Source organism: Tachyglossus aculeatus, unplaced genomic scaffold, assembly GCF_015852505.1.
Source record: "Tachyglossus aculeatus isolate mTacAcu1 unplaced genomic scaffold, mTacAcu1.pri SUPER_34, whole genome shotgun sequence".
In the NCBI taxonomy this organism is placed as follows: domain Eukaryota; kingdom Metazoa; phylum Chordata; class Mammalia; order Monotremata; family Tachyglossidae; genus Tachyglossus; species Tachyglossus aculeatus.
In genome coordinates this window covers 3,727,014-3,798,406 of record NW_024044839.1, presented here as the reverse complement: position 1 = coordinate 3,798,406, position 71,393 = coordinate 3,727,014, and the positions used below count along the sequence as shown (strand labels likewise).

Genomic DNA, 71,393 nt, shown 5'->3' with positions numbered 1-71,393 from the left:
CAAATCCCAGCTCCGCCAACTGCCAGGTGTGTGACTGGGCAAGTCACTTCACTTCTCTGGGCCTCAGTTCCCTCATCTGGAAAATGGGGATGAAGACTGTGAGCCCCCCGTAGGGCAACCCGATCGCCTTGTAACCTCCCCAGCGCTTAGAACAGTGCTTTGCACATAGTAAGCGCTTAGTAAATGCCATCGTTATTAGTAGTAGTAGTGGTGGCAGCCTACAGGATAGAGCCCAGCCCTGGGAGTCGAAAGTATCTGGGTTCTAATTCCCACTCTGCCACTTGTTTGCTTTATGACTTTGGGCAAGTCACTTCACTGTGCCTCAGTTACCTCATCTGTCAGATTCATTCAATCAATCGTATTTATTGAGCACTTGTTGTGTGCAGAGCACTGTACTAAGCGCTTGGGAAGAACAAGTTGGCAACATATAGAGACGGTCCCAACAGTGGGCTCACAGTCTAATTCATTCATTCAGTGGGCTCACATTCATTCATTCATTCAATCGTATTTATTGAGCGCTTACTGTGTGCATCATCATCATCAGCCGTATTTACTGAGCGCTTACTGTGTGCAGAGCACTGTACTAAGCGCTTGGGAAGTCCAAGTTGGCAACATATAGAGACGGTCCCTACCCAACAGTGGGCTCAGTCTAATTCATTCATTCAGTGGGCTCACATTCATTCATTCATTCAATCGTACTTATTGAGCGCTTACTGTGTGCATCATCATCATCAGCCGTATTTACTGAGCGCTTACTGTGTGCAGAGCACCGTACTAAGCGCTTGGGAAGTCCAAGTTGGCAACATATAGAGACGGTCCCTACCCAACAGCGGGCTCACAGTCTAATTCATTCATTCAGTGGGCTCACATTCATTCATTCAATCGTATTTATTGAGCGCTTACTGTGTGCATCATCATCATCAGCCGTATTTACTGAGCGCTTACTGTGTGCAGAGCACCGTACTAAGCGCTTGGGAAGTCCAAGTTGGCAACATATAGAGACGGTCCCTACCCAACAGTGGGCTCACAGTCTAATTCATTCATTCAGTGGGCTCACATTCATTCATTCATTCAATCGTATTTATTGAGCGCTTACTGTGTGCATCATCATCATCAGCCGTATTTACTGAGCGCTTACTGTGTGCAGAGCACTGTACTAAGCGCTTGGGAAGTCCAAGTTGGCAACATATAGAGACGGTCCCTACCCAACAGTGGGCTCACAGTCTAATTCATTCATTCAGTGGGCTCACATTCATTCATTCATTCAATCGTATTTATTAAGCGCTTACTGTGTGCATCATCTTCATCAGCCGTATTTACTGAGCGCTTACTGTGTGCAGAGCACCGTACTAAGCGCTTGGGAAGTCCAAGTTGGCAACATATAGAGACGGTCCCTACCCAACAGCGGGCTCACAGCCTAGACTGAGCCCCTTCCTTCCTCTCCCCCTCGTCCCCCTCTCCATCCCCCCATCTTACCGCCTTCCCTTCCTCACAGCACCTGTATCTATGTATATATGTGGTTGTACATATTTATTACTCTATTTATTTACTTATTTATTTATTTTACTTGTACATTCCTATCCTATTTATTTTATTTTGTTGGTATGTTTGGTTCTGTTCTCTGTCTCCCCCTTTTAGACTGGGAGCCCGCTGTTGGGTAGGGACTGCCTCTATGTGTTGCCAATTTGTACTTCCCAAGCGCTTAGTACAGTGCTCTGCACAGAGTAAGCGCTCAATAAATACGATTTATTATTATATTTATTAGAAGGGGGAGAGATCCAGGTAGCTTGTCAGCTCCTAGACGGCAGGGATCACGTCTGCTAAACTCTGTTGGACTCTTGGCAAGTGTTTAAAACGGGGCTGCACACTCAGTAAGCACAGAGCACTGTACTAAGCGCTTGGGAAGTCCAAGTTGGCCGAGGTGGGCGAGGGGGAGGAGGGCCAGCCGGGTGGGACGGCCGCCCGCGTGGTGCTCTTCCCCCGGACGGCGCGGTCCGTGCGGGCCGTCGGGCACCGGGACGTCCCGGCCGACAATTTGTACTTCCCAAGCGCTTAGTACAGTGCTCTGCACATAGTAAGCGCTCAATAAACACGATTGATTGATTGATTGATTGATTGAGGACACCCAGCTCGCCCTGCGCAAGCGGGGCTTGGTGCTGCGGCGGATCCGGCCCGTCCCTACACGTTGCCAACTTGGACTTCCCAAGCGCTTAGTACACTGCTCTGCACACGGTAAGCGCTCAATAAATACGACCGAATGAACGAATGCCAGGGTGGAGGGTGAAGGCAGGCCCACCCCCAGCAATCTCCTCTCGGCGCCTCAGTTCCCTCATCTGGAAAACGGGGGTGAAGGCTGTGAGCCCCACGCGGGACAGTGTCCAACCTATGTACCTCGTACCGACTCCGACGCTTAGAACGGAGCCTGGCACGTAGCAAGCGCTTAGCAAACACCAGCGTGGCTCAGTGGAAAAAGAGCGCGGGCTTGGGAGTCAGAGGTCATGGGTTCGAATCCCGCCGCCCCCACGTGTCTGCTGTGTGACCTCGGGCAAGTCACTTCACTGTGCCTCAGTTCCCTCACCTGTAAAATGGGGATTAAGACTGTGAGCCCCACATGGGACAACCTCATCTCCTTGTGTTCCCCCCCCAGCGCTTAGAACAGTGCTTTGCACATAGTAAGCGCTTAACAAATACCAACATTATTATTATTATTAAATACCATTGCATTAAAAAAAAACCCAAATACCATTATAAAGAAGAAAAACCCGCCTCAAGTCTTCCCCCACAAGGCCCCCCGGATCGAGACCCTCCCCTGGCGACTGATTGTCGATGGAGGGGGGGGGATTGTGTGCTCCCCAAACTCTCACATGAGAGAAGAGGGAGTCTTCTAGATTGTGAGCCCACTGTCGGGTAGGGACCGTCTCTATATGTTGCCAACTTGGACTTCCCAAGCGCTTAGTACAGTGCTCTGCACACAGTAAGCGCTCAATAAATACGATTGATGATGATGACGATATACCTTGAATTAATGAATGAATCCGCTGTTGGGTAGGGACCGTCTCTCGATGTTGCCAACTTGGACTTCCCAAGCGCTCAGTACAGTGCCCTGCACACAGTAATAGCTCGAGAAATGCAACTGAATGAATGAAATAGGGGGCCCGGGCCGGCGGCGTGGGAGCCCCCTTGGCAGCTCACCTCCTCCGGGAGGCCTTCCCAGACTGAGCCCCCTCCTTCCTCTCCCCCTCCTTCCCCTCCCCACGGCACCTGTGTATATGTATATATGTTTGTACGTATTTATTACTCTATTTATTTTACTTGTACATATTTATTCTATTTATTTTGTTAATAGGTTTTGCTGTATCGTCTGCCTCCCGCTTCTAGACTGGGAGCCCGCTGTTGGGTAGGGACCGTCTCTAGATGTTGCCAACTTGGACTTCCCAAGTGCTTAGTACACAGTAAACGCTCAATAAATACGATTGAATGAATGAATGAATAAATATGATTGAACGAATGACGCCGTGGGGCTGGGCTGAACTCCCTGCCAGGCTGAGGGCTCTTCTCGAGCTGGGGTCAAGGCAGACAGAGGGGGATGGAGGTGGGGGAGACGGAGCCAAAACCTTAGTTGGGGTCACTAAAGGCTCCCCTGCCCAAGCCCCCTCCCCACAACTCCAAGGATTATCACCTCTTTACAGACAGGAAACGTATTTGCTAATTCAGCTGCAATGTACTCGCCCAAGCGCTGAGTACGGTGCTCTACGCCTAGTAAGCGCTCAATAAATACCATTCATTGACTGACTGACCAGTGTACGGCGTCTCCTAGACACTTATTACCAAAGCCTCCTCTAAGATCTGGCAGGATCAGCATGGCACAGCCCTAATTTTGCGGGGGGAAATATTTCGAACGCGTGTTCACCCTCTCCCGCCTTTTTTTTAAATAATGGTATTTACTAAGCGCTTCCTATGTGCAGAACACTGTTCTGCAAAATTGCCAATCTGTACTTCCCAAGCGCTTAGTACAGTGCTCTGCACATAGTAAGCGCTCAATGAATACGATTGATGATGATGATGATGATGTTCTAAGCGCCGGGGGGGGGCGGGGGAGAATACAAGGTGATCAAGTTGTCCCACGTTGGGGCTCACGGTCTTAATCCCCATTTCCCAGGTGAGGTAACTGAGGCTCGGAGAAGCGAAGTGACTTGCCCAAGGTCACACAGCAGACATGGATTTGAACCCATGACCTCTTGACTCCAAAGCCCGGGCTCTTTCCACTGAGCCACGCTGCTTCTCTAGACAGTGAGCTCGAGACGCCTTAGACAGTGAGCCCCGTGTGAAACAGGAGTTGTTTGTACTCATCTCCTTTCACGCTTAGCACAGGGTTCAGCGCGTGGCGCTTCCCAACTAGCATTAGAAAAAGCGGACGGGGCCGTCAGTGTAGACCCCCTCTACTGAGAATGTGAGCCCCACAAGGTACCTGATTATTGTAGATCTGCCGGACACCAGGATAGAACATGAGCCCCACGAGGTACCTGATCTACTGCGGTGCTTAGTACAGCGCCTGGCACGTAGTAAGCGCTTCAACACCCCAGTTACTATTAAAATACTCCCCCCTTCCCTCTCCCTCCACTGGAGAGGTTTAGGCAACTGTTGGCAGCGCGGAAGTGCTCCTGAGACAGCAGAGATGGCACAAAGGAGACGGGAGAGGTAGGTGGTAGAGGGAGCTTTTTTCATTATAAAAAAAAAATACCCAAACCAAAGGAACATTAGCGGTAGTTTCGAGCAAGCTCAGGCCCTCGGCGGCTCAGGGGGGTTAGCTTTTCGGCCAGCCCTGCCCTGGGAAGGTGGCCCAGAGACGGGCGAGGCTTCTCCCACCGGGCATGGAGGGGTCTTCCAGGGGTCCAACGGTGCCCGTTTCGCATCAAAAAGCCCGCCCACCCTCGATTCCGCTTTCTTGACCGGACCATCACCGCCCCCGGGGATCCCAAGGCCCGCGGGTCAGCTTGGTTCCCCGGGGGAGCAATGGAAACCCGGGGTGACGGAGGGTGGAGAAGCTCACACCTCGACTCTCGGGCCGGGGAGAGATGGCCAGGGCCGGCTGCGATGGGGGCCGCCTCTTCTTCCTCGAGGAAAGAGAGCAGAGGAGGTGCGCTGGCCGCCCCCCGCCCCCCAGAAAGAGCGAGAGAGATGGCACGCTGCTTCCGTCGCTGTCCTCGTCCCCGTCAACTGTCACCTCAGACGACACACAGCTGGCGCCTTGAAACCCCTGATCGGGGGTCACCTCCTCCGAGAAGCCTTCTCTGCCTCAATGAGAGGGGCTGGGCAGTCCACACTTATAATCCTACTGTTAGCGTCGCCTCCCTCCCTCCCAACCCCCCCAAAATATACATATATACAGAATAAAGACACCATTGAATCCTACTAAGATCGGGCTGCAACTAGAGACGCGTGAGCCAGGCAAGACCGTGTGCTGTGCCAACATCTGCTCCAGATCCTTGGAAAGGATTAAGATGGGGGAGGAAAGGGCGGGAGGGGAAAAAAAATCCTTCTCACCAGGCTGGCTGCTCTTTTCAATTCCATTGTGAGTTTGGAAATCTATAAAATGTTCACTATTAAAGGACACGCGAGAAAGGCTCTGCTGCTTGCTTCATTCGGGGCTCGACTCGGAAGGGTTGGGTGATTTCACAAGCATTCGCCGCCGCTGCCCCGGGGAGATTCAGAATTAAAACCCGATGGACAGATTTAAAAAAAAGCCTCTTTTCGAGGATGCGGTGAGGTTCGGGGACGGGGGCTTTCTGGGGCGGCCCGGAAGAGATGGGGCGGGGGGGAAATAAATCACTCTGAATTTAAGGCTCTATATTCACCCAGAATGACAAGTCAAAGGTACGCAGCCTTGGCACATTGGGCCTAAGTCCACTACTTGAAGATTGTGGGGTTCTAACCTCGCCCACCTGGTGGGACCCCCTGCCCCGATCCGGGGGTGGGCAGACAGTCCTGAGGGGCTCAGGCCTTTGTCCGGCGGGGAGGGAGGGAGGAGGGAGACCGGCGCCCGCGGATTGTCGGCACAAGCTAAAAGACAAATACGGGTCCAGTCCTAAAAAGACAAACCAGCGGAGAGAGTAGAAGAGGAAGTCACGTGGCGCTAGGGTTGGTCTTTCCCGGTCGTGGAGCTCCTGCCCTGGGGTCCCCCGCAACTGCAGAGGGGTGTGGGGGGCTGGTGGGGGGCAGGAGGGGGGCAGCGGGGGCTCAGTCACTCACAGGAGCCCAGCTGTTCGATGGCGCTGCGCACTTTCTTGGCCTTCTCTTCGAACGTGGCTCTCTTCTGGGAGGTTTCCTTTTGCTGGAAAGGAAGGAGAGACCCCCCCACAACCGAGGCGTCAGGGCTGGGGACCCGCCACATTTGGGGGCGGTGGGGTAGCTGGGTGGGAAGGAGAGAGTGGGGACCCCCCCCTCAACACTGGGAAGAGGGGGCAGGGCACGTGACTGGAGCTTAGGTTGTAGTAGCGGTAATATTAAAGTGCTGAGCGCGGGGAAGAAAACGGGAAGGGGATTTAGACACGGTCCCCCGTCCCGCAGAGGCTCCCAATCTAAGAGTAAAGGGGTTCTGGGGTGCGTATGGTGGGGGTTGGCAACTGAGCCACAGGAACAACGAAGATACAAAAACATAAAACGAGAACAATGGTTGGTGATTCCCCTCTTCCCCTCGTCCCGCTCTCCATCCCCCCCATTTTACCTCCTTCCCTTCCCCACAGCACCTGTATATATGTATATATGTTTGTACATATTTATTACTCTATTTATTTATTTTACTTGTACATATCTATTCTATTTATTTTATTTTGTTAGTATGTTTGGTTTCGTTCTCTGTCTCCCCCTTTTAGACTGTGAGCCCACTGTTGGGTAGGGACTGTCTCTATATGGTGCCAATTTGTACTTCCCAAGCGCTTAGTACAGTGCTCTGCACATAGTAAGCACTCAATAAATACGACATGATGATGATGATGATGATTATTCACTCATTCACTCAATCATATTTATCAAGTGCTATGTGCGGAGCACTGTGCTGAGCTCTTGGCATAGCCGTAACTTATGCACACGTTTGTAATTTATTTATATCGATGCCTGCCTCCCCCTCTAGACGGGAAGCTCCTCGTGGGCAGGGAGCGTGTCTTCCAACTCTTAGACTGGACTCTTCCAAGTGCTTCGTAAATACGCGCTCAATATATATCATCGATTGGTCTACCTCCAAAGTGCTCAGTACAGTGCTCTGCCCACAGAAAGGGCTCAACGGAAACCATTGGCTGATTGCTCTATCTCCCAAGCGCTTAGTACAGTGCATTGTGCCTAGTGGGCGCTTAGTAAACACCAATTCTGCTGCTCTCCCGATACTCCCCGGCCGAACCGATCGACAGAGCCCGGGAGTGGGATGGTTTGAAGTGGCGACTCCAAGGTGAGTAAAGCTACGGGGTGGCGGCCACCGGTACCCACGTGGATTTGGTCTTCCTTCAACTGGGGGGCTCGAGGAGCACCCCCTCCCAAGTCAGAGGGCCCAGGGGGGTGGCAGAAGCCTCCTTGAAATAGAAGCTTGCCTCATTATCCTTATTCTCTGCCATCTCTCCTAGGATTTAATGTCTGCCCCCGCCAGAGACTAGGGATCACGTCATCATCATCATCATCAATCGTATTTATTGAGCGCTTACTATGTGCAGAGCACTGTACTAAGTGCTTGGGAAGTACAAATTGGCAACATATAGAGACGATCCCTACCCAACGGTGGGCTCACAGTCTAAAAGGGGGAGACAGAGAACAAAACCAAACATACTAACAAAATAAAATAAATAGAATAGATATGTACAAATAAAATAGAGTAATAAATACGTACAAACATATATACATATATACAGGTGCTGTGGGGAAGGGAAGGAGGTAAGATGGGGGGGATGGAGAGGGACGAGGGGGAGAGGAAGGAAGGGGCTGAGTGTGGGAAGGCCTCCTGGAGGAGGTGAGCTCTCAGCAGGGCCTTGAAGGGAGGAAGAGAGCGAGCTTGGCGGAGGGGCAGAGGGATTGGGGGCATTCCAGGCCCGGGGGTCGATGGCGGGACGAGCGAGAGCGAGGTACGGTGAGGAGATCAGCGGTGGAGGAGCGGAGGGTGCGGACTGGGCTGTTGACGTCTACAGACGTCTGCAGACGTCACGTCTGCCCTACTCTGTTAAATCATAGTCTCCTAAGGACCTAGTCCAGAGCTCTGCACGCGGGAAGCACTCGATAAAAACCAGCGATTGATCGACTGGCTGTTGGGCCGCGGGGGTTTCTTTAGGGATGCCAGCAAAGGGCCACAGGCGTTCGTTCATCAGCGACCTCTCCCTGCCCCGCGTCTCGGCGCCCGTTACTTACAATCAGGTTTTTCGCTCTCTGCTTGTCCAGCTTCAGGAACTCCTGCACGGTCAGGTCTTCGATCTTCTTCTTGAGCGCGACGAAGGCACAGCCAGGGGAGTGATTCTTGTGTTCCTGTCTGGAAGGGAGGGCAACGACCCGTGAGGAGAATCTAGAAGCTCAGCAGAAGACCTGCATATACGTATACACACCTGTATATATGTTTGTATGTAGTTATTACTCTATTTATTTGTACATATTTATTTTATTTTGTTAATGTTTTGTTTTGTTGTCTGTCTCCCCCTTCTAGACTGTGAGCCCGCTGTCGGGTAGGGACCGTCTCTCTATGTTGCCACCTTGGACTTCCCAAGCGCTTAGTACAGTGCTCTGCACACAGTAAGCGCTCAATACGATTGAATGAATGAATGAAAAGACCTCAGGGTTGGTCACGCTTCCTCATGGCCTTGGAAAATTCATTTATGTCACGTCCCACATCACTGAAACATTGGCTCGTCCCCCAGAAGCTAACGCCGGGGGGAGGCTCTTCGCTCCTCTGGGCCTCTGCTTCCTCCTCTGTAAAATGGGGGTGAAATCCCTGTTTTCCCACCCCTTCAAGCCCCTTGTGGGGCAGGGTCTTGTCTGACCTGATTGCCTTATATCTTCCCAACCTGCACTTAATGGTAGTCATTAGCAATAATCATTATTATTGGATTTGTTGAGCGCTTACTATGTGCCAGGCACTGTTCTAAGTTCTGGGGTGGATAGAAGGTAATTGGGTTGGACACAGTCCCCGTCCCACATTGGGCTCGCAGTCCCAATTCACATTTCACAGATGAGGCAACTGAGGCCCCAGAGAGGTGAAGTGACTTGCCCAAGGCCACACAGCGGACAATTGGCGGAGCCGGGATTAGAACCCATGACCTTCTGATTTCCAGGCCGGTGCTCTATCCACTACACCAAGCTGCATAGCACATAGACTAATAATAATAATAATGGTATTTGTTAAGCCCTTACTATGTGCAAAGCACTGTTCTAAGCGCTGGGGGGGATACAAGGTGATCAGGTTGTCCCACTGGGGGCTCACAGTCTTAATCCCCATTTTACAGATGAGGGAACTGAGGCCCAGAGAAGTGAAGTGACTTGCCCAAAGTCACACAACTGACAAGTGGCGGTGCCGGGATTTGAACCCATGACCTCTGACTCCAAAGCCCGGGCTCTTTCCACTGAGCCACGCTGCTTCTCTTAATAGTCACCACTATTATAACTAGAAGCCCCAGGAGATACACACTTCTCCTCTAGACTGTAAGCTTGTCGTGGGCAGCTAATAACCTTGTAACCGCCCCAGCGCTTAGAACGGTGCTTTGCACATAGTAAGTGCTTAACAAATACCATCATTATTATTATTAGCTGAGTCTGTTATATTGTACTCTCCCTAGCGCTTAGTACAGTGCTCTGCACACAGTAAGCACTCAATAAATATGATTAATGGAATGAATGAACAGGATTGAATAAATGAATTAATAATAATAATGGCATTTATTAAGCGCTTACTATGTGCAAAGCACTGTTCTAAGCGCTGAGGAGGTGATTAGGTTGTCCCAAGGGGGCTCACAGTCTTAATCCCCATTTTACAGCTGAGGGAACTGAGGCCCAGAGAAGTGAAGTGACTTGCCCAAAGTCACACAGCCGACGAGTGGCGGAGCCGGGATTTGAACCCATGACCTCCAACTCCAAAGTCCGTGCTCCTTCCACTGAGCTGCGCTGCTTCTCTAATATGATTGATGGCTGGATTCCGTTAATAAGAATAATGATGGTATTTGTTAAGCGCTTACTATGTGCAAAGCACTGTTCTAAACGCTACTATCGGCTCTGCATTTTGCCCTTCTTCCCTTAGGGAACTTCGCTTGGAAACAAAGAGTCTGGCCTGGTCCAACCTGTCCCCGGAGCTGGGGAGGGGAGCGTTGCGGGGGACCTCATCATCATCATCATCATCATCATCAGTCGTATTTATTGAGCGCTTACTGTGTGCAGAGCACTGTACTAAGCGCTTGGGAAGTACAATTTGGCAACATATAGAGACAGTCCCTTTGCGAGGGACCTCATCATCATCATCAATCGTATTTATTGAGCGCTTACTGTGTGCAGAGCACTGTACTAAGCGCTTGGGAAGTACAATTTGGCAACATATAGAGCCAGTCCCTACCCAACAGTGAGCTCACAGTCTAAAAGGGGGAGACAGAGAACAAAACCAAACGTACTAACAAAATAAAATAAATAGAATAGATATGTACAAGTAAAATAAATAGAGTAATAAAAATGTACAATCATATATACATATATACAGGTGCTGTGGGGAAGGGAAGGAGGTAAGATGGGGGGGATGGAGAGGGGGACCTCTTGGAACCCAGGAGACGCACGCTTCTCCTCGAGACTGTAAGCTTGTCGTGGGCAGCTAATGACCTTGTAACCGCCCCAGCGCTTAGAACAGTGCTTAATAAATGCCGTCATTATTATTATTATTATTATTATTACAGGGGGTCGTCGTCGGGCTCCCAGCCCTCCAGCTCCTTGAAGCAGAAGAAACACTGTGCCACGTCCGGCCCGTTCTCGCTTGGGCAGTGCAGGAACCCGGCTGCGGCCATCTGCGGGGAGGGAAGCACAGCGGTGAAACCGGCGGGTGAGGAGGGCGGAGGGGAAACCGTCATCATCAATCGTATTTATTGAGCGCTTACTACGTGCAGAGCGCCGGACTAAGCGCTTGGGAAGTACAAGTTGGCAACATACTGAGGCAGTCCCTACCCAGCAGTGGGCTCACGGTCTAAAAGGGGGGGACAGAGAACAAAACCAAACATACTAACAAAATAAAATAGAATAGATATGTACAAGTAAAATGAATAAATTAATAAATAATAAATAATAAATAATAAATAATAAATAAAACCATCCTGCGGTTATCCGGCAGTGCCCAAGCCCTTCGGTTTTCCGGGGCGTTCCCACCCTCATCGTCACCCTTCGTGGTACTGGGTGGGCATATTCGGGGCGCACAGAGTTTTTTGGGGGGGACACAAGGCCCGCCTCGAGGGGTTGGCGGCCTAGGGAGACGAGGCAAGCGGGCGGCTGAAATACAGGCCTCTGCACCGAGTATCAATCAGTGATGATGATGGCATCTGTTAAGCGCTTACTATCATCATCATCATCAATCGTATTTATTGAGCGCTTACTATGTGCAGAGCACTGGACTAAGCGCTTGGGAAGTACAAATTGGCAACATATAGAGACAGTCCCTACCCACCAGTGGGCTCACAGTCTAAAAGGGGGGGACAGAGAACAAAACCAAACGTACTAACAAAATAAAATAAATAGAATAGATATGCACAAGTAAAATAAATAAATAAATAAATAATAAATAATAAATAAAACCGTCCTGCGGTTATCCGGCGGTGCCCAAGCCCTTCGGTTTTCCGGGGCGTTCCCACCCTCATCGTCACCCTTCGTGGTACTGGGTGGGCATATTCGGGGCGCACAGAGTTTTTTGGGGGGACAGAAGGCCCGCCTCGAGGGGTTAGCGGCCTAGGGAGACGAGGCAAGCCGGCGGCTGAAATACAGGGCTCTGCACCGAGTATCAATCAGTGATGATGATGGCATCTGTTAAGCGCTATGTGCAAAGCACTGTTCTAAGCGCTGGGGGGGACACAAGGCGATCACGTTGTCCCACGTGGGGCTCACAGTCTTAATACTTGCCCGGGCTCGGCAGTCAGAGGTCATGGGTTCGAATCCCAGCTCCGCCAATTGTCAGCTGGGTGACTTTGGCCAAGTCACTTCACTTCTCTGGGCCTCAGTGACCTCATCTGTAAAATGGGGATGAAGACTGTGAGCCCCCCGGGGGACAACCTGATCACCTTGTAACCTCCCCAGCGCTTAGAACAGTGCTTGGCACATAGTAAGCGCCTCATAAATGCCGTTATTATTATTCTTTTAGACTGTGAGCCCAATGGTGGGTAGGGACTGTCTCTATATGTTGCCAATTTGTACTTCCCAAGCGCTTAGTACAGTGCTCTGCACATAGTAAGCGCTCAATAAATGATTGATTGATTAATACATATATATGTTTGTACATATTTATTACTCTATTTATTTTACTCGTACCTATCTATTCTATGTATTTTATTCTGCTAGTATGTTTGGTTTTGTTGTCTGTCTCCCCCTTCTAGACTGTGAGCCCACTGCTAGGTAGGGGCTGTCTCTATATCATCATCATCATCATCAATCGTATTTATTGAGCGCTTACTATGTGCAGAGCACCGGACTAAGCGCTTGGGAAGTCCAAACTGGCAACATCTAGAGACAGTCCCTACCCACCAGTGGGCTTACAGTCTAAAAGGGGGAGACGGAGAACAAAACCAAACATACTAACAAAATAAATAGAATAGATAGATGTTGCCAGCTTGTACTTCCCAAGCGCTTAGTCCAGTGCTCTGCACATAGTAAGCGCTCAATAAATACGATTGATTGATTGATTGATCCCCATTTTTACAGATGAGCATCAGGCAGAAACCTGCGCATCAGGCAGAAACTCCTCACCCTGGGCTTCAAGGCTGTCCATCCATCCCCTGGCCCCCTCCTACCTCACCTCCCTTCTGTCCTTCTCCAGCCCAGCCCGCACCCTCTGCTCCTCCACCATTAATCTCCTCACTGTACCTCGTTCTCGCCTGTCCCGCCATCGACCCCCGGCCCACGTCCTCCCCCGGGCCTGGAATGCCCCCAATCCCTCTGCCCCTCCGCCAAGCTCGCTCTCTTCCTCCCTTCAAGGCCCTGCTGAGAGCTCACCTCCTCCAGGAGGCCTTCCCACACTGAGCCCCTTCCTTCCTCTCCCCCTCGCCCCCCTCTCCATCCCCCCATCTTACCTCCTTCCCTTCCCCACAGCACCTGTATATATGTATATACGTGTGTACATATTTATTACTCTATTTATTTTACTTGTACATATCTATTCTATTTTATTTTGTTAGTATGTTTGGTTTTGTCTCCCCCTTTTAGACTGTGAGCCCACTGTTGGGTAGGGACTGTCCCTAGATGTTGCCAATTTGGACTTCCCAAGCGCTTAGTCCGGTGCTCTGCACACAGTAAGCGCTCAGTAAATACGATTGATGATGATGATGAGGCTCAATAATAGGATTGATTGATTGATGGTTCCAAGAAAAAATACGATTGAATGAAAGGAAGAGAGGGAGCGAGGAGGGGCCCACCAGGGGGGAGGAGGAGGGAGGCGGGTCCCCCTTGGCTCACCCGCTCCGGGGTGCAGGAGCAGCCCTCGGTGAAGGGCCAGTTCTTGTAGGTGGCGATGCGGTCTTGCAGGCGGTAGAGCCGCAGGGCGGAGGGCAGCTGGGCGGCGTCCATGCGGGAGGCGCCCATCACCACCTCCTAAAGGCCTTTCAAATTGGACCGTTGCTAGGCAGCGCGCAGCATGCCGGGAACGCCCGCCTTGCCCTCCTCCTTGGCCGCGCGCCGCGGGGCACGCCGGGAGAGTGGTCCTCCTTGGCCGCGCGCCGCGGGGCATGCCGGGGGATGCAGTCCTCCCCTTTCCCGCGCACGCGCCGTGCCGGGAGGTGCGGCCCTCCCCCCAGCGCGCCGCGGGGCATGCCGGGAGGTGTAGTCCTTCTCTCCCCTTTCCCGCTCCGTTCCCGGAGGTGCGGTCCTCCCCCAGCGCGCCGCGGGGCATGCCGGGAAGTGTAGTCCTTCTCTCCCCGCGCGCGCGCGCGCGCCGTGCCGGGAGGTGCGGCCCTCCCCCCAGCGCGCCGCGGGGCATGCCGGGAGGTGTAGTCCTTCTCTCCCCTTTCCCGCTCCGTTCCCGGAGGTGCGGTCCTCCCCCAGCGCGCCGCGGGGCATGCCGGGAGGTGTAGTCATCATCATCATCATCATCATCAACCGTATTTATTGAGCAATTACTGTGTGCAGAGCACTGTACTAAGCGCTTGGGAAGTACAAATTGGCAACATCTAGAGACAGTCCCTACCCAACACTGGGCTCACAGTCTAAAAGGGGGAGACGGAGAACAAAACCAAACATATTACCAAAATAAAATAAATAGGATAGATAACGTACAAGTAAAATGAATAGATAAGTAAATTTAGTCCTCCTCTCCCCTTTCCCGCGCGCCGTGCCGGGAGGTGCGGTCCTCCCCCAGCGCGCCGCGGGGCATGCCGGGAGGTGTAGTCCTCATCAGCATCATCATCATCAATCGTATTTATTGAGCGCTTACTGTGTGCAGAGCACTGTACTAAGCGCTTGGGAAGTCCAAGTTGGCAACATCTAGAGACAGTCCCTACCCAACAGTGGGCTCACAGTCTAAAAGGGGGAGACAGAAAACAAAACCAAACATACTAACAAAATAAAATAAATACGATAGATAATGTACAAGTAAAATGAATAAATAAGTAAATTTAGTCCTTCTCTCCCCGCGCCCGCGCGCGCCGTGCCGGGAGGTGCTGCCCTCCCCCAGCGCGCCGCGGGGCATGCCGGGAGGTGTAGTCCTTTTCTTCCCCCGCGCGCGCGCAGTGCCGGGAGGTGCGGTCCTCCCCCAGCGTGCCGCGGGGCATGCCGGGAGGTGTAGTCCTTCTCTCCCCGCGCGTGCGCCCTGACGGGAGGTGCCGTCCTCCTCCAGCGCGCCGCGGGGCATGCCGGGAGGTGTAGTCCTCCTCTTCCCGCGCGCCGCGGGGCATGCCGGGAGGTGTAGTCCTCCTCTTCCCGCGCGCCGCGGGGCATGCCGGGAGGCGTAGTCCTTCTCCTCAGCCAGAGAGCCATGGGCCCCTGGAACTGGCCACCTGCCCCTCTTCAGGACCGTCTACTAACGAGCTTTTTGTTGTTGTTTTCTTAATTTTGTTAATTTTGTATTTGTTAAGAGCCGACTGTGTGTCAGGCCCAGTGCTAAGTGCTGGGGTAATAATAATAATTACCCCATAATAATAATAATAATAATAATAGTAAGCACTTAAATACCACACCCCATAATAATTATTATTAATAATAAGCACTTAAATACCATTATTATTATTATTATGGCATTTATTAAGCGCTTACTATGTGAAAAGCACAGTTCTAAGCACTGGTGAGGTTACAAGGTGATCAGGTTGTCCCACAGAAGGCTTACAGTCAATCCCCATTTTACAGATGAGGTAACTGAGGCACAGAGATGTTAAGTGACTTGCCCAAGGTCACACAGCAGACACAGAAGGGCACCAGTCCTTTGCTTCTCCGGGCCTCAGTTCCCTCATTTGTAAAATGGGGATAAAGACTGTGAGCCCCCCGTGGGACAACCTGATCACCTTGTATCCCCCCGCCAGTGCTTAGAACAGTGCTTTGCACGTAGTAAGAGCTTAACAAATACCATCATCATTATTATTATTCTCTGGGCCTCAGTTCCCTCATCTGTAAAATGGGGATGAAGACTGTGAAGGGCGTCAATAAGGACCAAGGCTACATCCGTTTGTTTTTTTTAATCATCATCATCATCATCATCATCATCAATCGTATTTATTGAGCGCTTACTGTGTGCACAGCACTGTACTAAGCGCTTGGGAAGTCCAAGTTGGCAACATATAGAGACAGTCCCTACCCAACAGTGGGCTCACAGTCTAAAATGCTAATTAATGCTATTTATTAATTGATTGATTTAAAATGGTAGGTGCCAGGCACTTTATTAAGCGCTGGGGTAGATCAAAAGAGTAGGCTTGGACAGAGTCCCCGTCCCACATAGGCCTCGCAGTCCTCATCCCCATTGGACAGATGAGGAAACTGAGGCCCAGGGAAGTGAAGTGATGCCCCCCCCCAAGTCATCCAGCAGACAAGTAGCAGGGCTGGGATTAGAACCCAGGTCTTTCAAGCGCTTAGTCCAGTGCTCTGCACACAGTAAGCGCTCAATAAATACGATTGATTGATTGATTGATTGATTCTTACTTCCAGGCCGAGGCTGGAGCCATTAGGCGAGGCTTACTTTCTCACGTTTGGGGGTGTCTTTGTCCCCCCAGTTCGTGCACGGGGATTCTCGCTGTTGCTGCCGGAGGAGGCCATTGACAGGTCATTCGGTTGGTTGTACATATTTATTACTCTATTTATTTATTTATTTATTTATTTATTTTACTTGTACATTTCTATCCTATTTATTTTATTTTGTTGGTATGTTTGGTTCTGTTCTCTGTCTCCCCCTTTTAGCCTGTGAGCCCACTGTTGGGTAGGGACTGTCTCTATGTGTTGCCAATTTGTACTTCCCAAGCGCTTAGTACAGTGCTCTGCACATAGTAAGCGCTCAATAAATACAATTGATTGATTGATTCGGTCATTCAATCGGATTTATTTCTCTCGGCTAGAGAAGCCGCGTGGCTCAGTGGAAAGAGCGCGGACTCTGGAGTCAGAGGTCATGGGTTCGAATCCCAGCTCCACCAATTGTCAGCTGTGTGACTTTGGGCATGACACTTCACTTCTCTGGGCCTCCGTTCCCTCATCTGGAAAATGGGGATTAAGACTGTGAGCCCCACGTGGGACAACCTTGTAACCTCCCCAGCGCTTAGAACAGTGCTTTGCACATAGTAAGCGCTTAATAAATGCCATCATTATTATTATTAATATTATTGAGCGCTTAGTGTGTGGAGAGCACTGTACTAAGCACGTGGGAGAGGACACTATAATAACAGACACATTCCCCATCCACAGTGAACCTTGAGGGGCTTAGGCTACGATAATAATAATAATGATGGCATTTATTAAGCGCTTACTATGTGCAAAGCACTGTTCTAAGCGCTGGAAAAAATACTAATGACATTTATTAAGTGCTTACTGTACTAAGCGCTGGGGAGGTTACAAGGTGATCAGGTTGTCCCATGGAGGGGCTCACAGTCTTCATCCCCATTTTACGGATGTGGTAACTGAGGCCCAGAGAAGTGAAGTGACTTGCCCAGAGTCACACAGCTGACGGTGGAGCCGGGATTTGAACCCAGGACCTCTGACTCCAAAGCCCGGGCTCTTTCCGCTGCGCCACGCTGGCCCCTAACCGCCCTCCCCAGCTCCCTCTCTCCGTTTTATTTTCTATGTTGTTTTGCCATTTATATTATTTCACCTCTCCCACCTTAATAATAATAATGATAGTGGTATTTGTTACCTCAGTTACCTCGTCTGTAAAATGGGGATTAAAACTGAGCCCCACACGGGACAGTCCGATTACCCTGTATCTATCCCGGTGCTCGGCACATAGTAAGCGCTTCACAAATACCGTCGTTATTATTATTATTCAGTACTTACTATGTGCCAGGCGCTGTACTAAGCGCCGGGGTGGTTATAAGCAAATCGGGTTGGCACAGTCCCTGTCCCACATGCCCCATTACACATCTCCCTTTTCCCGATTCAAAGGCGGCCCCCGGAAAATGGTCTCCAGGATGATCTGCAACAGGAAACAGAAAATTCATTCATTCGGTTGTATTTATTGAGCACTTACGGTGTGCAAAACACTGTAATAATAATAATAATAATAATAGTATTTATTGAGCACATCTTCCTTCCCTTCCCCACAGCACCTGTATATATGTTTGTACATATTTATTACTCTATTTATTTATTTATTTTACTTGTACATATCTATTCTATTTATTTTATTTTGTTAGTATGTTTGGTTTTGTTCTCTGTCTCCCCCTTTTAGATTGTGAGCCCACTGTTGGGCAGGGACTGTCTCTATATGTTGCCAATTTGTACTTCCCAAGCGCTTAGTACAGTGCTGTGCACACAGTAAGCGCTCAATAAATACGATTGATGATGATGCAAAGCACTGTTCTAAGCGCTGGGGGGATACAAGGTGATCAGGTTGTCCCTCACAGTCTTCATCCCCATTTTCCAGATGAGGGAACTGAGGCCCAGAGAACTGAAGTGACTTGCCCAAAGTCACACAGCTGACAAGCGGCGGAGCCGGGATTTGAACCCACGGCCTCTGACTCCAAAGCCCGGGCTCTTCCCACTGAGCCACGCTGCTTCTCTCATTAAGCGCTTGGAGAGTACAACACAACAACCGACACAGTTCCTGCCCGCAACATCATCATCATCATCAATCGTATTTATTGAGCGCTTACTGTGTGCAGAGCACTGTACTAAGCGCTTGGGAAGTACAAATTGGCAACATCTAGAGACAGCCCCTGCCCAACAGTGGGCTCCCAGTCTAAAAGGGGGAGACAGAGAACAAAACCAAACATACTAACAAAATAAAATAAATAGAATAGATATGTACAAATAAATTAGAGTAAAAAAAAAATATGTACAAACATATATACATATAGCAACAAGCTCCCGGTCTAGAGGGGGAGACGGGCATTAATATACACAAATAAATGACAAATGTGCTGTGAGGATGGGAGGGGAAATAGGTTCTACGGATTCATTCTAGGATCAGTGGTATTTACTGAGCACCCACTGGGAGCAATACACTATACTAGACACTTGGAAAAGCACAAAAGGCACCCAAAAGGTGTTCCCTGCCCACAAGGAGCTTCAGCTCCAAGCGGGAAGAGATGGATCCTTTGAAAATCTAAGAAGGAAAGAAGTCACCAGAAGGAAAGAAGGCAATCAACGGTTGTACATATTTATTACTCTATTTATTTTACTTGTACATATCTATCCTATTTTATTTTGTTGGTATGTTTGGTTTGGTTTTCTGTCTCCCCCTTTTAGACTGTGAGCCCACTGTTGGGTAGGGACAGTCTCTATACGTTGCCAATTTGTACTTCCCAAGCGCTTAGTCCAGTGCTCTGCACATAGTAAGCGCTCAATAAATCCGATTGATGATGATGATCAATGGTATCTATAATAATAATAATAATGGCATTTATTAAGCGCTTACGATGTGCAGAGCACTGTTCTAAGCGCTGGGGAGGTTACAAGGTGATCAGATTGTCCCACGGCGACGGGGCTCACAGTCTTCATCCCCATTTTACAGATGAGGGAACTGCGGCCCAGAGGAGTGAAGCGACTTGCCCGGAGTCACACAGCCGACAAGCGGCCGAGCCGGGATTTGAACCCATGTAGTATTTGAACCATGTGGTACTGTGGTCTCCCAAACGCTTAGTACAGTGCTAGTACTGGTAAATAGTACTTGGTAAATTAGTAAAGTAGTCCTTGGTAAATGGGATTGACCGACTGACGGTTAAGGGTCCTGTCCAAGGTCCCACAGCAGGCCAGGGGCTCGCCCCACTAGGCCATCCTGCCTGCCTCTCCGCAGGGGAGACGCGACCCTCCCCGATCACGTTTTTTGGGGGGCTAGGGGTCCATACCTGAGTCAGGACGTAATCCTCCCATTGCAGCTTCTCCACCACGTCGAAGTGATCGACGCCAGCGATGTCCTCCAACGAGACCGCCCACCCCGCCGAGCGCAGAGCCTGAGGAAGGCCGAGGGGGCCAGTGAGGTGGGGGGACGGGGGCCCAAGTGCTCAGTACAGCGCTCCGCACCCAGTGAGCACTCAATAAATAGCCCCGGCCAGCTGACTGGCTATCCGGGAAGACGGGGAACAGCAGGGGTGAAATTTGGGCAGCGCGGGCACTGTGCTAAACGCTGACTCCGACACAGGTCCCTCGGTCGTCACCAAGTTGGGGCTGTTTTTTTTAACGGCCTCTTTTAAGCGCTTGCTATGTGCCAGCCGCCGTCCTAAGCACTGGAGTAGATAGTAATAATCATAATGATGGCATTTGTTAATCAATCAATCGTATTTATTGAGCGCTTACTGTGTGCAGAGCACTGTACTAAGCGCTTGGGAAGTACAAGTTGGCAACATATAGAGACATATAGAGACATATAGGTCCCTACCCAACAGTGGGCTCACAGTCTAGAAGCAAGCACAGTGTAGTGCCGAGCACTGTTCTAAGCACTGGGGAGGACACGAGGTGATCAGGTTGTCCCACGTGGGGCTCACAGTCTCAACCCCCATTTACCAGATGAGGGAACTGAGGCCCAGAGAAATAATAATAATGATAATGTTGGTATTTGTTAAGCGCTTACTGTGTGCCAAGCACTGTTTTAAGCGCTGGGGGGATACAGGGTAATTAAGGTTGTCCCACGTGGGGCTCACAGTCCTCATCCCCATTTTACAGATGAAGGAACTGAGGTTGAGCGCTTACTATGTGCCAAGCACTGTTCTAAGCGCTGGGGTAGATACAAGGTAATCGGGTTGTCCCACGCGGGGCCCACAGTCTTCATCCCCATTTTCCAGATGAGGGAACTGAGGCCCAGAGAAGTGACTTGCCCCAAGTCCCCCAGCTGAAAAGTGGCGGAGCCGGGATTGGAACCCATGACCTCTGACTCCAAAGCCCGGGCTCTGTCCACTGAGCCACGCCGCTTCTCTCGATACGAGCTAATAGGGTCGGACACAGGCCCAGAGAAATAATAATAATGATAATGTTGGTAATTGTTAAGCGCTTACTATGTGCCAAGCACTGTTCTAAGCGCTGGGGTAAGATACAAGGTAATCGGGTTGTCCCACGCGGGGCTCACAGTCTTCATCCCCATTTTCCAGATGAGGGAACTGAGGCCCAGAGAAGTGACTTGTCCAAAGTCACACAGCTGACAAGTGGCGGAGCCGGCATTCGAACCCATGACCTCTGACTCCAAAGCCCGGGCTCTTTCCACTGAGCCACGCCGCTTCTCTCGATACGAGCTCATAGGGTCGGACGCAGTCCCCGTCCCCCTCGGGGCTCGCAGCCTTAATCCCCACTTTTACAGAAGAGGGAACTGAGGCCCAGAGAAGTGAAAAGGTCCCGCGGCGGAGCCGGAATTAGAAGCCGGCTCCCGGGAGGCTCACCTCGAAAAATTCCCGGGATTGGCGGCGGAATTCCGGGGAGTCGTACTGGGCCAGGGCCACTTTCACCTCGCAGGTTCCAGCATTGCGCTTCACCATCCGCACGCGAAGCTGGGGGCTGTTCCGCCTCGCCACCTCCCTGAGCCGGGGACACAGGAAAATCCCGACTCCAGCCGTCGCCCATCCCACCGGGAGGGAATCCCGCTGCTCGGCCCTTCGCCTGCTCCTCCCAAGCGCAGAGAACCTCGCCTTAGTCTACTTGAGGAATATAGTTTTTAATATTTGTTACATAAGCGCTTAGTACAGTGCTCTGCATGTAGTAAGCGCTCAATAAATACGATTGATGATGATGATGATCCCATCTTACCTCCTTCCCTTCCCCACAGCACCTATATATAGGTATATATGTTTGTACATATTTATTACTCTATTTATTTATTTTACTTGTACATATCTATTCTATTTATTTTATTTTGTTAGTATGGTTTGTACATATTTATTACTCTATTTATTTTACTTGTACATATCTATTCTATTTATTTTATTTTGTTAGTATGGTTTGTACATATTTATTACTCTATTTATTTATTTTACTTGTACATATCTATTCTATTTATTTTATTTTGTTAGTATGTTTGGTTTTGTTCTCTGTCTCCCCCTTTTAGACTGTGAGCCCGCTGCTGGGTAGGGACCGTCTCTATATGTTACCAACTTGGACTTCCCAAGCGCTTAGTCCAGTGCTCTGCACACAGTAAGCGCTCAATAAATACGATTGATGATGATGATGATGATGATGAGCGCCGGGGGTCGATCCAAGCTAATCAGGCTGGACACAGTCCCCGTCCCCCGAGGGGCTCGCGGTCTTCATCCCCATCCTACAGATCGGGGAACTGAGGGCCGGAGAAGTGAGGTGATTTGCCCGGGGTCACTCAGCAGGCGGATTCATTTTACTTTATTCATATTAATGTCTGTCTCTCCCTCCTAAGCTCAGGACAGAAGGCAACGGCGTCTTCTATGTCTATCGTATTGGACTTTCCCAAGCGCTTAGTCCAGCGCCTTTTAGACTGTGAGCCCGCTGTTGGGTAGGGACTGTCTCTATATGTTGCCAACTTGTACTTCCCAAGCGCTTAGTAAGCACAGTAAACACTCAATACATTCATTCAATTGTATTTATTGAGCGCTCAATAAGTACGATTGATTGATTAGTCCAGTGTTCTGCACACAGTCAGCACTCAATACACTCATTCAATCGTATTTATGGAGCGCTTACTGTGTGCACAGCACTGTACTAAGCACTTGGGAAGTCCAAGTTGGCAACATCTAGTGACGGTCCCTACCCGACAGCGGGCTCACAGTCTAGAAGGGGGGAGACAGACAACAAAACATATTAACAAAGTAAAATAAATAGAATAAATATGGGCAAATAAAATAGAGTAATAAATATGCACAAACATATATGCATACATACAGGCCCAGTGCTTATTCATTCATTCATTGATTCAATCGTATTTATTGAGCGCTTACTGTGTGCAGAGCACTGGACTAAGCGCTTGGGAAGTCCAAGTTGGCACCATCGAGAGACGGTCCCTACCCGACAGCGGGCTCACAGTCTAGAAGGGGGGAGACAGACAACAAAACAAAACATATTAACAAAGTAAAATAAATAGAATAAATATGGACAAATAAAATAGAGTAATAAATACGTACAAACATATATGCATATAAACAGGCCCAGCACTTATTCATTCATTCATTCAATCGTATTTATTGAGCGCTTACTGTGTGCAGAGCACTGGACTAAGCGCTTGGGAAGTCCAAGTTGGCAACATATAGAGATGGTCCCTACGCGACAGCGGGCTCACAGTTTAGAAGGGGGAGACGGACAACAAAACCAAACATATTAACAAAGTAAAATAAATAGAATAAATATGTACAAATAAAATAGAGTAATAAATACGTACAAACATATATGCATATAAACAGGCCCAGCGCCTACTCATTCATTCATTCATTCAATCGTATTTATTGAGCGCTTACGACAGCGGGCTCACAGTCTAGAAGGGGGAGACGGACAGCAAAACCAAACATATTAACAAAGTAAAATAAATAGAATAAATATGTACAAATAAAATAGAGTAATAAATACGTACAAACATATATGCATATAAACAGGTCCAGCGCTTACTCATTCATTCATTCATTCAATCGTATTTATTGAGCGCTTACTGTGTGCAGGGCACTGTACTAAGCGCTTGGGAAGTCCAAGTTGGCAACATCTAGTGATGGTCCCTACCCGACAGTGGGCTCACAGTCTAGAAGGGGGGAGACAGACAACAAAACAAAACATATTAACAAAGTAAAATAAATAGAATAAATATGGACAAATAAAATAGAGTAATAAATACGTACAAACATATATGCATATAAACAGGCCCAGCACTTATTCATTCATTCATTCAATCGTATTTATTGAGCGCTTACTGTGTGCAGAGCACTGGACTAAGCGCTTGGGAAGTCCAAGTTGGCAACATATAGAGATGGTCCCTACGCGACAGCGGGCTCACAGTTTAGAAGGGGGAGACGGACAACAAAACCAAACATATTAACAAAGTAAAATAAATAGAATAAATATGTACAAATAAAATAGAGTAATAAATACGTACAAACATATATGCATATAAACAGGCCCAGCGCTTATTCATTCATTCATTGATTCAATCGTATTTATTGAGCGCTTACTGTGTGCAGAGCACTGGACTAAGCGCTTGGGAAGTCCAAGTTGGCACCATATAGAGACGGTCCCTACCCAACAGTGGGCTCACAGTCCCACTGTCCCACTATTATTAATAATAGTAATAATGATGGCATTTGTTAAGCGCTTACTATGGGCAAAGCACTGGGGAGGATACACGTGGGGCTCACAGTCTTAATCCCCATTTTCCAGATGAGGCAATTGAGGCCCAGAGAAGCGAAGTGACTTGCCCAAGGTCACACAGCTGACAGTTGGCGCGGGGGGGTGGGGGGGGGGGGGAATTTGAACCCGTGACCTCGGACTCCCAAGCCCGGGCTCTTTCCATTGAGCCACGCTGCTTCCTTTAAGCGCCTTACTGTGCTCAAAGGACTGTACTAAGCGCTTGGGAACCCACTCACCGGGTCATGTGGAGCTTGTCATTCACGTAGAGGTTCAGGATGGGCTCCAGATCATAAATCCCACTCACCAGGAAAGCACCTGCCAAATTGAACCAACAGAAGAGAGAAACAGTGCGGCCCCGTGGAAAAGAGCCCGGGCCGGGGGACCTGGGTTCTAATCCTGCCTCTGCCTCTTGGCTGCTGCGTCACTTCAGGCAATCAATCAGTCGGTCTTATTTATTGAGCGCTTACTAAGAAGCAGCGTGGCTCGGTGGCAAGAGCACAGGCTTTGGAGTCAGAGGTCATGGGTTCAAATCCCTGCCCCGCCACTTGTCGGCTGGGTGACTTTGGGCAAGTTGCTTGCACCCCGCACCCTCCGCTCCTCTGCCGCTAAGCTCCTCGCCGCGCCTCAATCAATCAATCAATCGTATTTATTGAGCGCTTACTGTGTGCAGAGCACTGTACTAAGCGCTTGGGAAGTACAAGTTGGCAACATATAGAGACGGTCCCTACCCAGGAGTTCTCGCCTGTCCCGCCATCGACCCCCGGCCCACGACTTGCCCCGTGGCTCGGTGGAAAGAGCCCGGGCTTTGGAGTCAGAGGTCATGGGTTCGAATTCCGGCTCCACCACAAGTCTGCTGTGTGACCTTGGGCAAGTCACTTCACTTCTCTGAGCCTCAGTTCCCTCATCTGTAAAAATGGGGATTAAGACTGTGAGCCCCACGTGGGACAACTTGATCACATTGTATCCCCCCCAGCGCTTAGAACAGTGCTTTGCACATAGTAAGCACTTAACAAATGCCATTATTAATTAATCCCTCTGGCCTGGAATGCCCCCAATCCCTCTGCCCATCCGCCAAGCTCGCTCTCTTTCTCCCTTCAAGGCCCTACTGAGCACTCACCTCCTCCAGGAGGCCTTCCCAGACTGAGCCCCCTCCTTCCTCTCCCCCTCGTCCCCCCTCCATCCCCCGTCTTACCTCCTTCCCTTCCCCACAGCACCTGTATATATGTATATATGTTTGTACATATTTTTTTACTCCATTTATTTATTTTATTTGTACCTATCTATTCTATTTATTTTATTTTGTTAGTACGTTTGGTTTTGTTCTCCGTCTCCCCCTTTTAGACTGTGAGCCCACTGTTGGGTAGGGATCGTCTCTAGATGTTGCCAACTTGTACTTCCCAAGTGCTTAGTACAGTGCTCTGCACATAGTAAGTGCTCAATATGATTGATGATGATGAATAAATACCATCGATTGATTGATTGATAAACACTCCTGACAGTCGTAATCCCCATTTACAGACGAGGGACCCGAGGCCCAGAGACGTGAAGTCCCGGCTCCACGTCACACAGCAGACGGGCGGTGGAGCCGGGGTTAGAACCGAGGTCCTTCTGGCTGTCAGGCCCGGGGACTCTGTATTAGACTACCCGGCGTCTCCACGTAGGGTAGTCCTGCCCAGGGATCGAGGCGGCCTTCCAGTGCCAACCGAGGGGCGGAACGTCGAACTCGGAGCCTCGCCCTGCTGCGCGATCCGCCCCCGGGGATACCTTTCAGGTTGGGCCGAAGGCCGAGGTCGGTCCAGTCCGTCAAGAGCGCCATGGCTGCCAGGTGTGCGCCGGCTGAATGCCCGCACAGGTAAATGCCGCTGGGAAGAGGGGCAGGAGAGAAGACCAAGAGGAAGCGTCTCCCTCGGGATCACAACTGTGCCACTTGCCATGCGCTCACTATGTGCGGAGCAGTGTGCTGAGCAGCGGGGTAATAATATCAATCCATCCATCAATCGTATTTATTGAGCGCTTACTATGTGCGGAGCACTGGACTCAGAGCGCTTGGGAAGTCCAAGTTGGCAACATCTAGAGACAGTCCCGACCCACCAGCGGGCTCACAGTCTAAAAGGGGGAGACAGAGAACAAAACCAAACATACTCACAAAATAAAATAAATAGAACAGATAAGGACAAGTAAAATAGAGTAATAAATATGTACAAACATATATACATATATACAGGAAAATAAAATAAATAGAACAGATATGGACAAGTAAAATAAATAGAGTAATAAATATGTACAAACATATATACAGGTGCTGTGGGGAAGGGAAGGAGGTAAGATGGGGGGGATGGAGAGGGGGACGAGGGGGAGAGGAAGGAAGGGGCTCATTATTATTGTATAATAATAACAATAATGATGGTATCTGTTCTGTTCTAAGCGCTGGGGGGGATACAATAATAATAATTGGCATTTGTTAAGCGCTTACTATGGGCAAAGCACTGTTCTAAGCGCTGGGGAGGATACAGGGTGATCAGGTTGTCCCATGTGGGACTCACAGTCTTAATCTCCATTTTCCAGATGAGGGAACTGAGGCCCAGAGAAGTGAAGTGACTTGCCCAAGATCACACGGCAGACATGTGGTGGAGTCGGGATTCGAGCCCATGACCTCTGACTCCAAAGCCCGGGCTCTTTCCACTGAGCCACGAGGTGATCAGGTTGTCCCACGTGGGGCTCACAATCTTCATCCCCATTTTACAGATGAGGTCACTGAGGCCCAGAGAAGTGGACTTGCCCAAAGTCACACAGCTGACAGTCGGCGGAGCCGGGATTTGAACCCAGGACCTCTGGCTCCAAAGCCCGGGCTCTTTCCACTGAGCCACGCTGAGACAATAATAATAATAATAATGATGGCATTTGTTAAGCACTTACTATGTGCAAAGCACTGTACTAAGCGCTGGGGAGGTAACAAGGTGATCAGGTTGTCCCACAGGGGGCTCACAGTCTTAATTCCCATTTTACAGATAAGGGAACTGAGGCCCAGAAAAGTGAAGTGACTTGCCCAAAGTCACACAGCTGACAATTGGCGGAGCCGGGATTTGAACCCATGACCTCGGACTCCAAAGCCCGGGCTCTTTCCACTGATGTGAAGTGACTTGGCCAAAGTCACCCAGCTGGCAATTGGCGGAGCCAGGATTTGAACCCGTGACCTCTGACTCCAAAGCCCGGGCTCTTTCCACTGAGCCACGCTGCTTCTCTAGCCACGCTGCTGCTCTACTGAGTGCTTAGTGTGGGCACAGCACTTAGGAGAGCAGAATTTATTATTATTAATTAATTAATGATAGCATTTAAGTGCTTACTATGTGCCAAGCACTGTTCTAAGCGCTGGGGAGGTTCCAAGGTGATCAGGTTGCCCCACAGGGGGCTCACAGTCTTTATCCCCATTTTACAGTTGAGGGAACTGAGGCCCAGAGAAGTGAAGTGGCTTGCCCAAAGTCACCCAGCTGACGAGTGGCGGAGCCGGAATTTGAACCCATGACCTCTGACTCCAAAGCCCGGGCTCTTTCCACTGAGCCACGCTGCTTCTTTAGCAACAGAAGACCCATTCCCTGCCCACAACGAGCTTCCAGTCTAGAGTCTGCATCCATCATGGGCCCCTGGAACTGGCCACCTTCCCGTCCTCAGGACCGTCTATTAATGAGGTTGTTGTTGTTGTTGTTGTTTAATGGTATTTGTTAAGAGCCTACTGTGTGTCAGGCCCTGTGCTAAGCGCTGGGCCTGTATATTCAATCGTATTTATTGAGCACTTACTCTGTGCAGAGCACTGTACTAAGCCCTTGCTGTATATATGTATTCATTCATTCATTCAATCGTATTTATTGAGCGCTTACTGTGTGCAGAGCACTGTACTAAGCGCTTGGGAAGTCCAAGTTGGCAACATACAGGGATGGTCCCTACCCAACAGCGGGCTCACAGTCTAGAAGGGGGAGACACACGACAAAACATATTAACAAAATAAAATGTATGTTTGTACGTACTTATTACTGTACTTGCTTATTTGTACATATTTATTCTACTTATTTTACTTTGTCAATATGTTTCCATCATCATCAATCGTATTTATTGAGCGCTTACTCTGTGCAGAGCACTGTACTAAGCCCTTGCTGTATGTATGTATTCATTCATTCAATCGTATTTATTGAGCGCTTACTGTGTGCAGAGCACTGGACTAAGCGCTTGGGAAGTCCAAGTTGGCAACCTAGAGAGACGGTCCCTACCCAACAGCGGGCTCACAGTCTAGAAGGGGGAGACAGACGACAAAACATATTAACAAAATAAAATGTATGTTTGTACGTACTTATTACTGTACTTGTTTATTTTATTTGTACATATTTATTCTACTTATTTTACTTTGTCAATATGTTTTCATCATCATCAATCGTATTTATTGAGCGCTTACTATGTGCAGAGCACTGTACTAAGCGCTTGGGAAGTCCAAGTTGGCTACAGAGACGGTCCCTACCCAACAGCGGGCTCACAGTCTAGAAGGGGGAGACAGACGACAAAACATCTTAACAAAATAAAATGTATATGTTTGTACGTACTTATTACTGTACTTGTTTATTTTATTTGTACATATTTATTCTACTTATTATACTTTGTCAATATGTTTTCATCATCATCAATCGTATTTATTGAGCGCTTACTATGTGTAGAGCACTGTACTAAGCCCTTGCTGTATATATGTATTCATTCATTCATTCAATCGTATTTATTGAGCGCTTACTGTGTGCAGAGCACTGTACTAAGCGCTTGGGAAGTCCAAGCTGGCAACATCTAGAGACGGTCCCTACCCAACAGCGGGTTCACAGTCTAGAAGGGGGAGACAGACGACAAAACATATTAACAAAACAAAATGTATGTTTGTACGTACTTATTACTGTACTTGTTTATTTTTTTTGTACATATTTATTCTACTTATTTTACTTTGTCAATATGTTTTCATCATCATTAATCGTATTTATTGAGGGCTTACTATGTGCAGAGCACTGTACTAAGCCCTTGCTGTATATATGTATTCATTCATTCAATCGTATTTATTGAGCGCTTACTGTGTGCAGAGCACTGTACTAAGCGCTTGGGAAGTCCAAGTTGGCAACATATAGAGACGGTCCCTACCCAACAGCGGGCTCACAGTCTAGAAGGGGGAGACAGACGACAAAACATATTAACAAAATAAAATGTATATGTTTGTACGTACTTATTACTGTACTTGTTTATTTTATTTGTACATATTTATTCTACTTATTTTACTTTGTCAATATGTTTTCATCATCAATCGTATTTATTGAGCGCTTACTATGTGCAGAGCACTGTACTAAGCCCTTGCTGTGTATATGTATTCATTCATTCATTTATTCGTATTTATTGAGCGCTTACTGTGTGCAGAGCACTGTACTAAGCGCTTGGGAAGTCCAAGTTGGCTACAGAGACAGTCCCTACCCAACAGCGGGCTCACAGTCTAGAAGGGGGAGACAGACGACAAAACATATTAACAAAATAAAATGTATGTTTGTACGTACTTATTACTGTACTTGTTTATTTGTACATATTTATTCTACTTATTTTACTTTGTCAATATGTTTTCATCATCATCAATCGTATTTACTGAGCGCTTACTATGTGCAGAGCACTGTACTAAGCCCTTGCTGTATATATGTATTCATTCATTCATTCAATCGTATTTATTGAGCGCTTACTGTGTGCAGAGCACTGGACTAAGCGCTTGGGAAGTCCAAGTTGGCAACATCTAGAGACGGTCCCTACCCAACAGCGGGCTCACAGTCTAGAAGGGGGAGACGGACGACAAAACATCTTAACAAAATAAAATGTATATGTTTGTACGTACTTATTACTGTACTTGTTTATTTTATTTGTACATATTTATTCTACTTATTTTACTTTGCCAATATGTTTTCATCATCATCAATCGTATTTATTGAGCGCTTACTATGTGCAGAGCACTGTACTAAGCGCTTGGGAAGTCCAAGTTGGCAACATCTAGAGACGGTCCCTACCCAACAGCGGGCTCACAGTCTAGAAGGGGGAGACAGACGACAAAACATATTAAAATAAAATGTATGTTTGTATGTACTTATTACTGTACTTGTTTATTTTATTTGTACATATTTATTCTACTTATTTTACTTTGTCAATATGTTTCCATCATCATCAATCGTATTTATTGAGCGCTATGTGCAGAGCACTGTACTAAGCGCTTGGGAAGTCCAAGTCGGCAACATCTAGAGCCGGTCCCTACCCAACAGCGGGCTCACAGTCTAGAAGGGGGAGACAGACGACAAAACATATTAACAAAATAAAACGTATATGTTTGTACGTACTTATTACTGTAGTTGTTTATTTTATTTGTACATATTTATTCTACTCATTTTACTTTGTCAATATGTTTCCATCATCATCAATCGTACTTATTGAGTGCTTACTATGTGCAGAGCACTGTACCAAGCGCTTGGGAAGTCCAAGTTGGCAACATCTAGAGACGGTCCCTACCCAACAGCGGGCTCACAGTCTAGAAGGGGGAGACGGACGACAAAACATATTAACAAAATAAAATGTATATGTTTGTACGTACTTATTACTCTATTTTATTTGTACGTATTTATTCTACTTATTTTATTTTGTTAATGTGTTTGGTTTTGTTCTCTGTCTCCCCCTTCTAGACTGTGAGCCCGCCGTTGGGTGCGGACGGCCTATGGTGCCGACTTGGACTTCCCAAGCGCTTAGTCCAGTGCTCCGCACACAGTAAGCGCTCAATAAATACGATCGGATGAATGAGCGGTGAATCCACGCCGACACTCACCTGTTGCCCGGGTACCTCCTCTGCAGGAAAACAACACTGCGTCTCACCTGGGCCACCATCAGATCCATGTCACCTGCGCAGGAAGCACCCGGGGGGGTCGGGGCTGGGGGCGTCCAGTAAATCCCTCCGGCCCCCCGGCTCCCCCACCCCAGCACCCACCCCTCACCTTTGGGCGCGATGTCATAATCCACCACGGTTACCGCCACGCCCTTTGACCTCAGTGGGGTGGCCATGAAGCCCGACTCATCCTTGCTGGAGAAGAAGGGCACAGACATTCATTCGTTCAATCGTATTTATTGAGCGCCTACTGTGTGCAGAGCACTGGGCTAAGCGCTTGGGAAGTCCAAGCTGGCAACATCTAGAGCCGGTCCCTACCCAACAGCGGGCTCACAGTCTAGAAGGGGGAGATGGACGACAAAACAAAACATATTAACAAAATAAAATAAATAGGATAAATATGTTCATTCATTCATTCATTCAATCGTATTTATTGAGTGCTTACTATTCATTCAATTGTGTTTGAGCGCTTACTGTGTGCAGAGCACTGTACTAAGTGCTTGGGAAGTACAAGTTGGCAACAGCCCCATGAACCAGATAAATGATAAAAAACCCGATTCTTGAGAATGTGGTATATATACAGGTGCTGTGGGGAGGGCACCTGCATCAATCAATCGTATTTACTGAGCGCTTACTGTGTGCAGAGCACTGTACTAAGCACTTGTGAAGTACAAGCTGGCAACATATAGAGACAGTCCCTACCCAACAGCGGGCTCACAGTCTAGAAGGGGGAGACGGACAACAAAACATAACATATTAACAAAATAAAATAAATATGTTCATTCATTCATTCAATCGTATTTATTGAGCGCTTACTGTGTGCAGAGCACTGAACTAAGCGCTTGGGAAGTACAAGTTGGCAACATATAGAGACGGTCCCTACCCAACAGCGGGCTCACAATCTAGAAGGGGGAGACGGACAACAAAACATATTAACAAAATAAAATAGAATAAATATGTACAAGTAAAATAAATACATAGAGTAATAAATCCGTACAAACATATATACATATATACAGGTGCTGTGGGGAAGGGAAGGAGGTAAGGCGGGTAAGACATCCGCTCTCTTGCAGGGTTGAGGGCTAATGTCTGTCTCCCCCTCTAGACCACGAGCTCGTTGTTGGGTAGGGACCGTCTCTATATGTTGCCAACTTGTACTTCCCAAGCGCTTAGTACAGTGCTCTGCACACAGGAAGCACTCAATAAATACGATTGAATGAATGACTCCCCACAGCACATATGTATCTATCTGTATCTATCTGTAATTTATTGTTTTATCTATTTGTATTTATGTCTGTCTCCCCCCTAGACCGTGAGCTCATTGTTGGGTAGGGACCATCTCTATACGTTTCCAACTTGTATTTCCCAAGCGCATAGTACAGCGCTCTGCACACAGTAAGCACTCAATAAATACGATTGAATGAATGACTCCCCACAGCACATATATATTTATCTGTAATTTATTGTTTTATCTATTTGTTTTAATGTCTGTCTCCCCCTCTAGACCGTGAGCTCGTCGTGGGGTAGGGACCATCTCTATACGTTGAGTAGGGACCGTCTCTGTATATTGCCAACTTGTACTTCCCAAGCGCTTAGTACAGTGCTCTGCACACAGGAAGCGCTCAATAAATACGATTGAATGAATGACTCCCCACAGCACATATGTATCTATCTGTATCTATCCGTAATTTATTGTTTTATCTATTTGTATTAATGTCTGTCTCCCCCTCTAGACCGTGAGCTCATCATGGGGTAGGGACCGTCTCTGTACGTTGCCAACTTGTACTTCCCAAGTGCTTGGTGCAGTGCTCTGCACACAGTAAGCGCTCAATAAATACGATTGATTGATTGATTGATTGGTGCAGTGCTCTGCACACAGTAAGCATTCAATAAATACGATTGATTGATTGACTGGCGCTGCCCCCAAATGTCTCTGGGCTGGGGGAAGAGGGGGCATCTCTATCCCCATCCTACCCCCACCAGGACTCACCCTCTCAGATTGCTCCAGACACTTCCCGGCCGAATTCCAGTGGGCCTTTAGCGCATCATTCGATCCCGGGACAATCTTGTTCTTGGTTAGGTCTGGACCCTTCCCTAACACCCTTTTTTCCCCCCCTAATCTTCTATCCCTCCCCACGTGTGGGCCTGCTCACCTTAAAAGCTGCCAGTAACCCCCGTGGATATACAGGAAAAGGGGGAAAGCTACAAGGAACAACAACAACAAAAAAAAAATCAATCAAAAAACGGTATGTAGAGAAGCAGCAGGGCCTAATAATAATAATAATGGCATTTATTAAGCGCTTACTATGTGCAAAGCACTGTTCTAAGCGCTTAGAGGTTACAGCGTGGCTCAGTAGAAAAAGCCTGGGCTTTGGAGTCAGAGGTCATGGGTTCAAATCCTGACTCCGCCGTCAGCTGTGTGACTTTGGGCAAGTCACTTCACTTCTCTGGGCCCCAGTTCCCTCATCTGTAAAATGGGGATGAAAACTGTGAGCCCCACCCCGCCGTGGGACAACCTGATCACCTTGTAACTGCCCCAGCGCTTAGAACAGTGCTTTGCACATAGTAAGCGCTTAATAAATGCCATTATTATTATTATTATTATTATTACTACAGGGTGATCAGCGTGCAGCGTGGCTCAGTGGAAAGGGCACGGGCTCCGGAGTCAGAGATCATAGGTTCGAATCCGGGTTCCGCCACACGTCTGCTGTGTGACCTTGGGGAAGTCGCTTAACTTCTCTGAGCCTCGGTTACCTCATCAATAAACATGTACAAATAAAATAGAGTAATAAATCCGTACAAACACCTATCCATATATACAGGTGCTGCGGGGAGGGGAAGGAGGGGAAGTACATATTTATTCCACTGATTTTATTTCGTTCATATGTTTTGTTCTCTGTCTCCCCCTTCTAGACTGTGAGCCCGCTGTTGGGTAGGGACCGTCTCTAGATGTTGCCGACTTGGACTTCCCAAGCGCTTAGTACAGTGCTCGGCACACAGTAAGCGCTCAATAAATACGATCGAATGAATGAAGAGGTAAGGCTGGGGGGGATGTGGGGAGGGGGAGGTTAGCACAGTAAGTCGACAATCAGTAATATTTATCGGGCGCCTACTTTGGGCAGAATGCCGAGCGAAGGGCTCTGGGGGAGTCTACTAGAGTTAGGGGCCATATAATCCCTCCCGATGACGTTTCCCATCCCCACTCACCTCCGGAAGCATTGGGAGGTAAGTAGATGTCCATCTTCTCCCCCTCACCATCTCCATAGGCAACGTTCAGGAGCACATCAGGACCAGCCTGGGCTTTCTCGGTTGCTGATCGGGAAACAGAAAATGCATTCATTCAATCATATTTATTGAGCGCTTACTGTGTGCAGAGCACCGGACTAAGCGCTTGGGAAGTCCCAGTTGGCAACATCTAGAGACGGTCAATCAATCAATCATATTTATTAAGCGCTTACTGTGTGCAGAGCACCGGACTAAGCGCTTGGGAAGTCCAAGTTGGTAACATAGAGAGACAGTCCCTACCCAACAGTGGGCTCACAGTCTAGAAGGGGGAGACAGAGAACAAAACCAAACATACTAACAAAATAAAATTAATAGAATAGATATGTACAAGTAAAATAGAGTAACAAATATGTACAAACATATATACATAGATACAGGTCCCTACCCAACAGCGGGCTCACAGTCTAGAAGGGGGGAGACAGACAACAAAACAAAACATATTAACAAAGTAAAATAAATAGAATATGTACAAATAAAATAGAGTAATAAATACGTACAAGCATATATACATATATACAGGCCCAGCGCTTATTCATTCATTCGAGCGTATTTATTGAGCGCTTACTGTGTGCAGAGCACTGGACTAAGCGCTTGGGAAGTCCAAGCTGGCAACATATAGAGACGGTCCCTACCCAACAGCGGGCTCACAGTCTAGAAGGGGGGAGACAGACAACAAAACAAAACATATTAACAAAGTAAAATAAATAGAATCAATATGTACAAGTAAAATAGAGTAATAAATACGTACAAACATATATACATATATACAGGCCCAGCGCTTATTCATTCATTCGAGCGCATTTATTGAGCGCTTACTGTGTGCAGAGCACTGGACTAAGCGCTTGGGAAGTCCAAGCTGGCAACATCTAGAGACGGTCCCTACCCGGCAGCGGGCTCACAGTCTAGAAGGGGGGAGACAGACAACAAAACAAAACATATTAACAAAGTAAAATAAATAGAATATGTACAAATAAAATAGAGTAATAAATACGTACAAACATATATACATATATACAGGCCCAGCGCTTATTGATTGATTCATTCGAGCGTATTTATTGAGCGCTTACTGTGTGCAGAGCACTGGACTAAGCGCTTGGGAAGTCCAAGTTGGCAACATCTAGAGACGGTCCCTACCCAACAGTGGGCTCACAGTCTAGAAGGGGGGAGACAGAGAACAAAACAAAACATATTAACAAAGTAAAGTAGAATAAATATGTACAAATAAAATAGAGTAATAATATGTACAAACACAGGCCCAGCGCCTATTCATTCATTCATTCGTATTTATTGAGCGCTTACTGTGTGCAGAGCACTGGACTAAGTGCTTGGGAAGTCCAAGTTGGCAACATCTAGAGACGGTCCCTACCCAACAGCGGGCTCACAGTCCAGAAGGGGGGAGACAGGCAACAAAACAAAACATATTAACAAAGTAAAATAAGTACAATAAATATGTACAAATAAGATAGAGTAATAAGTACGTACAAACGTATATACATATATACAGCAAGCGCTTAGTACAGTGCTCTGCACACAGTAAGCACTCAATAAATACGATTACTCAATAAATACGATAACCTCCCCAGCCTTAGAACAGTGCTTTGCACATAGTAAGCGCTTAATAAATACCATTATTATTATTGGATTTATCCCAGCCAGGTTGATTAAGCACTTAACAAATACCATTCCAAAAAAAAAAAAAAAGGCAACCTTAGGGGCAAGGTGGGGGAGGGTGGGCACTTGAGCAGCTGCTGTTATAAACTTGCTTTCAGTGAAGAATGAGGGTGGAGATGGGGAGATTTTTTGTTTGTTTGTTTAGCCTGAAAAGTCACTTCTCTGGGCCTCAGTTCCCTCGTCTGTAAAATGGGGATTGAGACTGTGAGCCTCACGTGGGACAGGGACTGTGTCCAACCCAATTTGCTTGTATCCACCCCAGTGCTTAGTACAGTGCCTATTATTCATTCATTCATTCAATCGTATTTATTGAGCGCTTACTGTGTGCGGAGCACTGTACTAAGCGCTTGGGAAGTACAAGTTGGAAACGTATAGATCTGACATATAGATGAGAAGCAGTGTGGCTCAGAAGGAAAGAGCCCGGGTTTTGGAGTCAGAGGTCAGATTATTAAAGCCAGGATTTTGGTTTAAAATCCCTACTGCTGAATTGCAGTTGCTGGTAGGTTACATAATCAATCAATCGCATTTACTGAGCGCTTACTGTGTGCAGAGCACTGTACTAAGCGCTTGCTGTATATATGTATATACGTTTGTACGTACTTATTACTCTATTTTATTTGTACATATTTATTGTACTTATTTTACTTTGTTAACATGTTTTGTTTTGTGCTAAGCGCTTGGGAAGTCCAAGTTGGCAACATATAGAGACGGTCCCTACCCAACAGCGGGCTCACAGTCTAAAACATCCCAGCTAAGGGAGATTTAAGATTATTTTATTTTGTTAACGTGCTTTGTTTTGTTGTCTGTCTCCCCCTTCTAGGCTGTGAGCCCGCTGTTGGGTAGGGACCCTCTCTAGATGTTGCCAACTTGGACTTCCCAAGCGCTTAGTACAGTGCTCTGCACACAGTAAGCGCTCAATAAATAGGATTGAATGAATGCGTGTGTCCTTTGGGAGCTTTGGAGGTGACATTAGGGGTTTCCTGAGGGCAATTCAGATTGTGATCAGTCAACATCAGGTTCCCAGAATGATTGCAAATAGAGCACACAGGCAAACAACAGATAAAATGGTATTTGGTATTTGTTAAGTGTTTGCAGCTTGGCTCAGTGGCAAGAACCCGGGTTTGGGAGTCGGAGGTCATTCCTTCATTCATTCAATCGTATTTATTGAGCACTTACTGTGTGCAGAGCACTGGACTAAGCGCTTAGGAAATCCAAGTTGGCAACATAGAGAGACAGTCCCTACCCAACAGCGGGCTCACAGTCTAGAAGGGGGAGACAGACAACAAAACACATTAACAAAGTAAAATAAATAGAATAAATATGTACAAATACAATAGAGTAATAAATATGTACAAACACAGGCCCAGCCCTTATTCATTCATTCCTATTTATTGAGCGCTTCCTGTGTGCAGAGCACTGGACTAAGCGCTTGGGAAGTCCAAGCTGGCAACATCTAGAGACAGTCCCTACCCAACAGTGGGCTCACAGTCTAGAAGGGGGAGGCAGAGAACAAAACCAAACATATTAACAAAATAAAATAAGTAGAATAAAAATGTACAAGTAAAATAAATAGAGTAATAAATCCGTACAAACATATATACAGGTGCTGTGGGGAAATCAATCGTATTTATTGAGCGCTTCCTGTGTGCAGAGCACTGTACTAAGCGCTTGGGAAGTCCAAGCTGGGAACATCTAGAGACGGTCCCTACCCGACGGCGGGCTCACAGTCTAGAAGGGGGAGACGGACAACAAAACAAAACATATTAGCAAAATAAAATAAGTAGAATAAAAATGTGCAAGTAAAATAAATAGAGTAATAAATCCGTACAAACATATATGCATATATACCGGTGCTGTGGGGAAATCAATCAATCAATCGTATTTAATGAGCGCTTCCTGTGTGCAGAGCACTGTACTAAGCACTTGGGAAGTCCAAGCTGGGAACATCTAGAGACAGTCCCTACCCAACAGCGGGCTCACAGTCTAGAAGGGGGAGACGGACAACAAAACAAAACATATTAACAAAATAAAATAAGTAGAATAAAAATGTACAAGTAAAATAGAGTAAGAAATCCGTACAAACATATATACATATATACAGGTGCTGTGGGGAAATCAATCAATCGTATTTATTGAGCGCTTACTGTGTGCAGAGCACTGTACTAAGCGCTTGGGAAGTCCAAGGTGGCAACATAGAGAGACGGTCCCTACCCAACAGTGGGCTCACAGTCTAGAAGGGGGAGAACAGAGAACAAAACAAAACGTATTAACAAAATAAAATAAGTAGAATAAAAATGTGCGAGTAAAATAGAGTAATAAATCCGTACAAACATATATACATATATACAGGTGCTGTGGGGAATCAATCAATCATATTTATTGAGCGCTTACTGTGTGCACAGCACTGTACTAAGTGCTTGGGAAGTCCAAATTGGCAACATAGAGAGACGGTCCCTACCCAACAGTGGGCTCACAGTCAGTTAATATGTTTGGTTTTGTTGTCTGTCTTCCTCTTCTAGACTGTGAGCCCACTGTTGGGTAGGGACTGTCTCTCTATGTTGCCAATACTTCCCAAGCGCTTAGTACAGTGCTCTGCACATAGTAAGTGCTCAATAAATACGATTGATGATGATGACAGGAGCCTGCTGTTGGGTAGGGACCGTCTCTAGATGTTGCCAACTTGGACTTCCCAAGCGCTTAGTCCAGTGCTCTGCACTCAGTAAACGCTCAGTAAATACGATTGATTGATTGATTGATTGATTGACTGATTTTCCTCCATCCACCATGGGGGGAAAGGGAGGGAGGGGAAGGCGCTGGAATTCGACCCTTACCCTCTCTGATCTCTCGGACATGGGCTTCAACCACCGCCTCTCCGTCCATCCGGGGGGACCATCTTGACGGCGAATACTGCTTCTCCAGCTCCTGAGGACGCACTCTCAGAGTGACCTTCTTGGCTGGGCAAAGAGACCACCCTCTCCGCCTCTAATTCCCAATCAATCAATGGCATTTATTGAGCGCCTACTATAATAATAATAATAATGATGGCATTTACTAAGCGCTTACTATGTGCAGAGCTCCGCTCTGTCCCCCTTCTAGACTGTGAGCCCGCTGTTGGGTAGGGACCGTCTCTATATGTTGCCAACTTGGACTTCCCATTTATTAAGCGCTTAGAACAGTGCTCTGCACATAGTAAGCGCTTAACAAATGCCATTATTATTATTATTATCATTATTATTAAGGTCCGCTCTGTCCCCCTTCTAGACTGTGAGCCCGCTGTTGGGTAGGGACCGTCTCTATATGTTGCCAACTTGGACTTCCCATTTATTAAGCGCTTAGAACAGTGCTCTGCGCATAGTAAGCGCTTAACAAATGCCATTATTATTATTATCATTATTATTAAGGTCCGCTCTGTCCCCCTTCTAGACTGTGAGCCCGCTGTTGGGTAGGGACCGTCTCTATACGTTGCCAACTTGGACTTCCCATTTATTAAGCGCTTAGAACAGTGCTCTGCACATAGTAAGCGCTTAACAAATGCCATCATTATTATTATTATCATTATTATTAAGCGCTTACTATGTGCAGAGCTCCGCTCTGTCCCCTTCTAGACTGTGAGCCCGCTGTTGGGTAGGGACCGTCTCTATATGTTGCCAACTTGGACTTCCCATTTATTAAGCGCTTAGAACAGTGCTCTGCACATAGTAAGCGCTTAACAAATGCCATCATTATTATTATTATCATTATTATTAAGCGCTTACTATGTGCAGAGCTCCGCTCTGTCCCCCTTCTAGACTGTGAGCCCGCTGTTGGGTAGGGACCATCTCTATATGTTGCCAACTTGGACTTCCCATTTATTAAGCGCTTAGAACAGTGCTCTGCACATAGTAAGCACTTAACAAATGCCATTATTATTATTATTATCATTATTATTAAGCGCTTGCTATGTGCAGAGGTCTGCTCTGTCCCCCTTCTAGACTGTGAGCCCGCTGTTGGGTAGGGACTGTCTATATGTTGCCAACTTGGACTTCCCAGGCGCTTAGTCCAGTGCTCTGCACACAATAAGTGCTCAATAAATACAATTGATTGATTAATTGACCATCTCTATATGTTGCCAACTTGGACTTCCCATTTATTAAGCGCTTACTATGTGCAGAGCTCTGCTCTGTCCCCCCTCTAGACTGTGAGCCCGCTGTTGGGTAGGGACCGTCTCTATATGTTGCCAACTTGGACTTCCCAAGCGCTTAGTACAGTGCTCTGCACACAGTAAGCGCTCAATAAATACGATTGATTGATTGACCGTCTCTATATGTTGCCAACTTGGACTTCCCATTTATTAAGCGCTTACTATGTGCAGAGCTCTGCTCTGTCCCCCTTCTAGACTGTGAGCCCGCTGTTGGGTAGGGACCGTCTCTATATGTTGCCAACTTGGACTTCCCAAGCGCTTAGTACAGTACTCTGCACACAGTAAGCGCTCAATAAATACGATTGATTGATTGACTGTCTCATGTTGCCAACTTGTACTTCCCAAGCACTTAGTAGAGTGCTCTGCGCACAGTAAGCGCTCAATAAATACGACTGAATGAATTCATAGTTTTTATTGAGCGCTTACTGTGTGCAAAGCACTGTACTAAGCGCTTGGAAAGTACAGTTCAGCAATAGAGACAAACCCTGCCCACCCCGGGCTACACTCACCCAAGCGCTTAGTACAGTCCTTGGCTCGCAGTAAACGCTAAATAACGAGAAGCAGCGTGGCTCAATGGAAAGAGCCCGGGCTTGGGTGTCAGTGGTCGTGGGTTCAAATCCCCACTCTGCCCCTTGTCAGCTGTGTGATTTTGGGCAGGTCACTTCACTTCTCTGGGCCTCAGTTACCTCCTCTGTAAAATGGGGATAAAGACTGTGAGCCCCTCGTGGGACAATCTGATCACCTTCTATCCTCCCCAGCGCTTAGAACAGTGCTTGGCACATAGTAAGCGCTTAACAAGTGCCATCATCATTATTATAGCTATAATTCTATTTGTTCTGATGATTTGGACACTTGTCTCCATGTTTTGTTTTGTTGTCTGTCTCCCCCTTCTAGACTGCGAGCCCGTTGGTGGGCAGGGACCGTCTCTATCTGTTGCCGACTTGGACTTCCCAAGCGCTTAGTACAGTGCTCTACACACAGTAAGCGCTCAATAAATAGGACTGAATGCATGAATGGGGATTAAGACTGTGAGCCCCACTTGGGACAACCTGATTCTGTTGTTATCTATCCCAGTGCTTAGAACGGTGCTTGGCACATAGTAAGTGCATAACAAATACCATTATATAATATATTACAATATATTATATATCATATTATATTATTGCATATAACATTTTACATTATTATATATAATAACATATTCTATTATTATTATAATAAATTCAACTGATTGATAGGCACAGTCCCTGCCGACTAGGAGCTCACCTGCCCTCACCCCATATTATTATTATATATTATATTATTCATTCATTCAATCGTATTTATTGAGCACTTACTGTGTGCAGAGCACTGTACTAAGCGCTTGGGAAATACTAACACATTCTATTATCATTATAAAAAATACACTTGATTGATGACAACCCAACAACCAGACACAGTCCCTGCCCGCTAGACGCTCACTTGCCCTCACCCCGTATTATTATTATATATTATATTATTCATTCATTCAATCGTATTTATTGAGCACTTACTGTGTGCAGAGCACTGTACTAAGCGCTTGGGAAGTACTAACCCATTCTATTATTATAAAAAATACACTTGATGAGAACCCAACAACCAGACACAGTCCCTGCCCGCTAGGCGCTCACCTGCCCTCACCCCACATTATTATTATATATTATATTATTCATTCATTCATTCGTATTTATTGAGCGCTGTGTGTAGAGCACTGGACTAAGCGCTTGGGAAGTATTAACACGTACTATTATTATTATAATAAAAAAAACCCACTTGATTGATCACAACCCAACAACCAGACACAGTCCCTGCCCGCTAGGCGCTCACCTGCCCTCACCCCACATTATTATTATACATTATATTATTCATTCATTCATTCAATCGTATTTATTGAGCACCGTGTGTAGAGCACTGTACTAAGCGCTTGGGAAGCACTAACACATTCTATCATTATAATAAAAAATACACTTGATTGATGACAACCAGAGTCCCTGCCCACTAGGCGCTCACCTGCTCTCACCCCACATTATTACTATATATTATATTATTCATTCAATCGTATTTATTGAGCGCTTACTGTGTGAAGAGCACTGTACTAAGCGCTTGGGAAGTATTAACACGTTCTATTATTATTATAATAATAAAAAACCCCACTTGATTGATGACAACCCAACAACCAGACACAGTCCCTGCCCACTAGGCGCTCACCTGCCCTCACCCCACATTATTATTATACATTATATTATTCATTCATTCATTCAATCGTATTTATTGAGCGCCGTGTGTAGAGCACTGTACTAAGCGCTTGGGAAGCACTAACACATTCTATCATTATAATAAAAAATACACTTGATTGATGACAACCAGAGTCCCTGCCCACTAGGCGCTCACCTGCTCTCACCCCACATTATTATTATATATTATATTATTCATTCAATCGTATTTATTGAGCGCTTACTGTGTGTAGAGCCCTGTACTAAGCGCTTGGGAAGTATTAACACGTCCTATTATTATAATAATAAAAAAAACCCACTTGATTGATGAGAACCCAACAACCAGACACAGTCCCTGCCCGCTAGGCGCTCACCTGCCCTCACCCCACATTATTATTATATATTATATTATTCATTCATTCAATCGTATTTATTGAGCGCTGTGTGTAGAGCGCTGTACTAAGTGCTTGGGAAGTACTAACACGTTCTATTATTATTATAATAAAAAAAAAATCACTTGATATTGATGAGACCCCAACAACCAGACACAGTCCCTGCCCTCTAGGCGCTCACCTGCCCTCACCCCGTATTATTATTATATATTATACTATTCATTCATATTATTTATGGAGCGCTGTGTGTAGAGCACTGTACTAAGCGCTTGGGAAGTACTAACACGTTCTATTATTATTATTAAAAAAAAACCCACTTGATTGATGAGAACCCAACAACCAGACACAGTCCCTGCCCGCTAGGCACTCACCTGCCCTCACCCCACATTATTATTGTATATTATATTATTCATTCATTCAATCGTATTTATTGAGCGCTGTGTGTAGAGCCCTGTACTAAGCGCTTGGGAAGTATTAACACGTTCTATTATTATTATTATAATAAAAAAAACCCACTTGATTGATGACAACCCAACAACCAGACACAGTCCCTGCCCGCTAGGCGCTCACCTGCCCTCACCCCACATTATTATTATAGATTATATTATTCATTCATTCAATCGTATTTATTGAGCGCTGTGTGTAGAGCACTGTACTAAGCGCTTGGGAATTATTAACACGTTCTATAATAACAATAATAAAAACCCACTTGATTGATCACAACCCAACAACCAGACACAGTCCCTGCCCGCTAGGCGCTCACCTGCCCTCACCCCACATTATTATTATAGATTATATTATTCATTCAATCGTATTTATTGAGCGCTTACTGTGTGTAGAGCACTGTACTAAGCGCTTGGGAAGTATTAACACGTTCTATTATTATTATAATAATAAAAAAACCCACTTGATTGATGAGACCCCAACAACCAGACACAGTCCCTGCCCGCTAGGCACTCACCTGCCCTCACACCACATTATTATTATATATTACATTATTCATTCAATCGTATTTATTGAGCGCTGTGTGCAGAGCACTGTACTAAGCGCTTGGGAAGTACTAACACATTCTATCATTATAATAAAAAATACACTTGATTGATGACAACCCGACAGAGTCCCTGCCCGCTAGGCGCTCACCTGCCCTCACCCCACATTATTATTATAGATTATATTATTCATTCAATCGTATTTATTGAGTGCTTACTGTGTGTACAGCACTGTACTAAGCGCTTGGGAAGTATTAACACGTTCTATTATTATTATAATAATAAAAAAACCCACTTGATTGATGAGACCCCAACAACCAGACACAGTCCCTGCCCGCTAGGCGCTCACCTGCCCTCACCCCACATTATTATTATATATTATATTATTCATTCAATCGTATTTATTGAGCGCTGTGTGCAGAGCACTGTACTAAGCGCTTGGGAAGCACTAACACATTCTATTATTATAATAAAAAATACACTTGATTGATGAGACCCCAACAACCAGACACAGTCCCTGCCCGCTAGGCGCTCACCTGCCCTCACCCCACATTATTATTATAGATTATATTATTCATTCATTCAATCGTATTTATTGAGCGCTGTGTGTAGAGCACTGTACTAAGCGCTTGGGAATTATTAACACGTTCTATAATAACAATAATAAAAACCCACTTGATTGATGACAACCCAACAACCAGACACAGTCCCTGCCCGCTAGGCGCTCACCTGTCCTCACCCCACATTATTATTATAGATTATATTATTCATTCAATCGTATTTATTGAGCGCTTACTGTGTGTAGAGCACTGTACTAAGCGCTTGGGAAGTATTAACACGTTCTATTATTATTATAATAATAAAAAAACCCACTTGATTGATGAGACCCCAACAACCAGACACAGTCCCTGCCCGCTAGGCACTCACCTGCCCTCACACCACATTATTATTATATATTACATTATTCATTCAATCGTATTTATTGAGCGCTGTGTGCAGAGCACTGTACTAAGCGCTTGGGAAGTACTAACACATTCTATCATTATAATAAAAAATACACTTGATTGATGACAACCCGACAGAGTCCCTGCCCACTAGGCGCTCACCTGCCCTCACCCCACATTATTATTATAGATTATATTATTCATTCAATCGTATTTATTGAGCGCTTACTGTGTGAAGAGCACTGTACTAAGCGTTTGGGAAGTATTAACAGGTTCTATTATTATTATAATTAAAGAAAACCACTTGATTGATGAGAACCCAACAGCCAGACAGAGTCCCTGCCCGCTAGGCGCTCACCTGCCCTCCCTCCTGCCCCCGTCAGCACCTGGTGGGCCATGGGCTGGCAGGGTTCGTCCGGCGGGCAGGCCATGGCACGATGATGCCACCCGATGCCACTCGATGCCACCGCTCAGCTCCCGCTACCCGACTAGTATTAAGGAGTGGGCGGGGCCTGGGGGAGCGGGCGGGCCGCCGAGACCCGGATTCGGGCCGGGATTGGTCGGCGCGCCGAGCGCCGGCGCTCCCCATTGGCTGGAGGTGTTCCCCTCCCGCCCCCGCGCCGCTGGTGGAGGGGGGGCGCCGAACCCCGGATTCGGCCCGGGATTGGTCCGCGCGCCGAGCCCCGGCGCTCCCCATTGGCCGGCGGTGTCCCCCTCCCGCCCCCGCGATGCTGGTGGGGGGCGGGGCTCCGAGCCCCGGATTCGGGCCGGGATTGGTCCGCGCGCCGAGCGCCGGAGCTCCCCATTGGCCGGAGAGTGGGCGGGGCGCCAGGCCGAATTCGGGCCGGGATTGGTCCGCGCGCCGAGCGCCGGCGCTCCCCATTGGACGGAGAATCGGCGGGGCTCCGAGCGCCGGATTCGGGCCGGGATTGGTCGGCGCGCCGAGCGCCGGCGTTCCCCATTGGCCAGAAAGCGGGCGGGGCGCCGAGCCCCGGATTCGGGCCGGGATTGGTCGGCGAGCCGAGCTCCGACGTTCCCCATTGGCCGGAGAGCGGGCGGGGCTCCAAGAGCCGGATTCGGGCTGGGATTGGTCGGCGCGCCGAGCGCCGGCGCTCCCCATTGGCCGGAAAGTGGGCGGGGCTCCGAGCGCCGGATTCGGGCCGGGATTGGTCGGCGCGCCGAGCGCCGGCGTTGCCCGTTGGCCGGAGTGCGGGCGGGGCTCCGAGCGCTGGATTCGGGCTGAGATTGGTGGGCGCGCCGACCTCCGCGGCTTCCCATTGGCCGGAGAATGGGCGGGACGCCGTGCCAGGATTCGGACCTGGATTGGCGGGCGCGCCGAGCGCCGGCGTTCCCCATTGGCCGGAGAATGGGCGGGGCTCCGAGCGCCGGATTCGGGCCGGGATTGGTGGTCGCGCCGAGCGCCGGCGCTCCCCATTGGTCGGAGAGCGGGCGGGGCTCCGAGCGCCGGGATTGGTCGGTGCGCCGAGCGCCGGCGCTCCCCATTGGCCAGAAAGCGGGCGGGGCGCCGAGCCCCCCGATTCGGGCCGGGATTGGTCCTCGCGGCGAGCGCCGGGACTCCCCATTGGCCGGAGAGTGGGCGGGGCGCCGAGCGCCGGATTCGGGACGGGATTGGTCCTCGCGGCGAGCGCCGGCACTCCCTATTGGCCAGAAGGTGGGCGGGCCGCCGTACTCCGGCGCCCCCCATTGGCCAGAGAGCGGGCGGGGCGCCGAGCCCCCGATTCGGGCCGGGATTGGTGGGCGCGCCGAGCGCCGGCGCTCCCCATTGGCCGGAGAGCGGGCGGGGCGCCGAGCGCCGGGATTGGCGGGCGCGCCGAGCGCCGGCGCTCCCCATTGGCCGGAGAGCGGGCGGGAGAAAAGGGCGGGAAGCGCGGCCGGCGCGAGCGGCTCCCTCAGGCATCGAGGTCAAAGGTCGAGGTTCCCGCTGGGCCTGCGGCGCCATGAACTGCCTCACGGTGCCCGCCGTCCTGCCCGCCGTCCTGCCCGCCTCACCGGGAAACAACCGGGGACAGATACAGGTCCGGGGGCCCAGTCCTCCTCCTCATCGTCATTAGATTACTAATAATCAATCAATCGTATTCATTGAGCGCCTACTGTGTGCAGAGCACTGGTCTAAGCGCTTAGCCCTGCAATACTAATAATGACCATTCACAATAATATTCATGGCACGGACGAATAAAAGCGCTTACTAGGTGCCCAGCACTGGTCTAAGCGCCGGGGAGGTTACAATAATAGCAATAATTTTGGTATTTGTTAAGCGCTTACTATGTGCTAAGCGCTGGGGAGGTTACACTAATAATAACCTTGGTATTTGTCAAGCGCCTACTGTGTTCTAAACGCTGGGGAGTCTACAGTTATAATAAAAATAATCATACACTGATCATAATCTTGGTATTTGTCAAGCGCCTACTATTTTTCTAAACGCTGGGGAGTTTACAATTATAATAATAGTAATAATTTTGGTATTTGTCAAGGCCTAATAACAATGATTTTGGTACTTGTTAAGCGCTTACTAGGTGCCAAGCGCTGTTCTAAGCGCTGGGGAGGTTACACTAATAATAACCTTGGTATTTGTCAAGCGCCTACTATGCTCTAAATGCTGGGGAGTTTACAGTTATAATAAAAATAATCATACACTAATCATAATCTTGGCATTTGTCAAGCGCCTACTATTTTTCTAAACGCTGGGGAGTTTACAATTATAATAATAGTAATAATTTTGGTACTTGTCAAGGCCTAAGAATAATTTTGGTACTTGTTAAGCGCTTACTAGGTGCCAAGCGCTGTTCTAAGCGCTGGGGAGGTTACACTAATAATAAGCTTGGTATTTGTCAAGCGCCTACTATGGTCTAAACGCTGGGGAGTTTACAATTATAATAATAGTAATAATTTTGGTATTTGTCAAGGCCTAATAACAATAATTTTGGTACTTGTTAAGCGCTTACTAGGTGCCAAGCGCTGTTCTAAGCGCTGGGGAGGTTACACTAATAATAACCTTGGTATTTGTCAAGCGCCTACTATGTTCTAAACGCTGGGGAGTTTACAGTTATAATAAAAATAATCATACACTGATCATAATCTTGGTATTTGTCAAGCGCCTACTCTTTTTCTAAACGCTGGGGAGTTTGCAATTATAATAATAGTAATAATTTTGGTATTTGTCAAGGCCTAATAACAATAATTTTGGTACTTTTGTTAAGCGTTTACTAGGTGCCAAGCGCTGTTCTAAGCGCTGGGGAGGTTACACTAATAATAACCTTGGTATTTGTCAAGCGCCTACTATGGTCTAAACGCTGGGGAGTTTACAGTTATTATAAAAATAATCATACACTAATAATAATCTTGGTATTTGTCAAGCGCCTACTATGTTCTGAACGCTGGGGAGTTTACAATTATAATAATAGTAATAATTTTGTTATTTGTCAAGGCCTAATAACAATGATTTTGGTACTTGTTAAGCGCTTACTAGGTGCCAAGCGCTGTTCTAAGCGCTGGGGAGGTTACACTAATAATAACCTTGGTATTTGTCAAGCGCCTACTATGCTCTAAACGCTGGGGAGTTTACAGTTATAATAAAAACAGTCATACACTGATCATAATCTTGGTATTTGTCAAGCGCCTACTATTTTTCTAAACGCTGGGGAGTTTACAGTTATAATAATAGTAATAATTTTGGTATTTGTCAAGGCCTAATAACAATAATTTTGGTACTTGTTAAGCGCTTACTAGGTGCCAAGCGCTGTTCTAAGCGCTGGGGAGGTTACACTAATAATAACCTTGGTATTTGTCAAGCGCCTACTATGTTCTAAACGCTGGGGAGTTTACAGTTATAATAAAAATAATCATGCACTAATCATAATCTTGGTATTTGTCAAGCGCCTACTCTTTTTCTAAACGCTGGGGAGTTTGCAATTATAATAATAGTAATAATTTTGGTATTTGTCAAGGCCTAATAACAATGATTTTGGTACTTGTTAAGCGCTTACTAGGTGCCAAGCGCTGTTCTAAGCGCTGGGGAGGTTACACTAATAATAACCTTGGTATTTGTCAAGCGCCTACTATGTTCTAAACGCTGGGGAGTCTACAGTTATAATAAAAATAATCATACACTAACAATAATCTTGGTATTTGTCAAGCGCCTACTATTTTTCTAAACGCTGGGGAGTTTGCAATTATAATAATAGTAATAATTTTGGTATTTGTCAAGGCCTAATAACAATAATTTTGGTACTTGTTAAGCGCTTACTAGGTGCCAAGCGCTGTTCTAAGCGCTGGGGAGGTTACACTAATAATAACCTTGGTATTTGTCAAGCGCCTACTATGTTCTAAACGCTGGGGAGTTTACAGTTATAATAAAAATAATCATACACTAATCATAATCTTGGTATTTGTCAAGCGCCTACTATTTTTCTAAACGCTGGGGAGTTTGCAATTATAATAATAGTAATAATTTTGGTATTTGTCAAGGCCTAATAACAATGATTTTGGTACTTGTTAAGCGCTTACTAGGTGCCAAGCGCTGTTCTAAGCGCTGGGGAGGTTACACTAATAATAACCTTGGTATTTGTCAAGCGCCTACTATGTTCTAAACGCTGGGGAGTTTACAGTTATAATAAAAATAATCATGCACTAATCATAATCTTGGTATTTGTCAAGCACCTACTCTTTTTCTAAACGCTGGGGAGTTTGCAATTATAATAATAGTAATAATTTTGGTATTTGTCAAGGCCTAATAACAATGATTTTGGTACTTGTTAAGCGCTTACTAGGTGCCAAGCGCTGTTCTAAGCGCTGGGGAGGTTACACTAATAATAACCTTGGTATTTGTCAAGCGCCTACTATGTTCTAAACGCTGGGGAGTTTACAGTTATAATAAAAATAATCATGCACTAATCATAATCTTGGTATTTGTCAAGCGCCTACTCTTTTTCTAAACGCTGGGGAGTTTGCAATTATAATAATAGTAATAATTTTGGTATTTGTCAAGGCCTAATAACAATGATTTTGGTACTTGCTAAGCGCTTACTAGGTGCCAAGCGCTGTTCTAAGCGCTGGGGAGGTTACACTAATAATAAGCTTGGTATTTGTCAAGCGCCTACTATGGTCTAAACGCTGGGGAGTTTACAATTATAATAATAGTAATAATTTTGGTATTTGTCAAGGCCTAATAACAATGATTTTGGTACTTGCTAAGCGCTTACTAGGTGCCAAGCGCTGTTCTAAGCGCTGGGGAGGTTACACTAATAATAACCTTGGTATTTGTCAAGCGCCTACTATGTTCTAAACGCTGGGGAGTTTACAATTATAATAAAAATAATCATACACTAATCATAATCTTGGTATTTGTCAAGCGCCTACTATGTTCTAAACGCTGGGGAGTTTGCAATTATAATAATAGTAATAATTTTGGTATTTGTCAAGGCCTAATAACAATAATTTTGGTACTCGTTAAGCGCTTACTATGTGCCAAGCGCTGTTCTAATAGCTGGGGAGGTTACACTAACAATAACCTTGGTATTTGTCAAGCACCTACTATGTTCTAAGCGTTGGGGAGTTTACAGTTATAATAACAATAATAATACAGTAATAATAATCTTGGTATTTGTCAAGCGCCTACTATGCTCTAAACGCTGGGGGGTTTACAGTTATAATAGTAATAATTTTGGTATTTGTCAAGGCCTAATAACAATAATTTTGGTACTTGTTAAGCACTTACTAGGTGCCAAGTGCTGTTCTAAGCACTGGGGAGGTTACACTAATAATAACCTTGGTATTTGTCAAGCGTCTACTATGTTCTAAGCGTTGGGGAGTTTACAGTTATAATAACAATAATAATACACTAATAATAATCTTGGTATTTGTCAAGCGCCTACTATGGTCTAAACGCTGGGGAGTTTACAATTATAATAATAGTAATAACTTTGGTATTTGTCAAGGCCTAATAACAATAATTTTGGTGCTTGTTAAGCGCTTACTAGGTGCCAAGCGCTGTTCTAAGCGCTGGGGAGGTTACACTAATAATAATATTGGTATTTGTCAAGCGCCTACTATGTTCTAAGCGTTGGGGAGTTTACAATTATAATAACAATAATAATACACTAATAATAACCTTGGTATTTGTCAAGCGCCTACTATGTTCTAAGCGTTGGGGAGATTACAATTATAATAACAATAATAATACACTAATAATAATCTTGGCATTTGTCAAGCGCCTACTATTTTTCTAAACGCTGGGGAGTTTACAATTATAATAATAGTAATAATTTTGGTATTTGTCAAGGCCTAATAACAATGATTTTGGTACTTGTTAAGCGCTTACTAGGTGCCAAGCGCTGTTCTAAGCGCTGGGGAGGTTACACTAATAATAATATTGGTATTTGTCAAGCGCCTACTATGTTCTAAGCGTTGGGGAGTTTACAGTTATAATAACAATAATAATACACTAATAATAAGCTTGGTATTTGTCAAGCGCCTACTATGTTCTAAGCGTTGGGGAGTTTACAATTATAATAACAATAATAATACACTAATAATAACCTTGGTATTTGTCAAGCGCCTACTATGTTCTAAGTGTTGGGGAGTTTACAGTTATAATAACAATAATAATACACTAATAATAACCTTGGTATTTGTCAAGCGCCTACTATGTTCTAAGCGTTGGGGAGATTACAATTACAATAACAATAATAATACACTAATAATAATCTTGGCATTTGTCAAGCGCCTACTATTTTTCTAAACGCTGGGGAGTTTACAATTATAATAATAGTAATAATTTTGGTATTTGTCAAGCGCCTAATAACAATAATTTTGGTACTTGTTAAGCGCTTACTAGGTGCCAAGCGCTGTTCTAAGCGCTGGGGAGGTTACACTAATAATAAGCTTGGTATTTGTCAAGCGCCTACTATGTTCTAAATGCTGGGGAGTTTACAATTATAATAACACTAATAATACACTAATAATAATCTTGGTATTTGTCAAGCGCCTACTATGGTCTGAACGCTGGGGAGTTTACAATTATAATAATAGTAATAATTTTGGTATTTGTCAAGGCCTAATAACAATAATTTTGGTACTTGTTAAGCACTTACTATGTGCCAAGCGCTGTTCTAAGCGCTGGGGAGGCTACACTAATAATAATTTTGGTATTTGTCAAGCGCCTACTATGATTCCAAACGCTGGGGAGTTTACAATTATAATGACAATAATAATTTTGGTATTTGTTAAGCGCTTACTACGTTCTAAGCGCTGTGGAGGTTACAATTATAATAGCAATAATAATAATGGTATTTGTTAAGCGCTTACTAGGTGCCAAGCACTGTTCTAAGCCCTGGGGAGGTTACAACAATAATAATAATAATAATTTGGGTATTTGTTAAGCGCTTACTATGTGCCAAGCACTGTTTTAAGCGCTGGGGAGGTTACAAGGTGATCAGGTTGTCCCACGGGGGGCTCACAATCTTCATCCCCATTTTACAGCTGAGGTCACTGAGGCCCGGAGAAGTGCAGTGACTGGCCCAAAGTCACACAGCTGCCAAGTGGCGGAGCCGGGATTCGAACCCATGACCTCTGACTCCCAAGCCCGGGCACTTTCCACTGTCCAGACTGTGAGTCCCTTGTTGGGTAGGGCATTTGTTAAGCGCTTACTATGTGCCAAGCACTGTTCTAAGCGCTGGGGGAGATACAGGGTAATCGGATTGTCCCACGTGTTGCTCGCTTTTTTAGTCCCCATTTTACAGATGAGGCCGCTGAGGCCCAGAGAAGAATAATAATAATGATGGTATTTGTTAAGCGCTCACTATGTGCCAAGCGCTGTTCTAAGCGCTAGGGTAGATAGGAGGTAATCGGGTGGTCCCCCGAGGGGCTCACAGTCTTAATCCCCATTTTGCAGATGAGGTAGCTGGAGGCCTAGAGAAGTGAAGTGACTCGCCCAAGGTCACACAGCAGACAAGCGGTGGAGGGGGATTAGAACCCACGTCCTTGGACTCCCAAACCCGGGCTCTTTCCGCTAAGCCACGCTGCTTCTCCAGGATTTGTTGCCGGATTGAACTTTCCAAGGGCTTAGTACAGTGCTCCGCACACCGTAAGCGCTCAATAAATACGACTGAATGACTGATACAATCTCTCGCTCTCCGCAGGTGATCCTCGGGCCCATGTTCTCCGGGAAAAGGTAAGCCCATTCTCCCACCCTGCGTGCTCCAAAGGGAGAGGGCATTCGGGCAGATCTATTGAGCGCCTATTGTGTGCAGAGCACTGTACTAAGCGCTTGGGAGAGGGCAATAAAACAGAAACATTCCCTGCCCTCAACGAGTCCCTATTTGTTGCTGAACTGTACTTTCCAGGCGCTCAGTACAGTGCCCTGCACACCGTAAGCGCTCAATAAATTAGAGAAGCAGCGTGGCTCATTGGAAAGAGCCCGGGCTCTGGAGTCAGAGGTCATGGGTTCAAATCCCGGCTCCGCCAGTCGTCAGCTGGGTGACTTTGGGCCCGTCACTTCACTTCTCTGGGCCTCAGTTCCCTCATCTGGAAAATGGGGATGAAGACTGGGAGCCCCAAGTGGGCCAACCTGATCACCTTGTATCCTCCCCGGCGCTTAGAATGGTGCTTTGCGCATAGTAAGCGCTTAACAAATGCCATCAAAAATAAATTGAATGAATGAATGAATATTGGTTAAGCGTGCACTATGTGCCAAGCACTGTTCTAAGCGCTGGGGTAAATACAAGGCAGTCGGGTCTGGAGGCAGAGAGACATTAATAGAAATAATAATAATAATGGTATTTAAGTGCTTACTCTGTGCCAAGCACTGTTCTAAGCGCTGGGGTAAATACAAGGCAGTCGGGTCTGGAGGCAGAGACAGACATTAATAGAAATAATAATAATAATGGTATTTAAGTGCTTACTCTGTGCCAAGCACTGTTCTAAGCGCTGGGGTAAATACAAGGCAGTCGGGTCTGGAGGCAGAGACAGACATTAATAGAAATAATAATAATAATAATAATGGTATTTAAGTGCTTACTCTGTGCCAAGCACTGTTCTGAGCACTGCGGTAGGTAATAAGGTTGTTCCAAATGCGGCTCACAGTCTTAGTCCTCATTTTACATTTATATGTCCTTAATCCTTCATTTTACATTTATATGTTGCCAACTTGTACTTCCCAAGCGCTTAGTCCAGTGCTCTGCACACAGTAAGCGCTCAGTAAATACGATTGATTGATTGATTGATTTACAGAGGAGGTAACTGAGGCCCAGAGAATAATAATAATAATAATGATGGCATTTATTAAGCGCTTACTATGTGCTAAAGCACTGTTCTAAGCGCTGGAAGTTAAGCGCCTTGCCCAGAGTCACACAGCCGACAAGTGGCAGAGTCAGAATTTGAACCCGCTTCCTCCGACTCCCAAGCCCGGGCTCTTTCCACTAAGCCACGCTGCTTCTCCGTACTAAGCACTTGGGGGACGGCAATACGACAGACACATTCCCTGCCTACAGTGAGCTGACGGACTAAAGGGGAAGGCATACATTAATAGAAATAATAAAAATAATGGTGGTATTTGTTACTCTATTTATTTATCTTGTACATATCTATTCTATTTATTTTATTTTGTTAGTATGTTTGGTTTTGTTCTCTGTCAAATACGACTGATTGATTGATTAAGCGCTTCCTATGTGCTAAGCAGAGAAGCAGCGTGGCTCAGTGGAAAAGAGCCCGGGCTTTGGAGTCAGAGGTCCAAAGCGCTTAATCCAGTGCTCTGCACACAGTAAGCGCTCAATAAATACGATTGAATGATTGATTGATTTACAGAGGAGGTAACTGAGGCCCAGAGAATAATAATAATAATGATGGCATTTATTAAGCGCTTACTATGTGCTAAAGCACTGTTCTAAACGCTGGAAGTTAAGCGCCTTGCCCAGAGTCACACAGCAGACAAGTGGCAGAGTCAGAATTTGAACCCGCATCCTCCGACTCCCAAGCCCGGGCTCTTTCCACTAGGCCACCCTGCTTCTCCGTACTAAGCACTTGGGAGACGGCAATACGACAGACACATTCCCTGCCTACAATGAGCTGACGGACTAAAGGGGAAGGCATACATTAATAGAAATAATAATAATAATGGTGGTATTTGTTACTCTATTTATCTTGTACATATCTATTCTATTTATTTTATTTTGTTAGTATGTTTGGTTTTGTTCTCTGTCAAATACGACTGATTGATTGATTAAGCGCTTCCTATGTGCTAAGCAGAGAAGCAGCGTGGCTCAGTGGAAAAGAGCCCGGGCTTTGGAGTCAGAGGTCCAAAGCGCTTAATCCAGTGCTCTGCACACAGTAAGCACTCAATAAATACGATTGAATGATTGATTGATTTACAGAGGAGGTAACTGAGGCCCAGAGAATAATAATAATAATGATGGCATTTATTAAGCGCTTACTATGTGCTAAAGCACTGTTCTAAACGCTGGAAGTTAAGCGCCTTGCCCAGAGTCACACAGCAGACAAGTGGCAGAGTCAGAATTTGAACCCGCATCCTCCGACTCCCAAGCCCGGGCTCTTTCCACTAGGCCACCCTGCTTCTCCGTACTAAGAACTTGGGAGACGGCAATACGACAGACACATTCCCTGCCTACAGTGAGCTGACGGACTAAAGGGGAAGGCATACATTAATAGAAATAATAAAAATAATGGTGGTATTTGTTACTCTATTTATCTTGTACATATCTATTCTATTTATTTTATTTTGTTAGTATGTTTGGTTTTGTTCTCTGTCAAATACGATTGATTGATTAAGCGCTTCCTATGTGCTAAGCAGAGAAGCAGCGTGGCTCAGTGGAAAAGAGCCTGGGCTTTGGAGTCAGAGGTCCAAAGCGCTTAATACAGTGCTCTGCACACAGTAAGCGCCCAATAAATACGATTGAATGAATAAATGAACTTCTCCGGGCCTCAGTTACCTCATCTTCTAGACTGTGAGCCCACTTTTGGGTAGGGACCGTCTCTCTAAGTTGCCAACTTGGACTTCCCAAGCGCTTAGTCCAGTGCTCTGCACACAGTAAGCGCCCAATAAATACGATCGAATGAATAAATGAACTTCTCTGGGCCTCAGTTACCTCGTCTTCTAGACTGTGAGCCCGCTTTTGGGTAGGGACCGCCTCTCTAAGTTGCCAACTTGGACTTCCCAAGCGCTTAGTCCAGTGCTCTGCACACAGTAAGCGCTCAATAAATACGATTGAATGAATAAATGAACTTCTCCGGGCCTCAGTTACCTCATCTTCTAGACTGTGAGCCCGCTGTTGGGCAGGGACCGCCTCTCTATGTTGCCAACTTGGACTTCCCAAGCGCTTAATACAGTGCTCTGCACACAGTAAGCGCTCAATAAATACGATTGAATGAATAAATGAACTCTGGGCCTCAGTTACCTCATCTTCTAGACTGTGAGCCCACTGTTGGGTAGGGACCGCCTCTCTATGTTGCCAACTTGTACTTCCCAAGCGCTTAGTCCAGTGCTCTGCACACAGTAAGCGCCCAATAAATACGATTGAATGAATAAATGAACTTCTCTGGGCCTCAGTTACCTCATCTTCTAGACTGTGAGCCCGCTGTTGGGCAGGGACCGCCTCTCTATGTTGCCAACTTGGACTTCCCAAGCGCTTAGTCCAGTGCCCTGCACACAGTAAGCGCTCAATAAATACGATTGAATGAATAAATGAACTTCTCCGGGCCTCAGTTACCTCATCTTCTAGACTGTGAGCCCACTGTTGGGTAGGGACCGCCTCTCTAAGTTGCCAACTTGGACTTCCCAAGCGCTTAATACAGTGCTCTGCACACAGTAAGCGCTCAATAAATACGATTGAATGAATAAATGAACTTCTCCGGGCCTCAGTTACCTCATCTTCTAGACTGTGAGCCCACTGTTGGGTAGGGACCGTCTCTCTATGTTGCCAACTTGGACTTCCCAAGCGCTTAATACAGTGCTCTGCACACAGTAAGCGCTCAATAAATACGATTGAATGAATAAATGAACTTCTCCGGGCCTCAGTTACCTCACCTTCTAGACTGTGAGCCCACTGTTGGGTAGGGACCGCCTCTCTAAGTTGCCAACTTGGACTTCCCAAGCGCTTAGTCCAGCGCCCAATAAATACGATTGCTTGATTGATTGATTGTCACAATCCTGTCCTTTCCAGCACGGAGCTGATGCGGCGGGTCCGCAGGTTTCAGATCGCTCAGTACAAGTGTCTCGTGATCAAGTACGCCAAGGACGTTCGCTACGGACACAGTTTCTCCACCCACGACCGGTGGGTGTGTTTTATTTCCTCCGCCGGCCCCGGGGTGTCCGAGGATTTAAGGGGTTGTGTCGTCGCGAAAGTAGCCGCACTTTGTGCACCACACTGTCGAAGCAGACTAGGGAACGCAAGTTCCCTAACGGCGTTCCAACCTAAACCAAGTGAAAACCCAGGCTCTCACAAGAACCCTGTGTTTTTGTTTATTTTGTCTTGTTTTTTAAGTGGAATAATTATTATTAGTAGTAATAATAATGATAGCATTTATTAAGCGCTTACTATGTGCAAAGCACTGTTCTAAGCGCTGGGGAGGTTACAAGGCGATCAGGTTGTCCCACAGGGGGCTCACAGTCTTCATCCCCATTTTACAGATGAGGGAACTGAGGCCCAGAGAAGTGACTTGCCCAAAGTCACACAGCTGACAAGTGGCGGAGTCGGGATTCGAACCCATGACCTCTGACTCCAAAGCCCGGGCTCTTTCCACTGAGCTACATTGCTTCTCAATAGCAGCTGCGTGACTCTGGGCAAGTCACTTAATAATAATGATGATGGCATTTGTTAAGCGCTTACTATGGGCAAAGCACTGTTCTAAGCGCTGGGGAGGATATAATGTGATCAGGTTGTCCCACGTGGGGCTTACAGTCAATCCCCATTTTACAGATGAGGTAACTGAGGCTCAGAGAAGTGACTTGCCCAAGGTCATACAGCAGACATGTGGCGGAGCCAGGATTCGAACCCATGACCTCTGACTCCGAAGCCAGGGCTCTTTCCACTGAGCCACGCTGCTTATTGATAATAATTATTGAGAAGCAGTGTGGCCCAGTGGAAATAGCCTGGGTTTTGGAGTCAAAAACAAGGTCATGGGTTCAAATCCCGGCTCCGCCACTTGTCGGCTGTGTGACTCTGGGTAAGTCACTTCACTTCTCTGGGCCTCAGTTACCTCATCTGGAAAATGGGGGTTAAGACTGTGAGCCCCCCATGGGACAACCTGATCACTTCGTAATCAGCGCCGGAGAAGTTACAATAATAATAATAATAATTTTGGTATTTGTTAAGCGCTTACTATGTGCCAAGCACTGGTCTAAGCGCCAGGGAGGTTACAATAATAATAATAATTTTGGTATTTGTTAAGCGCTTACTATGTGCCAAGCACTGTTCTAAGCACCGGGGAGGTTACAATAATAATAATAATAATTTTGGTATTTGTTAAGCGCTTACTATGTGCCAAGCACTGTTCTAAGCACTGGGGAGGTTACAATAATAATAATTTTGGTATTTGTTAAGCGCTTACTGAGTGCCAAGCACTGTTCTAAGCGCTGGGGAGGTGGTATTTGTTAAGCGCTTACTATGTGCCAAGCACTGGTCTAAGCGCTGGGGAGGTTACAATAATAATAATAATTTTGGTATTTGTTAAGCGCTTACTGAGTGCCAAGCACTGTTCTAAGCGCTGGGGAGGTTACAATAATAATAATAATTTTGGTATTTGTTAAGCGCTTACTGAGTGCCAAGCACTGTTCTAAGCGCTGGGGAGGTTACAATAATAATAAACCTGATCACCTTGTAACCTCCCCAGTGCTTAGAACAGTGCTTGGCACATAGTAAGCGCTTAATAAATGCTATCATTATTATTATTACTAATAATAATAGCACTTAATAAAATAGTAAGCGCTTAATAAATTCCATTATTATTATTATAGAGCCCAGGCCTGAGAGTCAGAACGACCTGGGTTCTAATCCTGGCTCCGCCCCTTGTCAGCTGTGTGACCTTGGGCAAGTCACTTCACTTCCCTGCGCCTCAGTGACCTCATCTGTAAAATGGGGATTAAGACTGTGAACCTTGTGGGACAGGGACTGTGTCCAACCGGATTATCTTGTATCTACCCCGGCGCTTACGTTCTGGCCGGAGTCGTGTCCGTGGAATCGTTGCCTTCCGGGAAGGTAGGAAGAGATTTGGAAATTACTCCGAATAAGGTCCGTTCCCAGGGCTGGCACATAGTAAGCGCTTAACAAATTACAGTTATCATCACTTCCGCGGGCCTCAGTTTTGTCATCTGTAAAGTGGTGATTCAATACCTGTTGTCCCCCTTGGATCACGAGTTCCAAAAGGGACAGGGACTGCCTGATTATTCATTCATTCAGTGGTATTTATTGAGCGCTTCCTGTGCGCAGAGCACTGGACTGAGCGCTTGGGAAGTACAGATTGGCAACATAACTGTAGTGAGCGCTGGGGTGGATACAAGCAAATCAGGTTGGATACGGTCCCTGTCCCACACGGGACTCACAGTATCAATCCCCATTTTACAGACGAGGGAACCGAGGCCCCGATCGCACGGCGGACAAGTGGCAGAGCTGGGATTAGAACCCGCGACCTTCTGATCTTCAAGACCCTACTGAGAGCTCACCTCCTCCAGGAGGCCTTCCCAGACTGAGCCCCTTCCTTCCTCTCCCCCTCGCCCCCCTCTCCATCCCCCCATCTTACCTCCTTCCCTTCCCCACAGCACCTGTATATATGGATATATGTTTGTATAGATAGATATGTACAAGTAAAATAAATAAATAGAGTAATAAACATGTATATATGTTTGTCCATATTTATTACTCTATTTATTTTACTTGTACATATCTATTCTATTTATTTTACTTTGTTAGTATGTTTGGTTTTGTTCTCTGTCTCCCCCTTTTAGACTGTGAGCCCTCTGTTGGGTAGGGACCGTCTCTATTGGACTTCCCAAGCGCTTAGTACAGTGCTCTGCACACAGCAAGCGCTCAATAAATACGATTGATTGATCTACTCCAGCACTTTCTAGCCTGTGAGCCCGCTGTTGGGTAGGGACTGTCTCTATATGTTGCCGACTTGGACTTCCCAAGCGCTTAGTACAGTGCTCTGCACACAGTCAGCGCTCAATACATACGATTGATTGATTAGTGCTTACTCCAGCACTTGACGATTTTGACACCTGTCCCCATGTTTTGTTTTTGTTGTCCGTCTTCCCTTTCTAGACTGTGAGCCCGTTGTTGGGTAGGGACCGTCTCTCTATGTTGCCAACTTGGACTTCCCAAGCGCTTAGTCCAGTGCTCTGCACACAGTAAGCGCTCAATAAATACGATTGAATGAATGAACGTAGTGGTTGGCCCATAGTAAGGGCTTAACAAATCCCTTTATTCTTTCTCTCTCCTCACGGCCCCGGCAAGAAGGGGTGGGATGCGGCCCTGGCCCCGAGGGTCCAATTGTCTCGGTGACGTCCAATAAGTCTCCTCTTCTCCTCGTCCCGTGCCACAGGAACACCATGGAGGCCTTGCCGGCCTGCGTACTGAGAGAAGTGACTCAAGACGCCATAGGAGTGGCCGTAATTGGCATCGACGAGGGCCAGTTTGTAAGTCCTTGGTCTCTGCCGGGCAGGTGTCGGGAGGGTGCCCAGTCTGAGAAAGGGCTGGATGAGGGCCTTGAGGGGAGAGTCAATCAATCAATCAATCACTCAATCGTATTGATTGAGCGCTTACTGTGTGCAGAGCACTGGACTAAACGCTTGGGAAGTCCAAGTTGGCAACATAGAGAGACGGTCCCTACCCAACAGTGGGCTCACAGTCTAGAAGGGGGAGAGAGACAACAAAACGTATTAACAAAATAAAATAAATAGAATAAGTATTCATTCATTCAATCGTATTGATTGAGCGCTTACTGTGTGCAGAGCACTGGACTAAGCGCTTGGGAAGTCCAAGTTGGCAACCTAGAGACGGTCCCTACCCGACGGCGGGCTCACAGTCTAGAAGGGGGAGAGAAACAAAACAAAACATATTAACAAAACAAAATAAATAGAATAAATATTCATTCATTCAATCGTATTGATTGAGCGCTTACTGTGTGCAGAGCGCTGGACTGAGCGCTTGGGAAGTCCAAGTTGGCAACCTAGAGACGGTCCCTACCCGATGGCGGGCTCACAGTCTAGAAGGGGGAGAGAGACAACAAAACATATTAACAAAATAAAATAAATAGAATAAATATTCATTCATTCAATCGTATTGATTGAGCGCTTACTGTGTGCAGAGCGCTGGACTAAGCGCTTGGGAAGTCCAAGTTGGCAACATAGAAAGACGGTCCCTACCCGACAGCAGGCTCACAGTCTAGAAGGGGGAGACAGATGACAAAACAAAACATATTAACAAGATAAAATAAATAGAATAAATATTCATTCATTCAATCGTATTGATTGAGCGCTTACTGTGTGCAGAGCACTGTACTAAGTGCTTGGGAAGTCCAAGTTGGCAACATAGAGAGACGGTCCCTACCCAACAGTGGGCTCACAGTCTAGAAGATAGGGAGACAGACAACAAAACAAAACATATTAACAAAATAAAATAAATACAATAAGTATTCATTCAGTCGTATTGATTGAGCGCTTACTGTGTGCAGAGCACTGGACTAAGCGCTTGGGAAGTCCAAGTTGGCAACATATAGAGACCGTCCCTACCCAACAGTGGGCTCACAGTCTAGAAGGGGGAGACAGAGAACAAAACCAAACATATTAACAAAATGAAATAAATAGAATAGATATGTACAAGTAAAATAAATAAATAGAGTAATAAATATGTACAAACATATATACATACATACAGGTGCTGTGGGGAAGGGAAGGAGGTAAGACGGAGGGGATAGAGAGGGGGACGAGGGGGAGAGGAATGCGGCCTAGTGGAAAGAACCCGGGCTTTGGAGTCAGAGGACCTGGGTTCTAATCCCGGCTCTGCCGCCTGTCTGCTGTGTGACCTCAGGCGAGTCACTTCACTTTTTGGTGCCTCAGTTCCCAGAATCAATCAATCAATCGTATTTATTGAGCGCTTACTGTGTGCAGAGCCCTGGACTAAGCGCTTGGGAAGTCCAAGTTGGCAACATATAGAGGCAGTCCCTACCCAACAGTGGGCTCACAGTCTAGAAGCAAGATGGGGATTCAAATCCTGTTCCTCTTCCTACTTGGACCGTCTTGTGTCTACCCCAGCGCCCAGCTCCCTGACCACAGTCTGGGGCGAGGGAAGGATGAGGGAGAGGGACACGGGCCTCCAGGGGAAGAGTCAACAGGAGGGCGTGGGCCTGGAGGCAGAGGACCGGAGCTTGCTGTGTGACCGTGGGCAAGTCACTTCACTTCTCTGTGCCTCAGTTCTCCCGTTCTCCCTCCTAATTAAACCGTGTGGGGCAGGGACTGTCTACTTGGACTCACCCCAGCGCTTAGAACAGTGTTTGACCCATGGCGCTTACCCGGCAGGGGAGTGGCAGAGCCAAGATTAGAACCCAGGTCCTCTGCCATCAGCCTGGCAGCTGCACGCGCTCGTAAACTGCACTTCCCGTTTGACTAGTTTGCAAAACCGCAGCGTGCCCTCTCCTCTGCCTGAGTCAATAATGAGTGCCCCAGGTTGGAGGGCACTGTATGGGATGCTCCCCCTCCTCCCCATCCCCCCCGCCTTACCTCCTTTCCTTCCCCACAGCACCTGTATATATGGATAGATGTTTGTACGGATTTATTTTACTTGTATTTATTTTATTAGTATTACTTTACGGATTTATTTGACTTTTCCCATCTCCTTCCCTCCTTTCCCATCTCCTTCCCTCCACCTTCCCCATCTCCTTCCCTCCTCCTTTCCCTTCTCCTTCCCTCCTCCTTCCCCATCTCCTTTCCCATCTCCTTTCCTCCTCCTTTCCCAACTCTTTTAGACTGTGAGCCCACTGTCGGGTAGGGACCGTCTCTAGATGTTGCCAACTTTGACTTCCCAAGCGCTTAGTCTGGTGCTCTGCACACAGTAAGCGCTCAATCAATACGATTGAATGAATGAATGGGGTGGCAGCGCTTAGAACAGTGCTTTGCACATAGTAAGCGCTTAATAAATGCCGTCATTATTATTATTAGCCACCCTCCTCCCCCTCTCTATCCCCCCCGCCTTACCTCCTTTCCTTCCCCACAGCACCTGTATATATGGATAGATGTTTGTACGGATTTATTTTGCTTGTACATATCTATTCTATTTATTTTATTTTGTTAATACGTTTGGTTTTGTTCTCTGCCTCCCCCTTCTAGACTGTGAGCCCGCTGTTGGGTAGGGACTGTCCCTATATGTTGCCAACTTGGACTTCCCAAGCGCTTAGTACAGTGCTCTGCACACAGTAAGCGCTCAAGCAATACGACTGAATGAATGAATGGGGTGGCAGCGCTTAGAACAGTGCTTTGCACATAGTAAGCGCTTAATAAATGCCGTCATTATTATTATTATTAGCCACCCTCCTCCCCCTCTCCATCCCCCCCGCCTTACCTCCTTTCCTTCCCCACAGCACCTGTATATATGGATAGATGTTTGTACGGATTTATTTTACTTGTACATATTCTATTTTATTTTGTTAATATGTTTGGTTTTTGTTCTCTGCCTCCCCCTTCTAGACTGTGAGCCCGCTGTTGGGTAGGGACCGTCTCTAGATGTTGCCAACTTGGACTCTCCCAAGCGCTTAGTCCAGTGCTCTGCACACAGTAAGCGCTCAATGAGTACGATTGAATGAATGGGGTGGCAGCGCTTAGAACAGTGCTTTGCACATAGTAAGCGCTTAATCAATCAATCAATCGTATTTATTGAGCGCTTACTGTGTGCAGAGCACTGGACTAAGTACTAAGCGCTTGGGAAGTACAAGTTGGCAACATGTACTGGCCCACTAGGCCAAGCGGTTCTGTCAGCATCCACAGTAATAGTAAGCGCTTAATAATAATAATAATAATAATGGCATTTGTTAAGCGCTTACTATGTGCAGAGCACTGTTCTAAGCACGGGGGGATACAAGTTGTCCCCCGTGGGGCTCACAGACTTAATCCCCATTTTACAGATGAGGTAACTGAGGCCTAGAGAAGTGAAGTGACTTGCCCACGGTCACACAGCAGACGTGTGGCGGAGTCGGGACTCGAACCCATGACCTCTGACTCCAAAGCCCGGGCTCTTTCCACTGAGCCACGCTCTTAACAAGTACCGTCGTTATTATTATTATGCGCCAAGCACTCTCTTCTGAGTCCTGGGGTAGATACAAGTTGGTGAGCGCCCCAAGCCAGAAGCGGGGGGATCCCTGCCCGCGAGAGGCTGCCAATCTACCTGACTTTTAATGGGTTGAAAGCAAAGTTGCCTTCGAAACCCGGGAGGGATCAGCTCAGGGAAACCTCCCATCTCTAGTTTCCAGATATCGTGGACTTCAGCGAGGCCATGGCCAATGCTGGGAAGACGGTGATCGTGGCTGCTCTGGATGGGACTTTTCAGAGAAAGGTAATGACCAAAATAATAATAATATTAATAATAATAACGGTAGTACCTGTTAAGCACTTACTATGTTCTAAGGGCTGAGCTACATGGAACTTATCAAGTTGGACAATCCTTACCCCACATGGGATTCCCAGTCTAAGAGGGAGGGTGAACAATAATAATAATATAATAATATTATATTGTATATCATATATATAATATATTATATCATAATATAATAATTATGATTTTAGACTGTGAGCCCACTGTTGGGTAGGGACTGTCCCTATATGTTGCCAGCTTGTACTTCCCAAGCGCTTAGTACAATGCTCTGCACACAGTAAGCGCTCAATAAGTACGATTGATTGATTGATACTGGCTAAACACTTACTATGAACCACACACTGTTCTAAGCACTGGGGTAGAGACAAAATAATCAGCTTGGACATAGTCCCTGTCCCACACAGGGCTCACCTCTCCATCCCCGTTTTACAGATGAGGCAACTGAGGCCCAGAGAAGTGAAGTGACTTGCCCAAGGTCACCCAGAAGACAGGTGGCGGAGCCGGGATTAGAACCCAGGTCCTCCTGACTCCGAGGCCCGGACTCTATCCAATAAACCGTTCCCCATTTTATAGATAAGGAAACTGAGGCTCAGAAGCGACTTACCTAACGTGGCTCAGTGGCAAGAGCCCGGGCTTTGGAGTCAGAGGTCATGGGTTCAAATCCCCGGCTCCGCCCATTGTCAGCTGTGCGACTTTGGGCAAGTCACCTCACTTCTCTGGGCCTCAGTTCCCTCATCTGTAAAAACGGGGATGAAGACTGCGAGCCCCTCGTGGGCCAACCCGATCACCTTGTAACCTCCCCAGCGCTTGGAACAGTGCTCGGCACATAGTAAGCGCTTAATAAATGCCATTATTATTACCTAAGGTCACCCGGCAGGCAGGTGGCGGAGCCGGGATTAGAACCCACATCCTCTGACGCCCAGTCCTGAGTTGTACCCTTCAGGCCGCACGGTTTCTCTTCTGTTTCTTTCCCCTTTTCGTTGCACCGTGAAGCAGTCAGTGGTGTCTTATTTGGTGTGTGCGGGGCACTGGACTAAGCATTTGGGCTACAACAGAGTTGGTAGCCACGGTTCCTGTCCCCCAACAAAACGGGGGGAAGACCCCCGTGGCCAACGGACGTCATTCGCTTGTTCACTTGAGCGCCTGCATGCTGAGAGAGAGCGCAAGGATGGCCATGCGGACACGGGTTTTGCCCGAACGGGCAGGGTGTGGAAAGACTAACATCGCATGAGGGTGACAACCCGAACGACAATACTAACGCAGCAGAAGTCACCCTCCGCCCCTCCTTCGCTGGTCCTTTTTCCCTCTTAGGGAAGAGGCGAGGACGGGAGCTTTCTGGGGCGTGGGATGGGGTGGGGAGCCCTTTTCCCAGGATGAAGAGGGATGGGGAGTGGGGGCGGTGGCAGGGGGGGGCCCTCCCCTCAGGACTCTCGACTTCAGGCCTTCGGGACCATCCTGAACCTGGTGCCCCTGGCCGAGAGCGTGGTGAAGCTGACGGCCGTCTGCACGGAGTGTTTCTGCGAGGCTTCCTACACAAAGAGGCTGGGGGCTGAGAAAGAGGTGAGGGGTGGGCGCCCGTTTCGGGGGCAGCCTGGCTCCTCTGTGCATCCGGGCTCTGATGGTTTTCTCTCTTTCTCCCCCCCACCGCCGCCGCCCCAAACCCCGAAGGTGGAAGTGATAGGCGGGGCGGATAAATACCACGCCGTCTGCCGCGCCTGCTACTTCAAGAAGCAGCTGGGGCAGGCCCCGGCGGCCGATAACAAGGAGAACCGCCCTGTGCCCGGTCCATCCGCGGACGCCCCCTCTCCCCGCAAGCTCTTCCCACCTCACCAGATCCCGCACTGCGGCTTCAACAACTGAAGCGGGGCCGGGGGCGGGGGGTCCCACGTCTTCCCCCAGAGAGGGGCTCCCATTCCCTCTAGCCCTACCCGCCTGTGCCCACGGGGCCAGCGCAAGCTAGGTGCCGGTGATTGTCTGCGGAGTTGGGATGGCATTTCTGGCTGGGGCAGGATTAAAAGTTGAGGGTGGGGCAGGGGTCTTTTGGTAGGGCGGGAGGAGGGGGTTGGGTTTTTGATTTTGTTTTTTTTTTAAAGTCCTCCCTGCCCAGACCCCCCACAGCCCGGACACAGTTCATCCTGACCTCATCCTCTTAGCACTATGGGCATCTCTGTCTTTTTAAGCTCAACCCACCCCTCAGCTCTCCCCCGTCCCACCCAGCAACACCCAGTCAGGCCCCCCACGATGAGCTTCCTCCCAACACCTCTGACGGAGGTAGCTGGGGGTTTCCGTCAGAGGAAGCCCACCCACCGTAACTTCCTCTTCTGCTATATCTACTTCTCCCCCACCCTGTGGGTAGGGGCCACCTGGGCCACGGGTCCACTGTCCTCCCGGCCCGCAGAAGGAGTGATGCCTTTTTGGCTCTCCAAGCGGGTGGTCTCGGCAGGGCCAGGTTGGGATCTGCCCCCTCGCTTTCTGCCCGCCCTAATATCTTATTGGGTCTGTAGGCCTGAGCTGGAGACATCTAGCCCCGCTTCCTCCCCGTCCCCCAGCTGGAGTTAAAAATGTCCCAGAGCCCGCTGGGTGGAGGAGATGTGGTTTTCTAATGCAGTTGTCTAATGCAGGGGCTGGTAAAATGGGCCCATGCTCTCTCTTGGAGTCCAAGAAGGACCAGCCCCCTCTAAGTTGGGGCCTTACCTTCCATCTTGGTGCTCTCTTCCCCTTCCGCCTCTCCCAACCTGGGCTGGGGCTTTCCTTCGAAATTCCCCGGGCTGCCTTCGGTTCTCCATTCTCCTTCGGCAAACCACAGGGGTGGCCTCGCGGGGGGACGAGGGAGGTGGCCGTTGGGGGAAGGAGCTAGGCCCGGCCCTGGGAGAGGGTGAGGCAGACAGCTGTGGTCCTTGTAGATGAAGTTGGAGGAAGCGGGGAGGGCGGGTCGCTGCTGGGGGTCTGAGCAGAGGCTGCAGCTCTTCAAAGCAGGCTCCCCCAAAACCTGGCCAAAGAACCAGGGCCCTGTGGCCTGGTTCATTCAGTCTACTTATTATTTGCTGCCCGTCTCCCCCTTCGAGACCGTGAGCCCGTTGTTGGGTAGGGACTGTCTCTCAATGTTGCCCAATTGTGCTTTCCAAGCGCAGTGCTCTGCACACAGCGCTCAATCAATACGCTCGAATGAGTTTACTAAGTGCCTGCTGCGTGCAGGGCACTGTACTAAGCGCTTGGGAAAGTACAAGAGAACAACAGACACATTTCCCACCCCCGACGAGCTCACAGTCTGGTTCACGCTTCCTCATCCCGAGCAAAGGCTGATCTTTAGCCTCTGCTGGACGAAGAACCAGGGCCCTGTGGCCTGGTTCATTCAGTCTACTTATTATTTACTGCCCGTCTCCCCCTTCGAGACCGTTGTTGGGTAGGGATTGTCTCTCAATGTTGCCCAATTGTACTTTCCAAGCGCAGTGCTCTGCACACAGCGCTCAATCAATACGCTCGAATGAGTTTACTAAGTGCCTGCTGCGTGCAGAGCACTGTACTAAGCGCTTGGGAAAGTACAAGAGAACAACAGACACATTTCCCACCCCCGACGAGCTCACAGTCTTCTATTCAATTTTATTTTGTTAGTATGCTTGGTTTTGTTCTCTGTCTCCCCCTTTCAGACTGTGAGCCCACTGTTGGGTAGGGACTGTCTCTGTATGTTGCCAATTTGTACTTCCCAAGCGCTTAGCACAGTGCTCTGCACATAGTAAGCGCTCAATAAATACGATTGATGATAATGATGATGACAGTCTGGTTCACGCTTCCTCATCCCGAGCAAAGGCCCATCTTTACTGCTGGGGCCTGAGTCTCTTCAAGGCAGGGTCTCCGCTGGACAAAGAACCAGGGCCCCATGGCCTCAATCAATCCATCGTATTTATTGAGCGCTTACTGTGTGCAGAGCACTGTACTAAGCGCTTGGGAAGTCCAAGTTGGCAACATATAGAGATGGTCCCTACCCAACAGCGGGCTCACGGCCTCCCCATCTTTAGCCTCTAAAGGACCCCGCTGGCTCTTGGGTGGTTATGCTAAGAGCCAGAGCAGAACAAAGCTGGGGGACTGTGCTGGACCCCGAGGCCCGCTACAGTGCAGGATCTGAGCTGGGGGACGTGCCCCGGGCTGACCAGGGGATGAGGGTGAAGGAGCAAGGTTGTCATGTCTCCTCGGGACTGTGAAACCCAACCCAGCTGCTTGTTGCTGGGGGGCAGTTCCCTCGGGGAAGTCCCACCTAGTCACAGTCCCTCCCAAGGGACCGCGTCTCATTTGATTCTCCGCCTGGTGCTCTGTAAGCACTCAATAAATACCACTGATCGGCTGGCTGACTACTGTGATCCTAGCAGCATGCTCTGCCGGCTGTCCTCCCCTCGGAAAACGGTCCCGAGATTTCTGCCCTCCTTCCCCCGGAGCCAGCCGACCCTTCCGTCTCAAGGGCTCCTCGGGACCCCCAGAGTGGGGAGGGAAGGGTTAAGCGGTGGGGAGGGGGAGAATGTCTTCCAACCAGGGGGGGCTTTGGTCTGCACCTGCTCCTGAGGAAACACAAGTCCACAGCTTTGTACACAGCTGAGCGCGGTTACTATTTTTAAGATGTCGATGGGACGGGCCTGCCCTGCCTTCCCCCCGCTCCCGGGATTTGGCTGGGTTGGAACTACCCTCAATGGAAGGTGGAGAATCCAAACTTCCCATTCCCCGCCCCCTAACACCGACAGCAGAAGGTGCAAATGGAAAAAAACATATATATATTCCATCTCCAAACCATTTGAACCAAACGCAGTGTCTTGGGGGGATTTTTTTTTTTTTTTATGAGCGTGTCAATACATTCAAAACCATCTGGGCACTGCCTCCCCCAACAGTTAATAGTCAAACAATCGCAGGATATTTACACAAGTGCAGTGCTGCAGGGGAGACCTACCCACCTGCTTGGCATGTCACGGCAGGGCCACCGGTAGCCAGTCCCACCCCTTTTGGGGGCCCATTGGCACTGGATACAGCAGGGGACGGACAGAAACCTCACAACTTGACAGGGATCCTGAGGAAGGAGTGTGAGCGGAAGGACAAACCCTGAGAGGGAAGGGCAGGAAGCAGCCCCGGGTAGCAGGAGGGAAGCGCTTTAAGGCACGGATCTCGCAGGCCGGAGGTGCGTGGGAGACGTGGGGCTAAGACACTCGTCGGTTGGAGGGGTGACTTTGTGCTCCGATCTGCCCCGGCCCAAGAGGAAAGAAAAAACACGCTCGGATCAGTGGGGGAAAAACAACAACAACCCAAAATGGCCCAGGGATCCAAGCACCCCTTCCCATCTCCCTGAAAACGGACCGGCCCCGCCTCTCCTGCTGGGAAAAGGGGATAGTGGCACTTTGGTTTTACACAGTAGTTCTGACCAAGCAAACAGCATAAGGAAGAGAGTAGCCGCCTTCCTGAATTGTGGGCCTTAGGGGGAGGGCAGGGGGCAAGCACCCCCCACCCCAAACCTCATCCCTCCCTCCCTCCCCCCGGCTTAATACACAGGAGGTGGCTGGTAGCCCTCGGTGGGCTCCACGGTCTGGGTGAAGGGCGGCTGCTGGTAGTTGTCCGCGGCGACGTTGGGGTAGGGGGTTCCGGGTTCGGGGGTGGGGTCGGCGTAGTTCTGGAGGAAGCTGACGCCCGCCTTCAGGCGCTGGTGGGCCAGGTAGGTCAGCAGGCCCTGGGGGGGGCAGCGAGTCAGGGGGTGGGGGGGACGGGGACCCGGACGGAGGGACCCTCCCCTCCCGCCGGGGCCCACCTACCCACGAGAAGATGGAGAAGAAGCTGAAGGCAATGGCCGCTCGGGCCGAGTCGGCCCCCACCAGGACGTCCTTGGGGTTGGTGGCGGCCCACTGGTTGGTCAGGAAGCAGAAGCTGACGAACCACAGGAAGGTCCAGACCCCTGCGGGGAGGGGACAATTGGGCAGGGCACAGCCAGCCCCCACCGGAGCGAGCGGGCGGGGGGCTGGGGGGGTACCAATCCCCACCCAGCAGAGCACTGAGGTTTAGCAGAGACCTGGGTTCCAATCCCACTCCGCCCCTTGCCTGCCGCGGGGCCCTCAGGCAAACCACTTCACTTCCCTGGACCTCGGTTTCCCCCTTTTTTAACGCTATTTATTAAGTACTTTCTGTGTGCCAGGCACTGTTAGACTGTACTTTCCCAAGCACTTAGTAATACTAATGATGGCATTTATTGAGCACTTACTAGGTGCAGAGCGCTGTTCTAGGTTCTGCGGAGGTTACAAGGCGATCAGGCGGTCCCACGGGGGGCTCACAGTCTTAATCCCCATTTTACAGGTGAGGGAACTGAGGCCCACGGAAGTGAAGTGACTTGCCCCAAGTCACACAGCTGACAGTTGGTGGAGCCGGGGTTTGAACCCCTGACCCTGGGGAAGGGAGGTGCTCGTCTGCCTCGCTGCCCATCATCTCTTGCCCACGTCCCACCTCTGTCCTGGAACGCCCTCCCTTCTCATATCTGACCATGATTCTCCCCACTCTTCACAGCCTTATTGAAAGTCCGCCTCCTCCAAGGGGCCTTCCCTGACTAAGCCCTTCTTTCGCTCCTCACCCTGGGCTTCAAGACTGTCCATCCCCTCGCCCCCTCCTCCCTCACCTCCCTTCTGTCCTTCTCCAGCCCAGCCCGCACCCTCCGCTCCTCCGCCGCTAATCTCCTCACCGTTAGGCCTCGTTCTCGCCTGTCCCGCCATCGACCCCCGGCCCACGTCCTCCCCCGGGCCCGGAATGCCCCCAATCCCTCTGCCCCTCCGCCAAGCTCGCTCTCTTCCTCCCTTCAAGGCCCTACTGAGAGCTCACCTCCTCCAGGAGGCCTTCCCACACTTCCTCTCCCCCTCGTCCCCCTCTCCATCCCCCCCATCTCACCTCCTTCCCTTCCCCACAGCACCTGTATATATGTATATATGTTTGTACATATCTATTCTATTTAATTTTGTTAGTATGTTTGGTTTTGTTCTCCGTCTCCCCCTTTTAGACCGCGAGCCCACTGGTGGGTAGGGACCGTCTCTAGATGTTGCCAACTTGGACTTCCCAAGCGC

General features: G+C 47.8%; 3 protein-coding genes across 9 annotated transcripts in view; all 3 read right to left on the bottom strand.

The window, feature by feature from the left end:
• Nucleotides 1–4,699: 4,699 nt before the first annotated feature.
• Nucleotides 4,700–13,841, bottom strand: BIRC5 (baculoviral IAP repeat containing 5). Of its 5 annotated transcripts, none has more exons than XM_038742015.1 (5): nucleotides 13,651–13,841; nucleotides 10,897–11,006; nucleotides 8,386–8,503; nucleotides 6,250–6,331; nucleotides 4,700–5,692 (listed from the first exon to the last, which is right to left on the bottom strand). In XM_038742015.1, exons 1-5 carry the CDS (start codon nucleotides 13,774–13,776, stop codon nucleotides 5,604–5,606), a joined length of 525 nt encoding a protein of 174 aa, XP_038597943.1. In that variant the 5' UTR covers nucleotides 13,777–13,841; the 3' UTR covers nucleotides 4,700–5,603. The 5 variants fall into 5 exon arrangements, with proteins under 5 accessions (XP_038597943.1, XP_038597946.1, XP_038597947.1 ...); XM_038742018.1 differs by having other exon boundaries at nucleotides 4,700–5,485; nucleotides 13,651–13,840; XM_038742019.1 differs by having other exon boundaries at nucleotides 4,700–5,114; nucleotides 13,651–13,840.
• Nucleotides 13,842–17,659: 3,818 nt separating this feature from the next.
• Nucleotides 17,660–45,170, bottom strand: AFMID (arylformamidase). Of its 3 annotated transcripts, XM_038742066.1 has the most exons (11): nucleotides 45,100–45,170; nucleotides 38,809–38,899; nucleotides 34,229–34,333; nucleotides 33,175–33,223; nucleotides 31,131–31,216; nucleotides 30,965–31,037; nucleotides 25,864–25,961; nucleotides 24,336–24,414; nucleotides 21,189–21,324; nucleotides 19,668–19,772; nucleotides 17,660–17,794 (listed from the first exon to the last, which is right to left on the bottom strand). In XM_038742066.1, exons 1-11 carry the CDS (start codon nucleotides 45,142–45,144, stop codon nucleotides 17,735–17,737), a joined length of 927 nt encoding a protein of 308 aa, XP_038597994.1. In that variant the 5' UTR covers nucleotides 45,145–45,170; the 3' UTR covers nucleotides 17,660–17,734. The 3 variants fall into 3 exon arrangements, with proteins under 3 accessions (XP_038597994.1, XP_038597997.1, XP_038597995.1); XM_038742069.1 differs by lacking the exons at nucleotides 24,336–24,414; nucleotides 25,864–25,961; XM_038742067.1 differs by lacking the exons at nucleotides 30,965–31,037; nucleotides 31,131–31,216.
• Nucleotides 45,171–69,751: 24,581 nt separating this feature from the next.
• Nucleotides 69,752–71,393, bottom strand: part of SYNGR2 (synaptogyrin 2) — a 10,044-nt gene continuing 8,402 nt past the window's right edge. The window contains exons 4-5 of the mRNA XM_038741927.1: nucleotides 70,104–70,243; nucleotides 69,752–70,021 (exon numbers count right to left, since the gene is read on the bottom strand). Of these exons, the coding sequence (XP_038597855.1) occupies nucleotides 69,836–70,021; nucleotides 70,104–70,243 (326 nt within the window). The 3' untranslated portion in view covers nucleotides 69,752–69,835. The remainder of the gene's footprint in view (nucleotides 70,022–70,103; nucleotides 70,244–71,393) is intronic.

Coding starts and splice junctions, on each gene's coding strand:
- BIRC5 (XM_038742015.1), bottom strand. CDS start 13,776: ATGGGCGCCTCCCGCATGGACGCCGCCCAGCTGCCCTCCGCCCTGCGG. Junction 8,504..10,896: donor GAGCCCGACGACGACCCCCT/GTAATAATAATA, acceptor CCTCCCTTCCAG/ACAGGAACACAAGAATCACT. Junction 6,332..8,385: donor AGAGAGCGAAAAACCTGATT/GTAAGTAACGGG, acceptor CTTCCTTTCCAG/CAAAAGGAAACCTCCCAGAA.
- AFMID (XM_038742066.1), bottom strand. CDS start 45,144: ATGGCCTGCCCGCCGGACGAACCCTGCCAGCCCATGGCCCACCAG. Junction 31,038..31,130: donor TTATGACATCGCGCCCAAAG/GTGAGGGGTGGG, acceptor CTTCCTGCGCAG/GTGACATGGATCTGATGGTG. Junction 24,415..25,863: donor CCTTCGGCCCAACCTGAAAG/GTATCCCCGGGG, acceptor TCAATTTGGCAG/GTGCTTTCCTGGTGAGTGGG.